The 69468-nt window shown below is 41.9% G+C and overlaps 9 protein-coding genes across 12 annotated transcripts in view; 5 read left to right on the forward strand and 4 right to left on the reverse strand.

Moving 5' to 3' along the window:
• LOC127776136 (alpha-mannosidase 2) overlaps positions 1–3757 on the reverse strand; it is a 7343-nt gene extending 3586 nt beyond the window's left edge. For all 4 annotated transcript variants that reach the window (XM_052302484.1, XM_052302483.1, XM_052302482.1 and 1 more), the window contains exons 1-4: positions 3096–3757; positions 2861–3010; positions 2110–2142; positions 1–951 (exon numbers count right to left, since the gene is read on the reverse strand). The exon at positions 1–951 is cut by the window's left edge. In XM_052302484.1, coding sequence (XP_052158444.1) covers positions 1–951; positions 2110–2142; positions 2861–3010; positions 3096–3710 — 1749 coding nt within the window. In that variant the 5' untranslated portion in view covers positions 3711–3757. The remainder of the gene's footprint in view (positions 952–2109; positions 2143–2860; positions 3011–3095) is intronic.
• Positions 3758–7997: 4240 nt separating this feature from the next.
• On the forward strand, positions 7998–14577 carry LOC127777082 (alanine--tRNA ligase, chloroplastic/mitochondrial). Its single transcript, XM_052303585.1, has 13 exons — positions 7998–8254; positions 8341–8430; positions 8786–8988; positions 9560–9738; positions 10200–10278; positions 10690–10824; positions 10940–11089; positions 11176–11286; positions 11373–12293; positions 12639–12911; positions 13145–13354; positions 13716–13864; positions 14007–14577. The coding sequence occupies exons 1-13, from the start codon at positions 8101–8103 to the stop codon at positions 14341–14343; spliced, it is 2991 nt and encodes a 996-aa protein (XP_052159545.1). The 5' UTR covers positions 7998–8100; the 3' UTR covers positions 14344–14577.
• Positions 14578–17860: 3283 nt separating this feature from the next.
• Positions 17861–23741, forward strand: LOC127775806 (E2F transcription factor-like E2FE). Its single transcript, XM_052302108.1, has 10 exons — positions 17861–18141; positions 18250–18370; positions 18474–18551; positions 18669–18734; positions 18851–18983; positions 19069–19136; positions 19225–19297; positions 19392–19453; positions 19535–19928; positions 23411–23741. The coding sequence occupies exons 1-10, from the start codon at positions 17939–17941 to the stop codon at positions 23488–23490; spliced, it is 1278 nt and encodes a 425-aa protein (XP_052158068.1). The 5' UTR covers positions 17861–17938; the 3' UTR covers positions 23491–23741.
• A 1047-nt stretch (positions 23742–24788) lies between these two features.
• On the reverse strand, positions 24789–26444 carry LOC127775371 (uncharacterized). Its single transcript, XM_052301596.1, has 3 exons — positions 26302–26444; positions 26122–26210; positions 24789–25151 (listed from the first exon to the last, which is right to left on the reverse strand). Exons 1-3 carry the CDS (start codon positions 26329–26331, stop codon positions 25001–25003), a joined length of 270 nt encoding a protein of 89 aa, XP_052157556.1. The 5' UTR covers positions 26332–26444; the 3' UTR covers positions 24789–25000.
• A 7122-nt stretch (positions 26445–33566) lies between these two features.
• Positions 33567–35236, forward strand: LOC127777427 (beta-1,2-xylosyltransferase XYXT1-like). The gene is made up of 2 exons (XM_052304019.1): positions 33567–34211; positions 34300–35236. Exon 2 carries the CDS (start codon positions 34365–34367, stop codon positions 34647–34649), a length of 285 nt encoding a protein of 94 aa, XP_052159979.1. The 5' UTR covers positions 33567–34211; positions 34300–34364; the 3' UTR covers positions 34650–35236.
• Positions 35237–35468: 232 nt separating this feature from the next.
• LOC127775512 (pyruvate dehydrogenase E1 component subunit alpha-2, mitochondrial) lies at positions 35469–39103 on the forward strand. Its single transcript, XM_052301759.1, has 8 exons — positions 35469–36403; positions 36520–36599; positions 37201–37278; positions 37484–37579; positions 37688–37759; positions 37992–38045; positions 38135–38200; positions 38607–39103. The coding sequence occupies exons 1-8, from the start codon at positions 35698–35700 to the stop codon at positions 38649–38651; spliced, it is 1197 nt and encodes a 398-aa protein (XP_052157719.1). The 5' UTR covers positions 35469–35697; the 3' UTR covers positions 38652–39103.
• Positions 39104–41752: 2649 nt separating this feature from the next.
• On the reverse strand, positions 41753–42138 carry LOC127776148 (glutamate receptor 3.3-like). The gene is made up of 2 exons (XM_052302497.1): positions 41953–42138; positions 41753–41878 (listed from the first exon to the last, which is right to left on the reverse strand). The coding sequence occupies exons 1-2, from the start codon at positions 42136–42138 to the stop codon at positions 41753–41755; spliced, it is 312 nt and encodes a 103-aa protein (XP_052158457.1).
• A 9654-nt stretch (positions 42139–51792) lies between these two features.
• Positions 51793–53508, forward strand: LOC127777857 (probable galacturonosyltransferase-like 9). Its single transcript, XM_052304476.1, has one exon. It carries the CDS (start codon positions 52003–52005, stop codon positions 53113–53115), a length of 1113 nt encoding a protein of 370 aa, XP_052160436.1. The 5' UTR covers positions 51793–52002; the 3' UTR covers positions 53116–53508.
• Positions 53509–64449: 10941 nt separating this feature from the next.
• LOC127777159 (pyrophosphate--fructose 6-phosphate 1-phosphotransferase subunit beta-like) overlaps positions 64450–69468 on the reverse strand; it is a 5354-nt gene continuing 335 nt past the window's right edge. The window contains exons 2-16 of the mRNA XM_052303698.1: positions 69267–69422; positions 68779–68900; positions 68418–68471; positions 68181–68287; positions 67717–67822; positions 67435–67498; positions 66954–67042; positions 66249–66380; positions 66002–66172; positions 65790–65905; positions 65607–65718; positions 65360–65444; positions 65094–65138; positions 64936–65004; positions 64450–64844 (exon numbers count right to left, since the gene is read on the reverse strand). Of these exons, the coding sequence (XP_052159658.1) occupies positions 64768–64844; positions 64936–65004; positions 65094–65138; positions 65360–65444; positions 65607–65718; positions 65790–65905; positions 66002–66172; positions 66249–66380; positions 66954–67042; positions 67435–67498; positions 67717–67822; positions 68181–68287; positions 68418–68471; positions 68779–68900; positions 69267–69422 (1505 nt within the window). The 3' untranslated portion in view covers positions 64450–64767. The remainder of the gene's footprint in view (positions 64845–64935; positions 65005–65093; positions 65139–65359; positions 65445–65606; positions 65719–65789; positions 65906–66001; positions 66173–66248; positions 66381–66953; positions 67043–67434; positions 67499–67716; positions 67823–68180; positions 68288–68417; positions 68472–68778; positions 68901–69266; positions 69423–69468) is intronic.

Genomic DNA, 69468 nt, shown 5'->3' on the forward strand with positions numbered 1-69468 from the left:
TGTGCCAGTTACACCATCATGATGCTGGAAGAGTGCCAGGTTCCTCCTAGCTGCTGTTAGCTTGTGAGAAAAGCTGATGGGGAGTTTTACACATTGAAGCTTCTGACAGTATCCTAGAACAAAAGAACTCAGAATCTCTGAGGCACGTAGTGTCTGTTCTAGTACTCGGTCAACTGCTTTGAAGTACGGCCTTGATACATAGTAACCACTCCAGTAATCCTGATTTCTATCAGCATATGTAAAGAAATCACCTGAAAGTGTTGGAAAACCTGGCAGCTCAGAAGAAACCAGTTCACCAGGGCGTGTATAGTTTATCCTTTCAGCTTCATCTCTCAGCGTGGAGAAGTAATCCTCCAGGGTACCAAATTTTACTTCAGCCTTAAGATGGGGATTAGAGTTTATGTAATCAAAAAGCTTTTCATAATTGCGGAACTGTGCTTCTGCTTCCTCTGTACTAACATACCGGAAATCATCCCCCAATGGAATGAGAAGTGTATTTGTTCTGTACAGCGTAGACTTTTTCCTGTATTGATCTAGAAGTTTCATTGCCCTCTCTTGCACATTGTTAGCATTTGTTTCAACTGGATCAAATCTCCACGGGCAAGATTCATAGCTGAAGCTACGCATTCGAGCAAAGTCAAACTGGCAGCAGATAGCTGGTTCTGGTCCACAGGTGTGTGGAATGTCATAAGAATAGAAGGGCATCATATGAACAAATATATCAGTTGTTTCATCTATATCCCAGTTCTGCCTCCATAAATATTCAAGGTTCTTATTCATCGCAAGCTCCTTTTTCAATTCATAATGCGTTCGCTGGATTAACATGTTGTGGAAACCCATTCTCCTCAGCAGATAAGCCATGGTAGCTGAATAACCAAATGGATCAATTGACCAAGAATTTTTAGGAACAACTCCAATGGTATCATTGAGCCACATGTTTCCCTCCATCATCTGAGGACGAAGAATAGAAAGATTGGCATAATTAAATAATTGTTCCAGCCCATATACTATAGTCACATAACTGACAATTAGAGATTTGTTCATTATATATTGCAGGTTGGTCAGAGTAACACAACTTTGGAGTAAAAAATAGAAGTACGCAAACTTTGTCTCCGTAAAAAAATCAGGCACTATGAAAATTGAAGCATCAGGTTTCCATTAAAACAAAAGATGTAGCTGGATTTGAACAAGATATAAAGCATATTTGCTTCATTTGTTAGATTACTCTTCTGCCCTGACTCCAATGTTCAGGCCAACATAGATAGCATTAGCAACACAAAGAAAATCGACATTAAGCTATGATACAGCTTGATCGATTAAAAGAGGGATTTGTTGGAGGGAATTGTGTACCTTTTGGAGTGATTTTTAAAAAGTATTAATGTAACTTCAACAATACAGAACCAAAACGTTAAAAAAATTATATGGTCCATATGTGAATACAACCAGGATATCTTAAAAAGGGTAAAGTCTAAGGACTAAGTGCGCACCATGAAATTGATGAATCTAGTTGTCAAGGGTTTCTTGTAAAAAAAGACAATTCTGAGTTCATGCATTTGATAATCAGAAGAGGTGTGGATTGCTCCACAAATTATTAAACATGAAACTGAATAGTGAAATCATGCAATACAAGCACATTGCAACATTCTGTCTACGATACTGTCCCTGTATTTTTCTTCAAGAGCACCATCTAAACACAGACCAAGTCACCAAGATGGTGTAAACTAAAACTGTATTAACTTCATTCAATTGGAGAACAGAATAAGGTGCATTTGTCCACTCCATACTATTGTATGCTTGTTAAATTGTACTATCGATGCAAAGTGTCAGTGCTAATAATGAACAGTCAGGTGAGTTCAAATAGCTAAAGCAGCATGATAGCACGTAGCATTAAACATATGTTTGCAGCACGTACTGAAGTGTTTTTTCGATATGTACAATTTACTTTTATGGGTATTTCAGGTCAGTGATATACACAATAGGAAAAGGAATAAATAATGTGATTTCTTTATGCATCAGGTACAAATGAAGCTAAGAACCTGGCGCATTTAGCAATTAGCACAGAGGAGATAAAAGAAGATGTGATGCACAAAGAGTCAAGAGTGTACTTGCCTGCTCTATGATAGCAAAATAGTGGGAGTTTGCCTGCACAAAGAAAGAAAGATGGTTACATTTAGCTTCTTCTTCAAAAGGAAAAAAAAAAGAAAGAAGTGTGAAATACTTCTGATCAGAAATCCATAACACAGTAAACAATTGAACTAAAATAGCATCTCTCCAAGGACTTCTACATCATCCAGAAAACCGCAATACCGGACAGATCATTCATCAAAATGACAATTGATCTTAATACTCCATTTCTGTAACTCTGAAACATGCTGTTCTCAAGGAAAAATAACACGGAAATTATGCAGCAGTCAAATATTCAAATCATGAGTTCTATTTTATTATTTAAACAATGGATACCAAGTATCTCATGGCAAGAGGTAAAATATTGAAGGAAAACATATTAGACACATCAGAGTTGTTGCTGATCCTTTATCTAGTGCTGAATCTCCAACATGTTTACTAACAAATTGGAACTTCAGAAGCATCACCCGTCAAAAGCGCATTTGCATAATTCAAAACAGCAATGTGTACACAACATAAAATGCGAATAAAACTTATTCCTGAGCATTGAAACTACGGCCCAATCAGGTAAAGCATGCAATGAAATTTCACTCCATTCATAACCAAGCAACAAATGACAAGCATACCATGCCTCGAATGCCAACAAATACACAAAAGGCAACCCAATTAGACAAGCAAAAACTGCCATCTACTCCTAAGATCATGTATAAACCACAAATGTTTCCTTCCGTCTCACCTCGTCATTCATGACCCACCCTCCACTGACAATCTCCAGCTGTCCATCACGCACAAGCTTGGTGAACGCCTCCTGCTTCTTCCGAGGGGCGTCGCGCCACCACCTCTCCAGGTATGACATCTCCTCCCATAAAAATTTCCTACGCGAATCCTACATGACAACAAAAAGGTTAAAGTTAGGCATCAAAAACCGCACTAAAACCCTAACACCGAATCTGGGTTTAGATCGCAGCGACCTTGGAGAGCGACTCGATGATGGTGTCGAGGATGTGGCGCGACTGCTTCTCGTAGTACTCCTCGACGGTGAGGCGCCATCCGGGGTCGTTGTGGGAGTGGGGCGCGACAAACACCTTGAGCTTCTCGCCGTCCCACTCGTCGCCCTTGTAGGAGACCTCCCACCCTTGCTTCCACGCGCCGCCATCCACGTCCAGGAACTGGATCCGGTCGTACAGGTCCTTGGTGGTGATGTCCACGTGCGCCTCGCGGCCGATCCGCGCGGCCACGGCGGCGGCGGCCGCCTCCGCCGCAGCCGAGTCGCGGCGGAAGGCCGGCCTGCGGGTGAGGCGCGGGCGCAGGCGGGCCAGGGAGGTCGCGGCGGGGCGGGAGGAGGGGAGGCCGAGGCGGAAGAAGGCGAGGAGGAACAGGGCGGCGAAGGCGGCGGCCGCGACGTAGAGGACGCGGCGGCGGGAGGAGGAGGAGGCCGACGAGGAGGCGGAGTGGGCCCCGCGGCGGCGGGAGGCGGCCGGGGAGGAGAGGCCCTTGGAGCGGAGGTGGTGGTGGCCCTTGGGCTTGGAGGTCGTCGGGAGGAGCGCGCCCGAGCGGCCGCCTCCGCCGCCGGAGAAGAACGGCATCGCCGCCGCCGGCGAGGCGAGGCGGGTGGGAGGAAGTGGGAAGTTGGGTTGGGGGGGGGGGGGGGGGGGGGGGAGTGACGACGATGTCGCGTCGCGGGTTTCTCCGGTGATATTTTTCGGCGAAATGGCACGCTAAGGGAATTAGCACTGCGTCGTGTTTTTTGAGGAGCCTAAACAGCCACGTACGAAGAAACAGCGTGAAGCTCCTCTCTCCGCAATGCGGCGTGGGCGCGTGTCTTTAGGTGGACCCCACCAAACTGTTTCTCATGCGGGCCCCACCACAAAAATTTAACTGTTTCTCATGCGGGCCCCACCACAAAAATTTACTTTTTTGTCAGCTTCTCCCCCTTCTCTCTTCTCTCTGTGTCCTGCTTTCTCATGTGCAAATGCGATTAAAAAAGCTGTTTTTCTGACGAGGCTCTCGGAGCCAAATAAGGACGCACGGAGCTGGTGAATATATGGGCCCCACCTTCTTTTCTTCTCCACGTATATAATCTGCTTAGCTGGACAGTTGAGGCCAAATGCCATGTAAATGCATTGTGAATGGCCTAAGGGACAGACAGGAGGAGGAGGAACTGTACCATCACTGACATATGGGTCCCACATTTAGGTGGGCCAGGACAGTAAGCGGGACGTGGCAACGCGCTGTACTGTGATGTTTGGATTAGTTGGGTACTTTGGCGTACCTGTCAAAAAAGAAGAGTCAGTTGGACATTTTAAAGAATTTGGTATTATCTGGCAATAAAGTAAACTTCTAGAAATTCTCATATGCATATATACTGATTAGTAATAATAAATACCTGATTATTTAAAATAAATCTGAAATATTATAAAATGCTATATTTTTAGTGTTGCAATATTTACAACATGGTACCTAGATTCTAGGTCTGGAATGTCTTGCATCATACTTCCTCCATCCCGTAAAAGACCAACCCAGTACTGGATGTAACACATCCTAATATTATAAATTTGGACATAATTTTGTTCAGATTCGTTATACATAATGTGTCACATCCAGCCTCAGATTTCTTATTTTGATACGGAGAGAGTATCTAGTACTTAGTAGTTAGGATAACCACGATGTTTATTTATCAACTTGGTAGTAAGATGGGTTTCAGTATCATGCAATAATTGTTACTAGCAGGTTTCATAATGTGTAATACCTGAAATGGTAAGTAAGATGGGATCCACATTGAATGCGGAGATTGTCATTCATGCATACCCAAGCAAATACTACTCATATATTTTAATGGTTTATTGCTAGTAGTAAGCATACTACCGGTTATAACTAATACCACCTACCACAAAAGTATCTTACTACCATGTAAGAAGCTAACATTAATTGCTTTTTACATGTTTTTTTCTCACATCGTGGTTGCTTTTAATGCTTCTCCATCTTAAAATGTTGCTACCTAATACATGATTGGACACTTTATAATATAAGACATTAGCATGATACCTAGGTACCATAATCTAATACCCGTAAGTGCGTGCTGACGTTAGCACATAAAGAATTCTGTTAGGTAAGTGGTACACCGTTCTTTAGTCATTCTCTTAAAAAACTGGGAACCCTAAGTTATGTATAAGGAGGAGCGGATCATAAGAAGGCTATAGTGAGTGAATACATGGTCATGGAATTAATGAAATAGCCCCTACCTCATTTGCCACAAATGTATTTCATGGAAATGGTATAGAGTATACTCTACCTTGTCATGGGTCTTCGTGTCTGAGTGTGTTTGAGGGTGGTTTAGTGTATAAGTGTGGTATGTATGTAGTGATGTTTGTACACGTGTGTCTTCCATGTAATAAAAAAATAGCTTTATATCAGCAACAAACCAAACATGATCAATACAATTCTACAATATCAAAATTTAGCTTGGGACTTCTTGAATGACTGTACCAAGGAATTCTACCATACTCCGTGCAAATATAATTGATCCTACAGAGCCCACCCAAAGGTTCAGACCGGAATATAGGAAGTGGGTGATATTTATTTATTTGTTTCTATGAAAAGAAATATGACATCTACGATTCATAGCGGTAAGTTGCAAGTAATATTACGCATAACAAATATTTATTAATAAGAAATGGCATTGTTAAAAAGGCTAGCTTAGAATTTAGTCCTAACTCTTAATCTACCTCCTACCTCAATGTCGCCTCTTCATCCAGCTCTATCAACAGGCCCCTTCTCTCATAATACAAAGGTTTTTTCCTACTAGAGAACTATAGTATAAAGATCTAAAGTGGCTCTTAGATTTTCTTTTGTTTGCGAGTTTTGTAACATTTTTAAGCAATATCATGAGTTTTAGTATGAAAATATTGTAACATGTTTGATGCTTGTATAAGTTGGTTTTTATAAAAGTTGAATATGCTCGGTCTTTGATTAAACCAAGCTCGAGCCTGTCTGACCTCAAAGATCAACTCAAGCTCGACTCAGCTCAATTCAAATCTATAATCTATATCGTGCTTGAGCCTACGTATGTAGATAAGCTTGTTGCTATTAGACAACCCTCACCGAGAACTAGACTCTAAAATAAATAACTTTTGATATGTTTCCTATTGGCACCTTTGTTAGGGAGGCCAAATTCCTTCTTTGCTGTAACTTTATCGAGTTTGCTGTAACTAACTGTTCTTATGGGTGTAACTTAGGCCTTGTTTGTTTCAGCTTAAGATTATTGTAATCTAGATTATTAAATCAGATTACTCTAAACTAGATTATAATAAGCTGACATAAAATAAGCTACGAGTTGTTTGTTTCTCTGGATTATTAGAGGCATCTAAGGGTAGTGGGTCTTTAGCCACTCAATAATCTGGAAAAAGCTCCTCTAGAGGAGATTATTAGATTATAGTAATCTGGCTTATAGATTATAATAATCTAGCATAATAATCTACTTGTTTGTTTCAGCTTACTTCTAATAATCTATATTATAATAATCCTAAGCTGAATCAAACAGGGCCTAAGTAGCTCGTGAACTTGCTCACTTTGGTGTGAACCTTGATCCGGCTAGTGTGATGCTGTGACTGGACTTGGTTCCAATTTGTGTTACCTCATTGGTGGCTGGCGATCTCGCCATGGTCTAGGTTAATGGAATCACTAACATTTTTTTAATAAAAAATTAGCAGTGCTATACGTATTCAAATAATCATAACAAAACTTTAATTTGCAAATAAAGATATCAAAACCGCTTAATTTAGATCGTGGTGGCTCTTGTGGTCCAGTGGTCCCTAGACCAAACTCAATTTTGGCCTAGAAGGATCCCCTCCCCTAAATCCATGTCAAAGTCACTCTATAGGCATGGTCTATTGAATTTTTTACACTGTATTTTTTAATATTTGCACTCAAATGTGAGTTTTAGGGATTTGTAATACCATAAGATACTTTGAGCAAATTTGGCTTATGTGTATTGAATTTATGATGTTATAGAAGTTTAGAGCATGGAGTAGGACCATCTAACGAAAAATTGCTATAGCCGCCACTGAATTTAGTAAATTAGTTGTCACATAAGCATAAAAACATTTTTTTCTAGAGACATATCAAATTGCAAGAAATATGTTTTACTTTAAGAAAGCCTAAAAGCATACAGAGTCTTATACATCATAAAACATTTACACGTGAAAAAGAAAACATTTCGTAAGAAAAAGTTTAGTGTATCATTTTTCCATCAGTGACTTCACGAGAAAGAGCCGAAGCATGAGTTGTTTAAGATAACGTTTGATTAAGCAAGACGGATGAGAAATTTTATCCTATTTAGTATACGCTTCTCGAATTGTTAAATAGGGTGGTTTTTTTAAAAAAAATATATAGAAAAATTAGTCTATGATTTTAAGTTTAAAATAATTAATACTTAATTATTATATGCTAATAGTTTATCTTTATTTTACATATACTCTCATTCTTCTTAAAATAAAATATCCTATAAAAACGGGCTAGAACTAGTGTAGATATATGAAATACATTCTTACCAAATCTTAAGTCAAAACTCAAATTAATTTGTAAGAAATAAATGGCAAATTTCATGGTAACAGTGTCATCACCCAAAAATTGTCTTTTTTTTTACTCGCAAATAAAATTGAGTTTCTATTTGGTTTGGTGAGAATGCATTTCATATCTAACACATATCTTTATAGTAATTTGCTCATAAATTTATAAAATTTGTATGATGTTCACGAGTTTCAACAGTTAATTCGTTTTCACCGGAAATGTTCTTCTTAAATCCACTCCACACACACACAGCCTTATTATACTTGTGTGAGAGGATAATTGGACGGCGGATGCTCAACCCATCGTCTCCACCCCACACTTCAATCGCGATAACCCCCGCGACGCCCAGCAAGCCAAAACCACAAACACCATACGCGCGCGGACGCGGAGGCCGCGGAGCTCTCAGCCATGGAGGCGGCCGCACTCCTATCCCCCACCGCCACCTCTCGCTCCCCTCTCCCCCTCCTCTCCACCGCGCCCGCCGCCCACCGCCTCCACGTTCTCCTGCCTCTCTCCGGCCGCCGCCGCCGCCTGTGCCTCCGCTCCTCTCCTCGACCCCGCGGTAACTCACTCCTCACTGCTGTTCGAATCCGCGGACCGCGGGCTTCTGAGGCGGTGCAGAATTTGATGCGTGATGCTGCGCTGCAGGGTCGTTGGGCTGTGCGGGAGATTGCGTCGTGAGGAGTATGGGTTCGTCTCGTGAGCGCGGGGTGCTCGTGAAGACCAGCAGCTCATCAGGTTTAATAATTTATAATCCCTTTAGTCTGATTGATGATTAGTACTTCTTCCGTATTTTATATTATAAGTCGTTTGACTTTTTTCCTAGTCAAATTTCTTCAAATTTGACCGGATTTATAGAAAAATATATTACTATTTTCAACACAAGAAACGTATTATCAAAATATATGCAATGTGAGATTTAATGAAACTAATTTGATATTTTAAATGTTGCTAGTTTTTTCTATAAAATTAGTACTTAATAGTAAAAAAGTCAAACGACTTTTAATATGAAACGGATGGATGGAGTAGTAAGTTTCTGCTTGGTATGTATGGTTCGGTTTGTAATTGTGGTGAAATTGAATGTAATCCACAGCCTCAGTCGAATCGGCAACCCAGGAGGTGGGCGCAGCGAGTTCGGGGGAGTGGAGCGGGGACGCCATACGCCGACGTTTCCTTGATTTCTATGCTGCCCGTGGCCACAAGATCCTTCCTAGCTCGTCGCTTGTGCCAGATGACCCCACCGTGTTCCTCACTATCGCCGGGATGCTTCAGTTCAAGCCTATATTCCTTGGCAAGGTGATTCTCATAAGATACATATTGCATTCAGTAGTGCAAACTGCACATTTTTGAAAAGTGACCCGTAAGGTCATCACTAAGCGTTTTTAATAAGAACATTGGGGAAAAAAGGGGATCATTGCACACATTGAGCTAGCATTTACAAGATGTTGAAGTGCACATGAGTTTTCCACTTGCGGGAAGCAAAAGCTACGCAAGTGACAAGTCTTGTGGCATGATCTTTGCACGATCTCAGAATCAGAAACAAATTTGCGAAATGACAACAGTAAGAGGGGCTAATAGTACGTAGCAAGTGAATTAACATGGGTGTCTATATGTACTAATGTGAATACTAACTTTAATATTTCAGTTAATAAGTGAAGTTCTTTAGTTGTCCAATGTTCATTGGTAATCTTGATGCTTATGTGGAAGAATCCGTTATCGAATATAATCGTTGGCTCGATAATGGTAGTAAATAGTAACACAATGAGTATTGCTTTGTTCTTTATAGATCATGTCACAGCAAACTATGTTGCAACATGCATCTGTTTCTTGTAACTTCGTTCTGAAGTCCTTATATTGCTATTCCTAGGAACCTAGGCGTGTACCGTGTGCTACTACCTCCCAGAAATGCATACGGACAAATGACATTGAAAATGTGGGGCGTACGAGCCGGCATCAAACCTTCTTTGAGATGCTTGGGAACTTCAGCTTTGGTGATTACTTCAAGAAGGAAGCAATCACATGGGCATGGGAGCTAACAACCAAGGAGTATGAACAATTTCCTTACTCCCTATGGAGCATGATCTCTGTATTGGTAAATCTTAAGCTGTTCATCTGAAAAGTTTGCCATGTCACCATGAATATTACATTCATGCACACATGCCTCTAAGTCCACTCTCAAGAAAAAAAAGGGGGAAAAACTTCCGGACATTTAGGGTTGTTCAAATGCTTATGTCGATCCCCAGAGTATTGAACAGCTCTTCTTTCATCTGAAATTTTATACTTTGTTTGTACCCATTAATGCTATTAAAAATTTAGATTATTTGAGGATTATCAGTATTCCTGCAATTGTCTTTGATTTCTTTGTCAATGCTAATGACTTGCATATTGACTTTACCTTTCCAACCATCAGCATGCTGTTTTAGTGTATACTACTTTACTAGGCTTGATATTCTTGCATGCTTTTGTTGCTTTAATTCTGCAGCTTTCATTTTTTGTTATTTATTTAGGTTTGGGTTACCTCCAGAAAGACTATGGATTAGTGTATTTCAAGATGATGATGAAGCATTTTCCATTTGGCACAATGAGGTCAGTTATCAAAAACCTGCATGTTTCTGCAATCTTGAAGAGCTTTGTTTATTTTTGGTTTACACAACAACGGAACATTTATTACATTTTAGCTGCATCTCAAAGTTACTCTTCATGGTTAGCTAGACCATACAATATGCTTACTTACTAGCAAAATAATTATGGTCAAGAAAAACTTATTTCTTTAATAACTTATTAATAGTAAAAGTATATAGATCTGATGTTATTGTACATCAGTTATTTACAGTGTCAAAATATGCTTATTCTGTTCAAGAGGTGATGGGATTGTATATGGAAATATATTGACTGACACATAAACACATTGTCTTAAAATAATGTTCTGTGCCTGACTAAGTACTTCATAAGCTTGTAGTATGGGTGAGTGATTTTATATCTATTTATTTTATCAAGGTTGGAGTACCAAAGGAGCGAATAAAGAGATTGGGCGAGGATGATAACTTTTGGACTAGTGGTGCAACTGGACCCTGTGGCCCATGTTCTGAAATTTATTATGATTTCTATCCTGAGAGAGGATCCTCAGATGCGGTATGTAAAGACTCTGTGGTATTACTAGTTAAGAAATTCAAAGCGCCTTTTCCATTGTGTATGCAAGATATTCACCATTAACTGAAACTAGTGATATACATATAGTTGTATGCAGGATTTGGGTGATGATAGTCGATTCATCGAATTCTACAATCTTGTCTTCATGCAATACAACAAAAAGGATGACGGATCTCTTGAACCATTGAAACAAAAGAACATTGATACAGGGATGGGCCTTGAGCGTATGGCACGTATTCTTCAAAAGGTATTGCCTACCATCTATTTCTTAAAACAAATGAATGTCATCCTTACTAGGTTTAAGCTACTCTCTTACTCAATTGTCTATCATAGGTTCCAAACAACTATGAGACAGACTTGATTTTCCCAATTATTGAAAAGGCAGCAAGCATGGCATTAGTGTCGTACACCACAGCTGATGATGCTATGAAGACAAATCTTAAAGTATGCTATTCAGGACCTTTTACTAGTTTCATCATAAATAAGGAGGTTACCCATAACCTTTGCTCTTTCTTTTTCTGTTATTCCAGATAATTGGGGATCACATGAGAGCAGTTGTTTATCTCATATCAGATGGAGTCATTCCCTCAAATATTGGGAGAGGATATGTTGTCCGAAGGCTTATAAGAAGAGTAGTTCGAATTGGTAGACTGATAGGTATAAGAGGTGATGGGCATGGAAATTCAGAAGGTGCCTTTTTACCTTCACTAGCTGAGGTAGCAATCAGTCTTAGCACTGAGATAGATCCGGATGTTGAATCTAGAAGGAAATCAATTCTTGGAGAACTTCAAAGGGAAGAACTGCGATTTGTGCAGACTTTGGAAAGAGGTGAAAAATTATTGGACGAACTTCTGGATGAGGCATTATCAAGTGCTGGTAATAATGGTGGTAAACCTTGTCTATCTGGAAAAGATGTTTTCCTTTTGTATGATACATATGGTTTTCCAGTAGAGATTACAGCTGAAATAGCAGGTGAACGAGGTGTAATTGTTGACATGAAGGGATTTGATATGGAAATGGAAAACCAAAGGAAACAATCTCAGGCTGCTCATAATGTAGTTAAACTTTCTGTAGGAAATGAGACTGAGATTGTCAAGAGTATCCCCGATACTGAATTTCTGGGGTACGACTCTCTTTCTGCCACTGCTGTTGTTAAAGGTCTTTTAGTTAATGGAAACTCAGTGAATGTAGTTTCAGAAGGTTCTGATGTAGAAATATTTTTAGATCGGACACCATTTTATGCTGAATCAGGTGGTCAAGTGGGAGATAATGGTTTCTTGTATGTCTATGGAGAAGAAGATGCAAAACAGAAGGCAGTCATAGAAATCAATGACGTCCAAAAATCCCTGGGGAATATCTTTGTTCACAAAGGCACAATTAAACAGGGGTCAGTAGAAGTTGGGAAGGAAATCGATGCTGCTGTTGATGCAAAATTGAGGCAGGGGGCTAAGGTATGAAATTGTGGAGGCATCGGATTGTTTTTTCTGGTTGACATTTTTTTTTTGTTTTCAAGATTCAATGATAATTTGTTTTATTTGGATTCACATTAACTTAGCTTATGTATTTATTTACCTGACGAGGTTTCTCGAGATTCTGAAAAATCTATCTGATCAGACTACTTTAAAGAGCAAAATAGGAACATTTGCAATAGCTAATTTCTTGTGTTCCATGACTAATTACAGCTTAGATTGTTGGCATTTGAAACATGCAAATGTGGTTAGAATATAGGTTCATAGGCTTTATTGCTTCCATTATCTTGGTTCTTACTTTCATATGCTATCTTTGTTTTGTACTAGGCCCATCATACTGCAACACATCTCCTACAATCTGCTCTTAAAAGTGTCATTGGTTCAGAAACATCACAGGCAGGATCCCTTGTGGCATTTGACCGTCTCCGATTTGACTTCAATTTCCACCGCCCCCTTTCTGAAGAGGAATTGATGAAAATTGAATCACTTGTAAACCAATGGGTTAGCAGTGCTACACATCTTGAGACAAAAGTGATGGATCTGCAAGATGCAAAAAATGCTGGTGCAATTGCAATGTTTGGAGAGAAATATGGCGAGCAGGTTAGTCTGTATATATAGATGTTTTTTTCTTCAAAAAATAGTTAGTGCCCTGGCCTCTGGAAATTAGTATGTTGCAGTGACATGCCTGAGTAGGGAAGTGCCAAGTCATGAAAGTTTGTGCAGATGAAATTCCGAACTTGAAGGAGCATAGAACAATGAAAATGCATGTTATACCATAGTAGCATAGCCAATAGTTTAACCTCAATAAGACTTTTTTTTTTTTGTTCTGATAGGTCAGAGTTGTAGAGGTCCCTGGGGTGTCTATGGAACTCTGTGGTGGAACTCATGTGAGTAACACCGCTGAGATCCGTGGTTTCAAGATTATCTCAGAGCAGGGAATAGCTTCTGGAGTCAGAAGGATTGAGGCTGTTGCAGGTGATGCATTTGTTGAGTATGTTTGTGCCCGTGACAACTATATGCGGCGCTTGTGCTCATCCCTTAAGGTATGATGGTGCTCATGCTGTTGCCCTTCTGATTTGTCTTGTGTTTGTTTGTAAGTTTGGTTGCTATACTTTGTGAATCTATGATCGTTTACTTCTTTGCCCCATGTTCAAATAGACAAACATGCATGCTTCTAACTGCTGCTAATCATAGGCACATGTGTTCAGATACAGCATGTTGGCAACAAATTTTACTCTGTAACTTGATTATAGACATCATGTTAATCACAAGCAAAATGCCAACAGCATGCTCATCCTGTCATCCATGCCTAGGATGATCAATTCTTGCAAGAACAAACTATGCTGATTATGTCTCCATTTGTGTTTTTCAATTGATGTCCATCTACTCAAAATAACTTTGCAGGTCAAGGCTGAAGATGTGAATGGCAGAGTAGAAACAATTCTTGAAGAGCTAAGAACAACCAGAAACGAAGTATCATCTCTACGCAGCAAAATCGCGGTGCTCAAAGCAGCATCCCTCGCAAATAAAGCTACAACTATCGATAACACGAGGTATGACGCCTCCGCTTTTGCCATTTTCACATCCAGTCTTCATGATCATCACTTGCTAGTTGCTACTAGAAAACCAATAACATTTGGCAGTTGACAATTTGACATAAGCAACAAATCCATCCCAAAAATCTGTGCTCTGCAGGGTCGTGGTTGAGAACATGGGTGATGTGGACGCCGATGGTCTGAAGAGCGCCGCGGAGTATCTCGTGGACACCCTTGAAGACCCTGCCGCGGTGATCTTAGGCTCAAGCCCGGGCGATGGCAAGGTCAGCTTGGTTGCGGCCTTCAGCCCCGGCGTCGTCAAGATGGGTATCCAGGCAGGGAAGTTCGTCGGCGGCATAGCCAAACTCTGCGGCGGAGGCGGCGGCGGCAAGGCCAATTTTGCCCAAGCCGGTGGACGGAAGCCGGAGAACTTGCCGGGTGCGCTCGAGAAGGCACGGGATGAAATTGTTGCTGCTATATCGTCGAAGTCGAGCTGATTTTTGTACTGAACCATGTACATAGGGAATAGAACAGACTTACGGCTATATGGTTCACAGTGGCAGTAACATTTTTCGTCAACCAAAAATAGGAAATTGTTGTTTTGGGATTTTTTTTTCTGCCCGGTTGCGTACGTACTTTGCAGAAAACCAGCTTGTACCATTTGTAACTACCCCGTCCAAAAAAAACTCAACAGAGCAAGTTTAATAATATAGCCCACTACAAGCTCCAAATCTTCTATATACAATGTAATAGTCAATTCATACTATAGTTGCTTACTATATTATTAATACATGGTCCTATCTATCATATACATATTACGTCTTGGAGTTCGTGCTACAGCTGGCTACAGATTTGTAGCCCGCTGCTCTTCTCTCTCTTCTTTTATCTCTATAAAATATGTTTATAGCTGGCTTATAGCCCGTTATTGCACCTGCTCTTATAGGTTTGAGTTTTTTTTTGGACGGAGGGAGTAGTGACAAATTAATGTAACTATGGCCCTTATCAGCGCAGCTTTTGGCTAGCTTTTGGAAGAAGAAAGAGAAAGAATGCAAATCTCTCTTTTTTTTCTCAAATATGCATGGGAGCGGTTGAGGAGGGGTGTTCAAGACGCAATTACAAATAACAGAGAAAACAAAGGTCAAAAATCAAACACACAAAAAACAAACAAAAGACAATGAACAAAGCATCCCAAGAAGACCCTTGTAATGTTCTACTCCCTCCGTCCCATAAAAAACTAACCTAGACTGTTAGTTCCACGTCAAAATTGAAAGTTTGAAGAAATTGGAATGATGTGACGGAAAAGTTGAAAGTTTGTGTGTGTAGGAAAGTTCGATGTGACGGAAAAGTTAGAAGTTTGAAGGAAAAAGTTGGAATCTAAACAGGGCCCTAGTACTGGATGTGACACATTCTAGTAATACAAATCTGGACACATCTCTGTCCAGATTCATTGTACTATAATATGTCACATTCAGTCCTAGATTCATTTTTTTTTTTTGAAACGGAGGGAGTAACTCTCACTTAGGTTGTGCTTTTTTTGTTGGGAACCCTCCCTTCGCACGTAAACGGAGCGATGGATTAACGCATAATTAAGTAAGTATTAGCTATAAAATATTGAAAATGGATTACTATGTTTTTTTAAAGCAACTTTCCTATATAAACTTTTTTTAAAAAAAACACACTGTTTAACAGTTTGAAAAATGAACACGCGAAAAACAAGAGAAGTGAGTTGAGAACTTAGGCTAAGCCTTAGCCGGGATCAGTAATCAGTGAAAGTCCCTTGGGCCTTGGCCTTGGCCAATCTCCAAAGACATGCAAGAACCAAGCAAGCTGAAATACTTAGGGAAGCCTCGAAGGCAAATTTCTTGAAGGGCTGGTTTCTCCAATAGGCTTCTAAAAAAAAGGTCATTTGTGAAGATTATGATGTTTTCATTAAACTCTTGTTAGATATAGTAGTGAGCACATATGGTTGTGAACTCATTCACAAGGACTTAAGTCTCACCTTTTTTTCAGCATGTGTGAGACAAAATAAGTATTTATCTCTCTCTATTTTTTATTATTTCTTTCCCGACAATATTTTTTTATAAAAAAAGTTGCTACTTCTTAATCAACCTTATTCCGCTTCCTCGCCCTGCTTGAGCTCTACTATCGTTGTCACCACTGTCATCTTAAGCTCCTCCATGGCATACCTCTAGATCCCAATCATGATATTGGTATTCATGTTGTGGCCGCCTTCACCTTGAGGTCTTGGTCGCTACTATCTCTACTTTGAACTATGGCTATCGTTGTTGCCTTGAGCTCATGAGTAGTGCCATGTTGAAGTTGTAGTCATTATCGCCGCCTCGAGCTCATCATTGTGGTTGCCATTACTGCATCAAGCTCCTCCCTTTTACCAACTATATATCCTAGTTGCTATTTTCATCGAGCCACCTCTAGGAGCTTGTTGCCACCATGTTTTGTTGGACTATCTCCAAGAGGGATGAGGCTCCCCTGACGTTGTACGGTTTACAGTTGTGCTACTGATATGTGGGCCCACATATTAGTGACTCATATGCAAACTGCACAACATCAGAGGATCTATTTCCCTCCAAGAGCTAGCCGTTGCTAATTCTACTCCAACACCACATCACCACCTCCTTCTACGGTTTCTATTCACACCATTGATTGTGGATTTGCACATTGATTCCTAAGCAAATGGAAAAGATAAAGGATGCTATATGTAGTTGTTGATATGGTTTTACACTTCAATAACTACTTCAATAACTAGACTGTTAAACAAACCAGATAATATAAATAGTAGCTTCTTTTGGAATCTAGGTAAACATGATAGGACAATGTAGGACTAATTTAGACTATAATAATTTCATAAGAAAACAAAACTATCAATTTCCCGCAAGAATGGAGAAAAATTTCCCATGTTCTAAACAAGCCTAATAAGCATGTACAACTGCTATTTATTTATCTCGTTCCACTCCCTTGGCCTGCTTATGAGCTCCTAGTCATCGTGTCTCTACATTGAGCTATAGCCACAATCAACATTGCCACCTTAAGCTCGTTGATGGCACCATAGCATCCACCTAAGCTTTGGTCACTATCATTGTTCCTATCTTTAGCTTCTTGACAACACCACCTCTAGGTATCAATATTGTCACGGCCTCAACCTCTGTTGTAGCTACCTCCACCTTGAGCTTATAAGCGCTACCCCCAATTCCAAATCCTAATCATTATCCATGCCTTGAGTAGCCACATCTCTAGCTCAAACTCCTCCATTGCTCCTCTAGAGTCTAGATCCTAGTTGAGTTCTCGTTGATCCACTTCTCGAAGTTCGTTGCAACATGGTCAGTTGGTCATCAAAATGCCTCCAAGTGCTTTCCATTGCTTCCTCTGCCACAATGCCACCTCCCTATGTGGATTCCATTGCCTAAAGATTTGATCACATTGATTGTTGATTTGGGCGTTAATTGATATTGATATTATATGTAGCTATCGATATTGTTTCACGTTTCGATGGCTAGTGTACTAATAAATAATCAGATTCTAAGAAAAATATCTTATCCATAATACCATTCAAATCGCACTATATAAAACTAATTTAGAGATTTACAATACAAAAGTTACGTAAAACTACTGTTCCGAACCGATAAATTTTCCCGCGTTCTAAATAGGTCTTAAAAAAGGAGTTTAAAGAAAAAAATATAACAATAAACCAACACGAAATTTGGCTACGATTTACGGTCAATTACTAGTTACCATTCCTTGCAATTTTCACCAGCTAGCGGTACTCCCAAATTCCCCCCCATTTCGCGCTCGGCTCCGTTGCGCCCGCGCTCCAAAAATCCCGAACCGGTGGCGCGTACTACCCAACGACCCGCACCACACCTATCACACCGACACGCGGGCCCCATCCGTCACCAACCGACACCGACCCGAGCCGCACCCGCGCGCGGGGGACGGACGGAAGCGTTTTGAAAAACATCGCCGCCGCCCGCGCGCCGCCACCAAAAAAAGGAAAAAAAAATTGCGCATAAATCATTTCCCCCCCTCCACAACCAAATCTCTCCTCCCGCTCGCCGAAACCCTCGCCGTCGCCGCGCCATGGCCGCCGCCGCCGATGCTCCCCCGCCTCCTCCGGAGGTCGCCCCGCCCGCGCCCGCGCCCGCCCCCGCGCCGGCGCCATATCAGCCGCCGCGGCTGGCGGTGGCCGACGGAGCGGGAGGTGGCGGCGGCGGCGGCGGGAAGCCGTGCAGGCACCACGCGTACAGCCGCAAGCAGAAGTCGCTCGGCCTCCTCTGCACCAAGTAAACAGCCAACAACCCTCCCCCTCCCCTCCACGCAGCTTCGCGCAACCGCTATAGCTTTCTCGAGGTTGATTTGGCTGGCCCTCCCTGGTGTGTTTGGTTTGCTAGCTTCGTGGCGCTGTACGACCGGGAGGACGTGGAGTCGGTGGGGCTGGACGACGCGGCGAGGCGGCTGGGCGTCGAGAGGCGCCGGATCTACGACATCGTCAACGTGCTCGAGAGCATCGGGGTCAGGAAAATTTTTTCATCTCCTCGCCTCGTCTCCCTTTCTTGGATTTGAGGAGCGATCTTGTTCTGCGTTCGCTAAACATTTCTTGGCCGGTCGTGCGCAGATGCTCGTGAGGAGGGCCAAGAATCGGTATACGTGGATCGGCTTCGGTGGAGTCCCTGCGGCGCTCGCGGAACTCAAGGTTAGGAGGATCCGCATATTCTGTTCTTACCATCGTGTCATTGTATGCTTTGTGAGGCGTAATCAGATCGGAATTTGGATGTATTTATTGAATTTTCTGTTGTTTCGGTTTGGTCAGGAGATGTCACTGAGGGCGGTGTCAAGCGTGGCGTCACCGTCGCTGGATGAAACATCTGCTGCTAATGTTAGATTTATTCTCTCTTTGCTAGCTCTTGGTATTGTTACAAATCGACGAAATGATTAGCACTTGTACTGACAAAAGTGGCACATTTTGGGTTTTGTGAATTATGATTATAAAAGGTCTCGGATGATGAGGATGATGACAAGTTAGATGATGCTGAGGGCGATGCGGAGAGCGAGAAGCTCAGCCTCAGCCAGTCCATTGACAATCCTTCTGATAAGCCTGATGCACCCCCTTGCAAGCTTCGATCCGGTATAGTTGGTTAATCGCTTTTCTTGCTATCTCACCGTGCCTGTTGGAACACATGGTTTGTACTGACTGGTTGTTGTATTAGCAGAGCATAGGAAGGAGAAGTCCCTTGGGCTGCTCACTCAGAATTTTGTCAAGCTCTTCCTCACCATGGAGGTAAGCAGCACTGGATTTGTTCCTCAACTGTTTGATTAAGTTGGATGTCCTTTGTGGTTAATTTTAGCGGAATTTGTATTTGATTCAGATTGAGACGATCTCACTTGATGAAGCCGCAAAGCGGCTCCTTGGAGAGGGACATGCGGCGAACAATATGAGAAGTAATTGTTCACATTTCCTATTTATAATTCCAAACTGACAGTAGTTTTTACTATCCAACTGGAACTCACAATGATTCTGATGTTCTTGATACAGCCAAAGTTCGGCGATTGTACGATATTGCCAATGTGCTGTCTTCTTTGAATCTTATTGAGAAGGTATACCCTCAAACCGCATTCGATTTCAGTTGAACCTAAGTGATTTTTTCTTAACTTGGTATCTTCTGCTGCTTCTTTCAGACACAACAGGCGGACTCAAGAAAACCTGCATTCCGGTGGCTGGGCCAGGCAAAACGGAATGAAGGCGTCACGGTTGCTTTACCCCCAACCAAGACGTTGCCTAACAAGAGAGCATTTGGTACTGATCTGACTAACATTGACAATAAGAGGGGTAAGTTGGACTCCACAATGGAGAACAGAGGCAAGCCCACGCAGGATGGTGGCAACCTATTCAATAATTTGCAGAGGCAATTAGGGCAAGAGAACAGGAGCGATTTTGTTTATGGCCCCTTCCACCCTGCTGGTGCAAGGAAACAAGAACATGGTAATCGCACAGTACAAGAGAAGGAGAGGAAGAGCATTCAAGACTGGGAGAACCTTGCTTCTTCTTTCCGTCCGCAATATCAAAATCCAGGTGAGCTCCAACTCTCTCTCTATATCTATATCGCCAAACGAATGCTGTTTCAAGAACCCATTTTGCATTAGCTATTAGTCCATCTGTCTAGCTAGCATTTTTGGTTGCTCTCTACATACCATGTGATATGTCAGTGCTACACAAACGTCAAGAAGCAAATGAAACCTGGAAATTATTGAGTGCTCGTGGATTGTTGTGAACAATTGAAGGGCTTCTTAGGTTCATACATTTGTCATCAGTTACAAGTTTAACCCCTTCAACCCTTAGTTGATATACACTTGTAGGGTAGAGCTCCTTTACCTGTGCCTTGCGCATCTGCTTTACTCAACACATCGTTTCCTCTAGTTCACTTGTTTGCCAGCATACATTCTGTATTTGAATTCCTTGAAATCAAATCAAAACATCAAAGACTGGTGGATAGAAGACCATGTACCGACGTTTAATAGTAGTTCTGAACATTTTGTATATGGCATGTTGATAAGTTTAGTATCGTTCGGTCTTCTCAAGTAGTTCACCTTCTGCCAGTGATCTATTATATACTAAAAGTCCATTAAACTTCCTACAAACGCTCTCAAGCCGCCACGTGGCGTTCCTACAAACGCTCCTAAACCGCCACGTGGCAATGTCTAATCGCACCGTCGATTTTCACTTAAATCGGTGGACCTGATAATTTAGACCATTAGATTAGACTAGATGTATTTTATTTAATAAAAGGAAATGAATACCATACTGTTGGCCGGAAAAAAAACAAAATCATAATTACTCCTTAAATACGTATGACTACAAAAACAATCAAGCTTACATAATGTTCATCGAAGAAAAAAAAGACCTACGCACAGACTTACTTAAAAAAAAAAGCCAAAAGCAACATAAGTACATAGTACCATTGAAAAAATATAAAAACAACAAAGCCAAAAAAAATATACGTACGTAATACCATTGAAAAAAAAAATCGATGACCTTTAAAATATAATTTTCTATTATTTAAAGATAAAATATATCACTCTATAAATTTAAGCAAATATTATAGTTAATTTTCACTTAAATTAGTGAACCCAATAGTTTAGACCGTTAGATTAGATGTATTTTATTAAACTAATACTTTATTACTCTGTGTATGGGAGAATTATATAACTATTGGCTAGAAAAAGATAAAAGAAAAAACATAAGTAGCCTTCCTACAAATGCTACTAAACCGACATGTGGCATCCTATAAACGCTCCTAAGTCGCCACGTGGCACTCTAATAGTTAAAGATTTTTTTTTAAAAAAGCAAAACATCTAACCGTTAATTTTCATTAAATTTGGTGGACCCATTATTTGTAACCTTTAGATTTATCTATAAAAAAAAATCTCCTAATATCTGGGCCCACCTGGGCCTGTTGGCATGTACGTACCTACCTACATAGTACCTACATACGTATGTTTCGTACGTCTACTCCTCCCCCTCTTTTTTACCTATTTCTTTTCCTACTTTCACGCTTTTAGAAAAGCAAAAATTCTATGTTAAACAATTAAGCAAATGTAACATCTAAATCATAAAACTAATATTTGATCTGCTTATGTCTTTTGATTATTTTACATTTAAAAACTCATATCCACTTTAATTCAATTTTGAGAAGAAATATGTAACATTAATTAGGGGTACATCTTCTAACTTTTGCATGCCACTTAAGAAATTATACAATTATAAAAAATAATGATATATATTTTATCATCGTACAAAACTTCATAAAAAATAATAGATATAATATAAGTAAAATGAACATAACTTTGGGTAATATTAAAAAGAATTAGACCCCCATTCTAACACAACAAAAAGTCAAAATAACAGTTAGATTATTAGATTTGTAGTGCGCTCCTTATAAAAAAATTATTTGTAGTGTTCATATTTTAATATCAACTATGAATATATTGTAGGTACAGACGAGTAAAAAAGATTGATTTTAATCAATCATTAAAGCTTTTGTTTTATTTTTAGTTAATAAAGTAATAGCAGCTAAAACACTATAACTAATAATAATTATTATAATTATATGCATACATACTCTCTCCCCTTCGACTATCTCTTCCTCTCTCCCATTCAATTATTTGGTCTTCTAAATTTTAACTGATTAATCAAAATGATTAATAATTAGAAAACTAAATAATTAAATTTTTTAAGTTATATCCGACCCACTTTTAGTTTACTTGAATTTGTTTTTTTATAATTAAATATATAATTCAATATCTGTATTACCCATATTTTATGCTATTAAAATAAAAGTTTGTCATTTTAACATATACCCCTATCCTTTACAAGTACCTAAATAGAAAAAATATCAGAACATTATAAAATATAATAATAAGTATTATATAACCTTAAATCATTGTATATCCTCTGCAATGCACTTAAGATGTCATGTGTTACATCTTAAATAAAAATAAAAACTAGAAATTATAGGAAAAAAACATTAAACCATCAGTTTTCACTTAAATAGGTGGATCCATTATTTTAAAACAATTAATATACTTTTAGAACAATCCTATCCCTCCATGTGTTAGTCGGATATTAGAAATTATGAGAAAAAAATGGATCATCGGTTTCACTTCAATTATTTTAAAAAGGAAAAAGTATGAATTACACCACCGAACTATCGCAATCGACCAAATTAAACCTCTAAACCCAAAAACCAAACATCACTCACCGTGACCTTTCAATACTTTATGAATTACCCCCTCGACCCAATCCAGAGCAATTTTGTCCTACATGGCGTATGCATGACAATCCAGTCAATATTTTCTTTTTTTAATGGTGGGCCCACCAGTCATATATACTTTCTCACCTCCTCTTTCCCCTCGTCCCCCCTCTCTCCATCTCTCTCGGTACACACGGCGGCGCGTGGTGCGCGGTCGGTCGGTGGCAACGCATGGCCCATGTTTAAGTGCTTAGATGTTAATGACCTTCCATCCATGCTATATCATGGCATTACGAGTTTCTCAATATATTATTACATATATAAAACACATAGTTGGATAAAAACTTATATATGCTACTATTAACTTTAAATTTAGGACTCATGTTGACTAGGTATTTTTTTAGAAAAAACACTGTAGATCACATATAGTAATAGGGAAGCGAGCTGTACAATATGTATATCTCCTACATACTTATTGACATGGTTTTTTTTTCTAGAAAATGAAGAATGAGTGATAATTGCTTATAGTAATAAATTAAATATTATATAGTTCAAACCTTACAAATATCATGTAAAAAAATTATATGAGCAATGCAGATGAAGAAAATTTATAAAGAAATTGTACTTTTTCAAGTACGAAATGTGTCTTATGGTCGATATCCATCTTACAAGTTAGTCAAACGTATCCTACTTTGCATGCCTGCGCATTCGCGCGGGCTATCTTCCTAGTTCTATTAAATGTACCGTTAAAGAGAAGGTTCTGTTGTAACAAACTTAACATAATTTCTTCCATTTTCTAATGCAGGACTGAACGATCTTTTTGGCCACTACATGGAAGCATGGAGGTCATGGTACTCGGATCTCAGGCGAGACAGAGCATCATAAAACCAGATTCAGGCCGGTCCGTTGTAAACAAAATTCTTGTAGGCAGATAAACTCATTTGTTGATGCATGGTTAGGGATTTTTGAGTTATACAAGATGTCACAAAAACAAAGGCTAGTGCTGGCCTTTGATTGATTGTATTTACTCAGTGCAAGAAATTGGAAAGTCGTTTCGTCAATAATACTAGGATACCTGATTGTCGATTTGTTTAACGAGTCACCTGCTGCTGGCAACGCATTCTTTGAATTTGTTCCCTCTTTTCTTTTCGTCGTTCCCTTTGTGATCAGGTGTCAGGACTGGGCGCTCCAATTAATAGACTATTAATTCGTTAACAGAAAAGAGAATCAGACTAAGGTTAGAAACTTCTTTTATGCATGTAAACGAGATGACTTAGGTGGTATTTGGGAAGACACGAAAGCATAAGTCCCTTTCATAGAGACTAAAATTTTTGTGAGTTTAGTCTCTCCTTTCCAAACACCACTTTATTACTTCCTTGGATGAGAATGTAAGTATTTTTTATATAGGCATGGGTATTAAAAGAAAGGTAGATAGAGATAATTAGAGAATGATTGCGATTGGAGATTGGAGAAGAAAAAGTAAGTGAAGAGAATAATTGTGATTTGTTTAGAAGAAATGATATGTGGAGAAATAGCTTTATTTTAGAACAGATTAGTGTGCTACAAAGAGTTACTTTTTTTAGTGGAAACTATTAGCAAAATTTATTCAACTAGGATATCCAGCTTAGTCATCCGTCAAACAGAAAAAAAAAAAGTTTCGGAGGAACCTAAACCAAAGTCGTAAAGCACCTTCTTTAGCTAGCCTATGAGCAACTTTATTTGTCGACCGCCAAATAGTTACATTTTGCGATGTAGGTAGTAGCACATAACTAATTAATTATTATTTTAAAAACTTCAAAATAAATCAATACAATTTTAAAGAAAAAAGTATTTTTTTTAAAAAAAACACACCGTTTAAAAATTGTGCCCATGAAGAAAAGGGGAGTAGAAGTTGACAACACGTACTAAGCTTCCCAGCAAGAGTCAGCTGGAATGCGGTCAATGTGACAGGACCATAAATAAAGAGGTTACATAATTGCATTTGTGTTTTCTGCTGAAATTGTTTTCCATGTCGATAATATATACAATGTATATTTCTTTCCATGTAGCAAAATTCGGTGCAACCAATCGGCATCAGCAGTGCAAAGGCAGTTCATTCCCCTTGTTCCTGACTATACCATCATGTAGGTACAGTAATTTCACATGATATAGACAATGAGTATAGAGAATCAAGCAGGGTAATGTAACACTCATCAATCATCAGACAAATAGTATTAGAACATTTGACAAGTCATTGACCACAAACACATATGGTAACTTCCAACAAGAGGCATTTGATGTCCTCCGATTTATGGATGAGACAACATATGTAATGCTTGAAATGGGTAAAATCCATTAAATCAATCCGCAATAGTAACTAATAGCAGAGCAATCAACAACCAACTAAATTCCTTCATCATTTTGTTGGCTCAGTGAAGAACTTGTTGATAGCTGGCATGATCTCAGGGGTCTTGTCGCGCACATAGTTTCTTAGCCCATGCTCTGCGTAGCGCCTTCCCTCCTCATGGTTCTCAAGCACTCCAGCTGCCCTCCCTACCTTGTTAACCCTGAATAAAAGCATTTTATTATTTCAGGCTTACACTTCATTGTTGACAAAATAAGCATCAGCCGCCGAGGGTTCGAATTATCACCATAATCAATGTTACCCTTGAAACCCAAGGGTTTAATTATCCATCAAAATTCACTATATAAGACAATGGTTAATACACTACGACTTCCTGTCTACGACACAATAAGATTTAAGCACTAATAAATCCTGCTTGGTTTAAACTGGAATTGAATTATGCTTGGAGCCGGTTTGGAGCAGCGAAAGATTAACGCCAACATGTCATGAGTTGAACATACTAATAACACATAAGCTCATAGTGAAGACAGATTCCACACACACGCCGACACGAAATACATTGTGTCTAGCCATGTTAGCAACTCTTTGGTCTATGCTATCATGCCCAAGACGCATAGAAATTTACAATATACTTATCATCATAATCACCACGCTTTCTGTAAAAGACATTCTTAACGTCATGACACCGTACCAACTACTCCATCTCTATAAAACAAACAAGAAAAAAAAAAGTAAAGAGTACATTTTCCCAAGCAAATTGACACATGGCAAGCTCATCCTTATGTTTCTCTACCAGCTCAGGTACAGGTTTCTTAAATTGTCTAATAACAAACCCTAATTAAACAAAAAAAAAGGACACATCACACATGATATATCCACTCCTTGGCTCCTTGCCACGTAAAATACTAAAATTCACCATCACAAAATTTCACCTGAGAAATACTAGCATGTCAATCAATCAAGCAAGGTAAGTCAACGCTCAGCGCCAGGTAATAGGCTCAAATCGTAAAGAAATCGATGACGGTAAGCTACAGTAAGTCCACCACTAGAACAGGCTTATCAAGCACAGTAGATCTCTCCTCCAACGAGCAAAGCAAAAAATAAAAATAAATAAAAAATAAAAAATCAAGCAAGCAAAGAGGGCAGGAACACGCAGTGGCGGGGATCCGGACCTGACTTCGGGGTTGCCGGTGATGTTGCGGAAGAGCTGGAAGCCGCAGATGCCGACGGCCACGCCCATCGCCGCGAACAGCGGGTACACCTGCGACACGCGCGCCTCCGGGTGAGCGAGCGAGCAGCTAAGCGCAAAGAGCAAGAAGAGAGGAGTAGACGCGTGTGGGAGCTTGGCTCACCTCCGGTCGGACCCAGCGGCTGGAGGCCATCGTCGGCGTCGGCGGCGGCGGAGAGAGAGAGAGAGGGGAAAGTGGAAGGCGACGGTAGGAGAGAGAGGGAGTGGACGGAGTGGGTGCAGAGCGGCTTTTATCACAGTGACGCAGTGTGGTTCGCTTGGCGAGTTTGGAGGTGACCTGTATGGAATGACGAAAATGCCCCTCACCCGTTTCGTTTGGGGGCTTTCTTCCTTCGCTGCTGCGGTGCTGCCCACTGTTTTCCATGAAGCTGTGAGCCCGGTGTACCACCGTCGGCGTGCAATATAATCAAACCAAACCTACGATCAACTTAATATCTATTGTATCTTCTTGCTTTAAATTTCAATTCAACTCACCTTATCATTATGGATCTACCGCATGTAATTGAATCCAGCTATCATAATAGATGTGTAAAATACCTTGGTATAGTGGAATATGCAGGTGGTTGCAGAGGAATGTTCCGGTGCAATCTACTTGCAGTATTCTACTCCAAGTAGAATTGATTTCGACCGTTTATTTTAAAGGGCAGGTAAGTAATCTCCTAATATCGTTTAGGGGTAATTTTGGCATGGATTATTTTCTTCTATTCGATCGCATCAGGTCAGACTCCGCATCGCATTGCATCAGGTCCGACTCCCTTGCACGCAGTCTCGTCGCTATTCCTCCCCCCGGCGTCGCCGCCTTGTCCACCCCCTCAGTCGCCGCCTTGTCCGCCTCCTCAGTCGCCATCTGCCTCCCCCGCCCTCGCCGCCTTCTCCGCTCCCTCCGTCCTCATACGTTTCCCCTGCCCTCTCTATCGCCGTCCGTCGGCCCCGCCATCTCCACCTCCGGCACCGTTGGCGTCTCCTCCCCCTTCAGCGCCCTTGCCTCCTCCGTCGTCTTCCTACCGCGTGTGGCATCAGGTCGGAGGCAGGCACCGGCAGGCGGCGTTGCGGCTGGTGGCGCGGCGCGTCGCATCTGTCCGACGCAAGCACCGGCAAGCGACGGTGCGGTGAAATCCTCAGGTGTCCACTCCTTCCCCCCTCCCCCACCACCTAACTTTCTGTTCCCCTTCCTCTCCTCAGTGTTGAACTTGTCTGAATTTTTCCTCTACAAATGCATATACTTGCTTGTAAATGGCTGTGTATACTAGCTTGTAACTATACTAGAGAATCTACATTTGCGGATGTTAAATTGAATAGGAGATTTATTAAATCGATTTTGTATGTTGAGTTGTAAGCATGAACGATAAAACTGAATAATAATTTTGGTCTTAAGTTGCAAATGAAATACACCTGTCACTTGAAATTCCACTCAAAACAGTTTGCTGAAATTGATGTGTTACTAATATAAGTCCAGCATTAAACCTCAGCAAAGGTGGCAAGTTAAATCATATCTTGTGCAATTGATCTTTGATCTTTTCTACCAAATGATTGCCTTGTCAACTGGTTAAAGCATCCAGCATTTCCTGCTAGTTCATCAGTAGTACTAGTAGTACATTGAATTAATTTATTAGTGCATGCCTTAGTTCTTTTATCATACATACAAAATTTGCAGCCATTGTGGGGGAACTGTAGTAATTGTTCAATAGTTTAGAGTGGCAATGAATTTATGCAGTTGATCGATTTGTGAGATGGATACTCTTTTATAGCAGATCAAACCTGTCTTCCTGAATTTGGCCATCTCTGCATCTGCATTACACCCTGAAACTGAAAGACTGAAGGATTCAAGGCATAATTTGGCCATCTCTGCATCTATATTACACTCTGAAACTGAGACACTTAATTTATTTTAGATGTGTACAGAGGCAAATAAGCTGAAGTGCTTTAGAACTATAAAAGAATTCTTTGTCAGAAACATTACATAAATACGGAATTGAGCTTGATTTAATCCATTTTCAGAAAATTATAGAATTGAGCTGCCTCCTGTGTCCTAACTTGACTTGTTGCTGCTTGGTTTCTGAAAATAGGTCCTAGATGATGATCATGGAGCTGTGGTTTACCCTGTCAGGAGGTCAGTAGCTCCTCCTGCAGTTCAGCGTTGGGGCGACGTCCCTGGGCAGCATAACTGCGGCGCACCTGGTTGCCCTGAGATGATTCCAGCGCAAGCACAGTTCTGTTGTTTGCGTTGCAAGGCTGCAGTTCATTGCTGCTTATTTATTTTTAAAGGAGTGTAATGAACAAATAAATTTAGTTGCCTTTTTAAATATTAGGATTAAATGATCTGCAACTGGAATGGTGACTTCATTTTGTGATGCTTGTGTGATGCTTTAATGGTGCTGTTTGCTGGAATGATGCTATTGTTGATGCTGGAATGATACTGCTACTATTGGAAATTGTGCTGCTGCCAGAACTGCACTGTTGTTGCTGGAATGAAACTGAACTGGTGTTGTTGGAATGAAACTGAACTGCTGGTGCTGCTGAAACTGTAATGCTGCTGCTGCTGCTGCTGAAACTGGTTGTTTTTTCATGCAGAGCCTACCAGATCAATGAGAATGCACATCCTGCTGGAGGACTCATTCTGTCCATATTTTTCTAGTTCCAACTTCGAATTGCGACAGCTCTATTCGGAGTCTCGAAGCCACCAAAAAGGATTGGTGGTGGGAGATTTGGCATCCTCAGCCATCAGGTCTCCAGAAGATTCTGATTCAAGAGCGAAGCAAACCATTGGAACAGTTCCAGGGGGAACATGTCGTCCCCAAGAAAGAATGATACTGACACATCATTTTGTTCTCCGTAGCATCCGATTTTGATACAACATTAGCTTACACATTTGACAGTTTGACAGGATGTAAGATGTTGCATTGAGCAGCTTCTTTACGTAAGATTTTGCAGTGAAGAAGCACAAAGGTGCTTCGTCGTGGTACGAGATGTTTCTTTAAACTCGCAGAAAGTACTTATCATAAAAAATCATGGTTTTTCAATCGACCGCGCGCATATATTATAGCAGAACATTATTTTTTTTACAAAAGAAAGAAGAAATCCCCGCATCTGACATCGTTGAATAACCAGATTGAGTATCATTTAATAAATAATAGATAGAGTTTAATATTAAAAAATTTAACACCTAGCTTATTCGAAATAAACATCCGACAAGACAAACTAAGAATCTCCAAAATAAAACATCTCAATGATAAATGAACATCTCAGAATTTAATGAAAGAATATCCTCCCAATACAAAGCTGAACATCTTAGATTTCTTCAGAGATTATCTTGGCATGATTCCGAAATTTGTTGGATGGAGAGTTGTAAAGAATCGCTGCTAGCTTTCTTCTGTATTCATCGATGTCTTCCTGCATAGATCACAACTATATGTTATCTTTCTTATTTTCTACAAATGTCCTTCTGTCATAATCAAACTTTTTGTTTGCTATGATGGGCCTACCATCCAGTCCGCGTACTCATAGTTCATATTTGTATCCATTTGAGAAGGAGCGGTATATGAAACTTTACGCTTTGGGGTGACTCAGGGCAGTAAGCAGTCGACATCACCGACGTGCATCTGCTTCAATGTCGCATCTGAACACCGAGAACCCCTTTGCCGGCATGTGGTTCAGAGTAAGTAAGTAAAAATGCTGTTAACATTAACCGTTCTGTTCTGAAATAAACAATGTATTTACTGAACCAAAACGAGCAATATAATTGGTGAAAAGGCAACCAAAGTTCAAAACGAGCAATATAATTGGTGAAAAGGCAACCAAAGTTCAAAGGAAAGAGACACCACACATCATCTACTCATCATTAATTGATGGTGGCATAACAATGCCAATGCAAATATAGCCACTAGTAACAGCCACCCATTACAAAGCCCCCACAACAGGTGAACATTAGTTTCATTCAGAAAGATGACAACTTTAGACATCATAATTCAATAGCACAACATTGCGCGCCAAATCCAATTGGTACGGCGAAGCAGCCACACGTACCTTCCAAGATGGCTTCGCGCACTTGCTCTTGCTCCTTGCAAATACCGAATGCTCCCACTAGCATCCCAATGCCATGGCACCTCGGAGCACCCAGTAAGCATGCCTCTCTCGGGATCGCCAACGCCATGGTGGAGTTGTTCAGATATAGATGGATCATCTCACCCTTCATGCTACAGATTAACAGGAAACAGGTAGCCTTGGAAATCAAATCAAAATTTAAGAAAAACAAACAACTTGAGATTGAAAGTTGAGGGGCGGCATTAGGGGAGCGCATCTTACTGCAAATTTCCGGGCATTACCTTCCGCTATTCTCCAATGGCGAGTCTTCCTCCTGCTCCGAAGGAGGTGCTTGAGGCGGCATGGGGATGAAGGGGAACCAGGCGTGCGTTGCCATTGGATCCAGAGGCTGCGTCCTCCGCTTGTAGGCAATGGATTGGGGGCTCTCCCACGCGGCTGCAGGTGCGATGGCGGGCGAAGATGGACGGGGCTGGAGCCGAGCGTGGGGGAGGAGGCCGACGGCGAGTAAGGGGATAGCGAGGAGGAGGAAGGCTCGGCGGCGGCGAGTGGCGCGGTGCTGGGGTCTGAGGTGGAACTCGCCAGAAGGTGTGCCGACGCGGGTAGCGGCGGGATAGGGCGGAGCTCTGGAGATCCCAGACGGAGATGCGGGATCGCCGAGAGGAGTGGAGAAGGGGGCGGCGGTTGATGGGGAGGAGGACGTGGCGGCGGTGGCGGGTGGAGGTGACGTGGCGGAGAGGGCTGGTGGCGAGGAGAACGTGGCGGCAGTGATGGGTGGAGGCGCGGCGACGTGAGGCAACTCGCTGGAGAAGGGGGCGGGGGAGGAGGACGGCAATCGAGGGGGCTCACAAAGCGGCGTGGAGACGCGTGCGGGAGAGAAGGCGGCGATGGCGGGGAGACGGGCTTCGACGGAGGGAGCGGAGAAGGCAACGGCGCTGGAGGGGGAGGAGACGCCAGGACGGGCGATAGAGGCGGCGAGGGAGATGGGCGGCGACGGAGGCGGGGAAGGAGGGGAATGGCGTCGGGATGAAGTGAAATGGCGACGATGCGATACAAATCCATAGGATAGGGATAGGGTGAGTAAGAGACTGATAATATACGATAATACCCCTACGCGAATTATTTTTTTTTGGACAAAAACACCCCTTCACATTTCTACTCCCACTAATTCTGGTGGGAGTAGAACTAGATCTTAACCCTTCAATTAAATATGATCAATGGCCCAGATTACTTTCTACTCCGAGTAGAAAGCACCGGAGTGGGACTCGGTGGTTGCACACCTTATAGCCAAACAACCATTTCTATACGGTACGGTACGAGTTGTAGTCCAATATAGTGCTCTGAACAATATATTTTCTTTACGAGATGATGATGTGGGTCATCTTCTACGATTTCTACCCTCCAACTCACCTTGCATCTGACATTGAGATATGAACTAATGAACCATGTTTATAACTGATGGCTTATAATGCTCCCCAAAAAATGTTAATTTAATGCAACACTAAGCAAATGTTGATAGTTTTGTAAAATTAAAAGAACAGTAATTTTCGTGAAATTTTCTCATAGCCTGTGACGTCGTTGGTATAGCTACATTAATTAAAACATATGCTCGACAACTTTACGCATGATGATAAAAGATAGGAGCCTTAATACAGCTACTAAAATTATCACGATAACTACTCAATAATATGTGTTCAATACATACTGTTACTATTACTATGTTGTTAAATCCCTAATTAAAAGCAATCAACATTAAAACAAACCACCTATAAATTATCACGCGGCTTAGCATTACATACCATCTCCTCCAACTGATATCGCTCATTTTCACATTACTACTCACAAACCTTTACCTAATAGCTCGTGCTAAGCTTTATCAATCTAAAATCAAAATCCTTAACCATGTAACATAATTTCGATTGTATATTTATATTTAACGTGGTACTATTAAATCTACACGTCCATGACCATGACAGGTGGTTTTGAACTTTTGATTTTTGAAGGTGGGGGCAGTAGGGGCACTTCAGTCATTCACGCACATTCATCCCGTGACCTTTGTTCCACGCCCGTCATCCGTGCCGAAAAGCATATTCCAATGCACGGAGCCAACAATGCAACAAAATGCTCGTAACAAGTTGGCTGCCATTTGTTGTGGGCGGCGAGCCGGCGACAAAATTATTTCACGATGAGTGCAGTGAGACGCTACCGGGAATTTCTTTTTTTTTTTCAACTAAAAATCGTCCGGATTTGTTTGGGAAAAAGTGATTTATTTTTGTTTAGGTCTGCGTCAGCGTTATCTCTAAGGTCAACTTGCTCGCCTCGTTCCGGCTCTATGGCCTCTGCATCCGGCCAAAGCAGTTTTATAGTAATAATATATTTTTTTTTCTTACGTATGATAGATGTCTCAGTGTGCATGTCCAAGAAGGTATATGTATTCTCAACTTTTTATCGAAAAGAAATTGTGACTCTCCAACTGCTGCTGAAGAACGGCACCGTAAAATGACGTATTCGTTCATTTGATGAGACTCGTGAAAGGCTAGTTTGGCTTGTTAATTCGGTTGTTCAATCTTAACAAAAAAAAATCAGGCAGATCAGACGGAGTAGAAACTGTTAATGGCTCATTAATTCAGTTGTTTAATCTGAACAAAAAGCAGTGTTGTACTGGCAAAGTGAGCGCATATAGTTAGATTTCTTATGGTGGATCCGATTTACCTGGATTCAAGTTCTAAAATTTGTATGAGTGTTTGCATTTACAACTAAAATTTATGTGATGTTTCTGTCGACATCAAGATGTTTATGATGACTTTGTGAATTTTAAGATACACCTATCCAATTTTTTAGAGGTGCTCGTAAAAATAAAATGTGTGTTCGTAGGGATAAGTGTGCGTTTGTAACTTGTTTCTAAATAAACAAAAAAAATGTTGGACTGTTGGTAGCCTCTTTGTCAAATCAAACGACCACGAATTTGACCCACGAATGTCCACAACGAATACGGCCCAATTTTCCGTAAATTAATTACACCCACGAATTCAATCGGCCTACCGATTCTCAATTGACGAATTCGAACCACCAAAAGCTAAGAACAAATTCAGACCTCTTAATTCAAATCAGTCCACAAATGAATTAAGCCGACGTCTGATTCATCACTAAATTTAGCCCACCAAATGACACGAATTAATTTGGCCCACCAAATTCCCATCAATGGATTCAGCCCACCAATGAATTTGGCTCACTTCGTATGGATTTGGCAGTATGGATCTCAAATAAATAAAAAAATTATGAGACCCACATATAAGTTAGAAAAAAAAAAAAGTGAAACCACACTACCTTTTCCTTTTCTTTTCTCCAACTTTTTCCTCTTTTCTACTCCTCTCCGAAGGCCGCCGGCGGCCGAGGGAGCCTGAGAGAGAGGGGGCGGTGGGCGGAGCGGCCGCTGGCGAGCGCGGCAGTGGGCGGCTGGAGGGGGGTGAGGCGGCCGGTGAGCCTGGGAGGGAGGAAAGCGGGCGGCGGCAGGCGGAGCAGCAGCGCGGCGGCGAGCGCGAGCGGCAAGCGAGCGCTGCGGCGTGCCGCCGTGCCGGAACTCGTGCCGACGGGTCTCACCCAGGCCGCACCACACGTGGGAGCAGAGGCGGAGCTTGCTGTCGCTGTCGGTCTTTGCCCGCTGCCCGAAGTCGGAGAGGAGCGGGCAGCCACCGATGGCGCCGCCGCCAGCGAGGGGGAGGGCGGCGAAGGAGCGGTGTGACACTGCGGCGGCCCTTGGGGGGGAGAATGGCATGGCGTAGAGGAAGGTCGGGATGCGGCAGTTCTGTTCTTGTCCCTGGTGTGTGAGTAGTTGCTGTTTCAGACATGAAGGCAGCTGTGGGGAACAAGAAAAGCAAGGGCACTTTCTGCGCCTTCTGCCACCCTTCTCTGCTCCTGCTCATCGTGGCAATCCAGTTCTTGATGATTTACTCACCAACCCTTGATCAGTACATGGTGATGCTAACCACAGGTTGTTGATTCTGAGTCTTTTTTGGAGAAAAGATTCTGATTTTGTTTTTGTTCGATGAGATTATTAATGCAGATGAGTTCATCCCGGAGCCTCACCTGCGATGTGACTTCAGTGACAATAAATCCGACGTGTACGAGATGGAGGGCGCCATCCGCATCCTCAGCCGCGAGTTGGAGGTATTCCTGGTGGCGCCTCGCCTCGCCTCAATCTCCGGCCGCAGCGGCGTGAACACGACGGGCTTGGACGCGAACGCGACGAGGTGGAAGATCCAGCCGTACACCCACAAGGGCGAGTCCCGCGTGATGCCTTCCATCACGGAGGTGACGTTGCGACTGGTGACCGTTGACGAGGCGCCGCCGTGCGACGACTGGCACGACGTGCCGGTGATCGTGTACTCCAACGGCGGTTACTGCAGCAACTAGCCAACTACTACCACCACCTCGCCTCCCTCCTAGCGGCAGCAGCTACCTTGTCTCCCTCCGTGCTCGCCCGTCACCGCCCGCCTGTGGCCTGCTCCACCCGCCGTCCTCTCAGGTTCGGGGGGAAGAAGAGAAGAGAAGAGAGAACAAATAAAAGAGAAGAAGAAAAAAAAAAGAAAAGAGGAGAAGAGAGGACACTGACATGTGAATCCCACCATATGCCATGTCAGCTAAACCGGGAAAAAAAAATAGATCAATACTGTCTAAGGACCTTTTTTTTTTTTAGGTTTTGTATAATTTAGGGGCGGAGATTTTTGGTTTTGTGGTTAAAAGACCTCAAAAAATCTCGTTAAGTTGAGGGACCTTCGGTGATCTTATTCCTTCTCATAAACAAATTAGGCCCACAAGTGAATTTGGCCCACTTCATTCTCGTCAACAAAAAGTGGCCCACGAGTGAATACATTTGACCGCCGCTGATCAGAGAATTCAACCCATAAATGAATTCGGCCTACTTAATTCTCCTCGATGAATTCCGCCCACACATAAATCTGGGCCACCTTATTTCGATAACCAATTTCGGCCCATAGTTGTATTCGGCCCACTTAATTCCCCGAACTGTTCTCTCCGGCACGCGGCGGAGCGGGTTGCTGCCGACAGCTCGACAGGTGTTCGATCAAATTCGCGCCCGGAGACCGAGACTCTGAGAGCGACGGCTCGCTGCCGGCGAACGGGACGCCGCCATGTGCCCCCCGGGCCGTGAGCTCCCACCTCCCGCTAGCTTTCCCCGCCCTCCCCCCCCCCCCCCCCCCACCCCCACAAGGAGCCACCTGTGCGCCATGCTCGCTTTCTTTAATGGCAGAGCGAGCCTAGTCACGGAGGCGAACGCGAAGCCGAGCCCCACACTGCGCCACGCGGCCCGCTCCGCCGCGCGACACCGCGACGCCACCACCCCATCATCCGCTCCACCGCGGCGAGCACCGCGCGCTGCTGCTGCTGCGTCCAAAGTCCAAGCTCCCAAACCAAACCTGCGCGTGCCCAATCGATCGGCGCCATGGCCGCGGCCGTCGTCCTCCTCCGCCGCCTGCGCGGCGTCACGGCGGCGCCCCGGCGCGCGGCGGCGGCGCTGCCCCTGACCACGAGCGTCCGGGGTGTCTCCGATTCGACGGAGCCGCTCACCATCGAGACCTCGGTCCCCTACAAGTCCCACATCGTGGACCCGCCCCCGCGCGAGGTGGCCACCACGGCGCGCGAGCTCGCCACCTTCTTCCGCGACATGTCCGCCATGCGCCGCGCGGAGATCGCGGCGGACTCGCTGTACAAGGCGAAGCTGATCCGCGGCTTCTGCCACCTCTACGACGGCCAGGAGGCCGTCGCGGTGGGCATGGAGGCGGCCACCACCCGCGCCGACGCCATCATCACGGCCTACCGCGACCACTGCGCCTACCTCGCCCGCGGCGGCGACCTCGCCGCCCTCTTCGCCGAGCTCATGGGCCGCCGCGGCGGGTGCTCCAGGGGGAAAGGCGGGTCGATGCACCTGTACAAGAAGGACGCCAACTTCTATGGCGGCCATGGCATCGTGGGCGCGCAGGTGCCGCTCGGATGCGGCCTCGCGTTCGCGCAGAGGTACAGGAAGGAGGCCGCCGTCACGTTCGACCTCTACGGCGACGGCGCCGCCAACCAGGGGCAGCTGTTCGAGGCGCTCAACATGGCGGCGCTCTGGAAGCTGCCCGTCGTGCTCGTCTGCGAGAACAACCACTGTGAGTTGGAATTCGGTTCAATCTTTGGGATTGATTTTGCTTCCATTGTTCGTTGATCGCTGGATGAATTGCGGATGGTTTGATTTGGTCTGTTTGATTTTAATTTGTTTGCCCAGATGGGATGGGGACGGCGGAATGGAGGGCATCGAAAAGCCCCGCATACTACAAACGCGGCGACTATGTGCCAGGATTGAAGGTAACTAAATACTTCTCCGTCTCATTTAAGCGCAGTTGTGAATTTTCGTACCCAATATTTAACGTCTGTTTTATTTGAAATTTTTTTTATGAGCAGTAGTTGTTTGAACTCTTTCTAGCTGATGGAGAGTTGATCTGTTGATGTGACAATGAGAACTGAGCTGAACATAATTGACCAGTAAATTTGAGTGCAACATCCTTCTGGACTCTGATCACCATACTCTGTGATCTAGTTGTGGGTTCCGGGGTTGTTTGGTTCACTGCCACAGATCGTCATGCCACATATTCGAGTACTAGATGTGCCAAACTTTCTTAGGTTGGTGTTTGGTTTGCTATAACTATGATTTGCCACACTTCATTAACTCGCTGGCTCACATGTCGTAGGCTCATTTTTAAGTCACATCTTACCACACTTGTGGCCAACCGCCAACGATTACTTTGTGTGGCTTGCCACACCTACGGCAAGTTGGGTTGCAGTTATTTTTACTGCGATTAGCTTGCATGCAAGAAGTTATGGGGATATGCAGGCATGGAGGTGGCCGTGTTGGTGCTCTTGTTTGTATCGTTGTGATGATGGTTATGGTACCTTGTGTTTGGTGCAGGTCGATGGTATGGATGTTCTTGCAGTCAAACAAGCTTGTAAATTTGCCAAGCAACATGCTCTTGAAAATGGACCGATTGTAAGTGAATTTCCTGATTGCCATTTCGACTGTGCACATTATGGACATTTCTGGATCTCTCAGGGGTTGGGCTGTGCTGAAATACACTGCTGGTAGTGTGGTTTAGCTCATATTGTTCGATAGATTCAGTGCCGCTAATCAGTAGAAAACACAATCCTGCTCTTGGAGATGCATGTAACTTTTCTATATCCTCTCGGTGTTGTAGATTCTTGAGATGGACACCTACAGATACCACGGACACTCTATGTCAGATCCAGGGAGCACTTACCGCACCAGAGATGAAATTGCAGGCATAAGACAGGTCAGGAATCAGGATGGCCGGCCATGAGCTCTCGAGTCTCGACTCAAAACTTAATTTACACCGAAGACATTCATTCTGAGTAAGTTGTTTGTGTTATGTTACCAACAGGAGCGCGATCCAATTGAAAGGGTTAGGAAGCTACTACTGGCCCATGACTTTGCAACCACACAAGAACTCAAGGTATACTATTGTGGTACATATATAGTATCACAAAGCAATAATGCAAGACGTAGCATGCTGTTTTTCTTTGATTCAAGGCAGAGAAATCAGCTGTATATTTTAGTTCATTATGAGATACAAAAGAGAAGCACAAACCGACACAAAAATAGTGTATCCTTGCATGAGATTAGCTTTGGCGGAAAACATAAACACAGAAATCCTAAGTCAAATCTACTATGATGTTTCTTCTTAGGACATGGAGAAAGAAATAAGGAAGCAAGTCGACACTGCCATCGCGAAAGCAAAGGTCTGAATTGCAGTTATATATGTCCTCAAAAATGTTTCGTTCATTCGAACTACTTGTGCTTATGAATCATGGCACGTTCAATACTGCAGGAAAGTCCAATGCCCGATCCATCTGAGCTCTTTACAAATGTATATGTTAATGACTGCGGTTTGGAGGTAAGCAGATGCCAAGAGCAATTCATTCAGAATTCCATATATCTTAGTAATTTCTCGTGCATGCAAATGTTATGGAACTGTTTTCCTAAAGTTTAAATATCTCATTTGATTTAAATATACTACCTCCGTTTTTTAATAGATGACGCCGTTGACTTTTTCTCACATGTTTGACCATTCGTCTTATTCAAAAAATTTACGTAATTATAATTTATTTTGTTATGAGTTGTTTTATCACTCATAGTACTTTAAGTGTGATTTATATCTTATACATTTACACAAAATTTTTGAATAAGACGAATGGTCAAACATGTGAGAAAAAGTCAACGACGTCATCTATTAAAAAACGGAGGGAGTATATCCCAGAATATATCAGCAATCCTAACTAATCTTGCATTCCATGATGCAGTCATTTGGTGTGGACAGGAAGGTGGTGAGAACTGTACTTCCCTAGGGTAGCCGACGGCCACCAGAATCTTGGCTGCCTTGTGCTGTAGTTACATATACAAGAGGAGAAATAATTAATAATACAGGTCAAGGCATCCTTAGTGTTAATCTTCCTTTTTCTGTCACTAAATAAATTATGTATAGGTGAATCAACTGCCGGAATTAATCCTGTCATTTCATCGTCTTGTGTGATTCACAACTGCGAGTGCGACCTTCGGCAATATGCAGACGTAATATTCCCTTGGGGGGGTCATGAAAATTGTCAATGCTCAGGTGAATGTTGGCGTTGTGCACTTGTGCTTATATGTTGACCCGCTGTTTTGATGCATCTCCATGAAGTTCTCAAGCTAGGATGCGTTTCCCTGGTACTGTATACTCCCTCCCTCCCATAATACGAGGGATTTTGGTGAGTTGGGGGGATGAGCTATACGTGGACTAAGGGATCTAAAGTAAACTCTTTCCTCATCTAGCATTGCAGCGTTGGGAATGGGCCTCCCAACCATATGAGCTAAATAGCAGGCCGAGAATTCACGGCCCACGTCGTGCGCAGCCCATCAATCTCGCGCTGCAGCGGCAACGGCCTTCTTGTGCTTGGTGCAGCGACACGACAAACGTCGTGGAATCGCATCGCAAATCGCAAGACGACGAACGAGGAGCTTAGCTAACGGGCGGCAGGATCAGCGATGTAGTAGCCGTTGGTGAGCGACAGCTAATAGCCCTAGCTAGCCAGCCACCGTCGTCTGCCATTCCGCCGTTCAAATCAGTACAGTACTACTCCTAACCGAAGAAGAAGAAGAAGGCGTCGTACGGCGAGAGAGATCGAGAGGTTGGGCGAGGAATTCAATGGGATGTCGTGGCCCAAACGCGTTACGTGCCCGGTCCGTCCTTCCTCCCATCCTCCTCGTCTCAACGGTGCTCAGGTCCGTCCGCCGGCGGGGATGATCGTTCCATCGGGTGCCCACGAGAAGAGACGGTGCATTCACTTTATCATCCTTTTTAGTCCCTACCGTATTCCCTCCCGTCCAAAAAAAAAACCTACTTTTGGATTGCAATCAAACATACATTATGTCCATATTTAAATTCAGAATTAGGCTTTTTTACCGAGGGAGTATTTCATAAAAATGAAATATTTTATAACTTTTATATGTGATCCAACTTATATATTTTTAAAAAATATAAGTTAGAAGTATAAATTGATTAGATTTACACAGCCTAGCTAGTAGGATAATAAACTAAACATTATCTCACGTCTTTACTAAAGTTTGGGAATTTTAAAACTTTGTTCTTATAGAGACGTAAATTTTTGGAAAAAACAAAATCGAACTAAGTACATCCAATACTATCAAAATTTTAAAAATGTAAATGGTGACAAAGTGAACGACCCATATACTTATGCCCCATCGTTTTGCTTATTCGGGCAATAAGCGAAACGGCATATTTACAAATAAAAAATAATTTATGAATAAAAATTTTATATATGTGTTCTTAGCAATCTAAAACCAAAGACCGAAAAATAAACTTTAATAAAAATATTCTAAAATCAACTTTAAATTTATCGTTAAAAATTTAAATTTTAATGGATAAGCATTAAAGTAAGCGAACATATACTTGGACCAGGCGACCAGCGACAAGGCATCGCCGGGTGATTCTCGCCAATGGAGATTGGGAAATTTCTAGAGCTTAGTATATAGCGAAGTTGCATCGTTCCCTAGTGGTTGTCTGAGGGGTTTCAAATTCTACGGCGAGATAGATGGATGGTGAGAGAAGGTCCAAGAGGGACCAGCAGCGCGTTTATTCGTTGTATCTAGCTTTTGTTCCGCGACGCACGCAATGCTCTGGCACGCATCTACTACGACTCCTGCCATGCATCCACGTCCTAATAAACTTGTCATTGGCCTTTTGATTCCGGATGATCGCCAACAAAAAGGTTATTATGCTGCTAACAAATACTCCCTCCGTCTCATTTTAAATACTCCCTCCGTCTCATTTTAAGTATATCTATGTTTTTCCGTGCTCAATTTCGATCTTCCGTATTATTTGAATTTTTTTTTTATAATTAGTATTTTTATTGTTATAAGATGATAAAACATGAATAATACTTTATACGTGAGTTATGTTTTTAGATTATAACTCCCTTCGTCTCATTTAAGTGCAGCGATATTTTTCCGTATCCAATTTCGATCGTCTATGTTATTTAAATTTTTTTTATAATTAGTATTTTTATTATTATGAGATGATAAAACATCATTATTACTTTTCGCTTCAATCCTAGCGAAACGATGCTCGCCTTTCCCATGTTTCATCTTTCTTTTTTGCTGGCAGTTGTAATTTGAGGTCCCCTTTCCATGCAAGTAACGCGGAAAAATATGTAGTGCAAATTACATATGTAGTGGAAATTTGGAAACTACCGTTGGATCGAGAAATGGACGTCCGAGATTCGTCCACGTCACCATGAGTTAAAATTTAACTCCCAGATTCACTCATGAGTTAAAATTTTACTGGAAGTTAAATTTTAACTCATGGTGACGTGGACGAATCTCGGACGTTCATTTCTCGATCCAACGGTAGTTTCCAAGTTTCCACTATATATGTGGTTTGCACAACATATTTTCCCAAGTAACGCACAGTCCAAGGAGAAAATAAAGAGAAACATGGTGACCTGGCTAGCACGAAAGGGACTTGATGATTTTATTCTCTAGTGATCGCATATACCGATATACGCCGCCGCTTTATTGTTGAGTTTCATGTGGCTTGGCTTGTCCATTTGGACAAGAGACAATAGTAAGCTCATATATATATATATATATATATATATATATATATATATATATATATGGCCATTTCTGACTAAGATGATGTCTATGGCATTAAATAAGCTGCCACCTATGATAAAAAATAGGCAAAATTTGCTACAGGACATGCAAAAAACGTGTAATTGGCTAAGAGACACCGTAAAAACGTGACACGGCTAATTGACACTCTAAAAATTGTGTAATTGGCTATAGGACACCGGAGACAATATTTTATATTTTCTAGATCAAAAGAGGCGATAATATTTTTCAAATGGCGAGATTGCCCCTGCCATGGAGCACCGCCTCCGCCAATTCATCAGATCGGATTGCCTCCGCACCTACCTCGCTCTCCGTCCTCCTCCTCCTCGGCGGCCACGTCGCCCTCCTCCTCCTCGGCAGCCGTCGAAAGGTCCACGGCCAGAGGGGAGTCACGATGGAAAGCCTGCATATGTAGTACTTGGTTGTAGTGTAGAATAAAAAGAAGAAGAAAAGAAGCCAACAAGGAAAAGAACTCACGAATCCCCATCCGCTCTTTGTGAACTCCTGCCCCACTGTCCTGAACTGGCAGTTGATGGAGAGGAAGAGCTCCACGTATGGCAGCTCGTCGACGATGGCCGCCACGACGCCGCTCTGCAGGCTGGAGGAGTAGTCGGTGATGGCGAGCTCCCAGAGGCGGGATTCGGGCACGCCCAGCTCCTGCATGAGGTAGCTCTTGGCGAAGGAGCCGACCTGGAAGCCGATGGAGTCGGAGCTGGCAATGAGGTCGTCCAGACCCTGGATGTCCATGGACAGCTGCTGCACCGTGAGGATGGAGGTGAGGCTGGCCGTTGGTCGTCGCCGTCGCTGTTGGTCCTCACTGAACGAGGAGATCCCGACGCTGCTCGTCACCATGGCGTTGGTCCTCGCTGAATGAGGAGATCCCGGCGTTGGTCCTCGCTGTCGCCGGCAGTGATACCCCAGCGGAGCGCCGCCGCTTTTTTCGCCGCGTGCCGAGCCGTCCCAGCTCAGGCCGTCGGCCGGCCGCGCGCTGTTCCTCTGCTCCGCCGCGTGCGTGAGGAAGAAGGAGGATAGGAGAGAGATATGGGCCCCACTAATGGTTAGTAAATAGTAATCACCCTACTAATTAGGAACAAATTAGTCCATGACGCGTGGGGCCTGGTGGTTAAAAACCTATTAAAAATTAGATTAAACATACACTGTCCATGACACATGGGACCCACCGGTGTTTAAAGAAGGAAAGAGAAGGGGCAAGTCAGGCATGTAGAAAAATATCTCACCTCTTTTGATCTGGAAATAATAAAAAAATGTGACCGGTGTCCTGTAGCCAATTACATGTTTTTTTAGTGTCCATTAGCCGTGTCATGTTTTCGCGGTGTCTCTTAGCCAATTACACGTTTTTTGCATGTCTTGTGGCAAATTTTGCCTAAAAAATAATGTGGCAAGTGAATAAATGAGCAAAGAGAAGAAAACCATGTCTTGCATGAGACATAGTTTCTACACAACATCTAAGACATCATGTGAGATAAGCAACATTAAATTTAAGTATGGACTAGTGGTGTTTGCATTGAAAGAGTAGTGCCTAGTACTAGTTTCTTGATGCTGTGGAGTTTATGGAAACTATATCTAGTGTTTTGGGTTGGGAATGGTCTAAGGGGGTGTTTAGATCACACCCAAAAATTTTACACCCTATGACGTCGAACGTTTGAACATTGCATGAAATATTAAATATAGGCTAAAAATTAACTAATTACACAGATTGCGACTAATTTACGAGACGAATTTTTTAAGCCTAATTACTCCATGATTTGATAATGTGGTGTAACAGTAAACATTTGCTAATGATAGATTAATTAGGCTTGCTATCACGGTTTACTGACGGATTATGTATTTAGTTTTTTTATCAGTACCCGAACACCCCTGCGACACCCTATATAATACCCGATGTGACACGACAAAATTTTACATCTCTCAATCTAAACACCCTCTAAGTTACAAAAACTATTATCTTCAATAGATGTTGAGAGGAATGCATTTATCTAGTATTGTACTACCATCAGTACAGAACAACGCAAAACATAATCTTCCTTATACACTGCGTTTGAGACAAGCACATCTGAAAGAAAATTCTCTCATTTTCTACACGCACGCTTCCCAAATTTATTAAAAATATTTTCTTAAAAAGTTAGAAAAGTTGCTTTAAATATAATGGTAATTCATTTTATTTTTAAAATAATTAATACTTAATTAATTGCGTACTAATACCTCACTTCATTTTCTGTATCTTTCCAATCTTATCATTATACTTCTCTCAAGCACACCAGTAAATTAGCCCCAGCGTACTGTGTTGCCCTGCTCAATCAATATATATTGCAACCTTTTGCCTTTGTTTTATTTAAATAAATACTATATCGAAATACAAACAGTTTATCTCAGTTACCAATCTGCAAAAGTTGGCTGAGAAGATGTAGCTTTATATGAACTAACACTCCTATTATCATCATATTTTTTTTCATGAAAGGTGAAAAGACCGGACGGGTGTAATTTCTTTACAATGGCTAAGGGTGTGTTTAGTTTACACCAAAATTGAAAGTTTGATTAAAATTGAAACGATGTGATGAAAAAGTTAGAAGTTTGTGTATGTAGAAAAAATTTGATGTGATAAAAAAGTTGAATGTTTGAAGAAAAAGTTAGAAACTAAACCAGACCTAATTCTACGAAATAGGCCAAGGTAGGTGAACCAACAGATATGACCACTTTGCTACACCATTCATGAAACGATAATACATCTCCTCGCACATTGCATATTCTTTTGACGAGTCTGGGCCAAAGTTCAGCGGTGGATTGGCCTCCAAATGGACTTGCAAAGTTGGGACCTTCAGCGGTAGAGGAATGGTGGTACCGCCTTTTGCGTACACCAAATAACCCCGGTGAAGATGCTAAAACATTTGGTGATCCTCATCTCTTGAGAGTTTCTATGCAAGCGTAACAGAGCACGTTTAGATTCGTAGTCTAAAAAATATCACGCAGAAAGTAGCTAGCAACCCGGTCCTGGACGGTCCTTTTCATTTTTAATAAAAAAAGATAAAAAAAATCGTGTCTCCTATATACTGATAGAAGATCGAACAAAGGTAAAAAAAAAAAAAAGAAAACTTTATATGGCTATGAAAAGGTCACATTCCTCTAATCGAAAGTACCGATGTGTTGAAAGATTCATAATTTTAGAAAGTGTTACGTCCCTCCACCAAAATTCCTTGTATTCTGAGACCGAAATAGAGTAGATGAGCAAGCAGCACACAGCAGGGCTCGCGCCGTACGAGACATGGGCACACACAGCACAAAAAAGCTAAAACGCGATCAGTCGCCCCCCCCCCCCCCGGCGCGGCAACCGCGTGCGTAGGGGTGGGGCCCGCCGATTTTTTCCTCTTTTTTTTGTTTTTTGCGGTTTTCCATTGGGTTTTTTTCCGGTTTTTTCTTTCCGGTTTTTTCTTTTCGGTTTTTTAGCATACACGTATATGTATAAAAAGTTTGTATACTTGTATATAAAGTTTGTATACATCGTACATAAACATTGTATAGGTCTATACAAACTTTGTATATAAACTTCGTACACCATATACGTGTATACGGATATACGTGATTTTTTTTTAGTTTTTTTTATTTTTAATATGTACGTATACAAAGTTTGTACACGTTGTATATAAAGTCTGTATACATCATATACAAAGATTATACACGTTGTATATAAAATTTGTACACATCGTATACAAAGTTTGCATGTGTGTATTTTTTTTATACATAAAATATATATATTTTTTATAGTAGTAATACTAGAAGTAGTAGTACTAGTAATAAATAATAGTGTAGTAGTAGTACTTTAGTAGTACTAGTAGTACGCTACTAGTGCCTGGGGGCCGTGCGACTAGTCGCGCATTAGAGCAGGTATAATAGCAGGCTATAAGCCAGTTGTAAATATATTTTAAGAAGATAAATGAGGAGAGAGAAGATCAGCGGGCTACAGATTTGTAGCCAGCTATAGCACGGACTCCAAGACGCAATGTGTATATGGTAGGTGAGACCAGGTATTAATAGTGTAGCATGTAACAATTATATGAATGAGTTATTAGATTGGCTATAGATGAATTTGAGCTTATACTATTAAACCCCCCCCCCCCCCCCCCCCCCCCCCCCACCCCACACACACACGCACACACACAGAGCACGCTCGCAGGTGTCCCCTCCTGGTCCGGGTGGCAAGTGGTTGATGTCCGGTTGCGAATGCGAGGTCAGCAATGCAAGCTCTCTCTGCCTTCTGCTGCCGAGCGCAAAAGCGAGGCGTCGTGTGGCGGCCAGCGGGCAGAGCAGCTGGACTCCAGCTGAGCGCAACGCAAAGGAGGCCCCAGTTTTTGTTTTCCTTTCTCCTTTTCGCCACGTTTAGTTTCAAGTTTTTTCTTTAAACTTTTAACTTTTTCATCATATTTCTATACACACAAACTTCTAACTTTTTCATCACATTGTTACAGTTTTAACCAAACTTCCAAATTTAGTATGAACTAAACATAGCCAAATTTCTAGCAGTAGTAGGAGTACCACCTCTGCTGCTAAATAAATTTATTTCTCACACATATTAATACAAAACTACAGAAAAACCTAAATAACTTTACTTTATCAAATCACAATATAACTATTTATCACTTTATCTATTTACAGTAGATATTATTTTCATTTTATAATAATTATTTTAAAAATAAACTTATTTAAAATAGAAATGAACTCGGTTGGTGAGGGGGAGGGGAGTACGTTTGTTTCGCTGTCTCGCGCCACCTGTTCTCCACGTCTGCCCCGGCGGGGCTGTCACCATCGCGTCACGCTGTTCTCTGCTACGCCTACACCAAAGCCATATCCGTCAGCTCTTTTGGTAACCCGCCAACCCGGTGCTAGTATTATCAGTGGAACTATCACCGTGTTTAGTGTCCCTTTGAATCAAAGGATTTATATAGGAATTTCATAGGATTTAAATCCTAATAGGAAATTTTCCTATTTGGCCCTTTGATTCAAAGAATTGAAGCTTTCCAAATCCTATGAAATTCCTATGAATAGCACATTGCATGTGGATTTTGAAGGAAATTTAGCAAGAACTCCAACCTCTTGGAAAATTTCCTTTGAGTCTATCTCTCTCATCCGATTCCTGCGTTTTTCCTGCGCTCCAATCAAACGACCATTCATATGTTTTTCCTCTGTTTTACACTTCAATTCATGTTAGAATCCTGTGTTTTTCCTATTCCTCCGTTTTTTTCTATCCTGCGATTCAAAGGGGCCCTTAGTTCCAAAGTTTTTCTTCAAACTTCCAACTTTTCCATCACATCAAAACTTTTCTACACACACAAACTTCCAACTTTTCCGTTACATCATTTCAATTTCAACCAAACTTTTAATTTCGGTGTGAACTGAACACAGTAGTTGTCTTGGTACTTCCTGTTTTAGTACACAATGCCCTAAAAAAAGTTTGGCATGACGTTTGATCATTCGTCTTAGGATAAATTTAATTTTGGATAATTTTTTATTGCCGTGTTTTAATTTAAACCACCATTTTACCAATGTTTTCAGTTTAGACTCAATAATTTTATCTTTGTTTCATTTTGAATCACCCAAACTCTTTTCTTAAGCATATGAACGATTTTGGGTACGCCAGCTTCTATTTGTCAATAAACTTCCGCAGTTTTACATAGACTGTTTCTTTAACATATGGTAAATTGAATTCAAATGGATAAAAAAATCGAGAGTAGTCTAAAATAGTAAAGTATCACGAAAGTAAAATTACCCGGTCTATTTAAAGTTTGGTTCAAAAAAATAAAACATCAGTAATAAAAAGTGAAACAAAGTGAAATATACTCTTCATCTTATTTACAAAAAGTATATATAAATGTTATATTTTTTGACTTGTTTTACCATATAAATACTATAATCTTAACTTAGACTAAAATTTTAACTTATTGGTTTAAAACTTCGAAAATATGCGCTAATCTTGTAGATCTCAGGGCATGTACTACTCTTAAAAAAAAGGCAACTTTTATCTTTTATGTATGGTAAAAGTTTATTCCTTTTTTCACATAGGGGGTATGTCGTAACCCATTCTTCGTGCATGCCCGCTAGAAATTCAGAGCATCACCTCTCAATACTGGTCTTACCTCTCGTACACATATATCGTTTTAAAGTTCATGCTAGTTACAAATTTGTAACTAATATTTTTCTCTCATTTTTTCTCTCTTTTATATAAAACGTTTTATAGCTAGCTTATAGTCTGCTACTCCATCATCCCATAATATAGCAATATATAATCAGAAGAAACATATCCTTTACTATGCATTTGGATAAAAACTGTTTCGTAGGATTATAAGGGCAAGTACTATAATGCTTTATATGTTGCTTCTAAAAGTGTCACATTGGATTAAGTGATGAGGTAGAGAAGAGAAGTGAAGAGAGAGATGATGAGCCACTCCTAAATCAAGATACAATCTCCACACAACTATCAAGAAAGATGTGAGAATATTAGATATTTTGGTATTTGTGAAATAGAGGTGATACATTGTATAGGTTGCCTCTTGATTCATAAGTGAATAAAATAGATAAATTTAAAGATAGTAGGCACATCTATCATATCACTTCCCTTAATACGTCTACTCCGGATCGAGAAAAACACTGCACATTTTGCGCAAGCGCACAAAGCGTTTCGCTCCCTTCTAAGCGCTCTTGTCGCGAATCCGAGACAAATCATCCCGCTTAATCAAATCGACTACTTCATAATTAATCCTCTAATCCCATACTACGCCGTACACGTGCGCACGGTCAGTTCCATCAGAGCAAGGTCAATAGTATAGCCAACTACTAGCTCTAAAACATTTATAGCCAATCTAATAACCCATTCATACAATAGTTAACTATAAAAATATACTACACTATTAATATCCGGTCCTACCTCTCATACACACATAACAAAGTTCGTATTGCAGCAGGCTACAAATCTGTAGCCCGCTTTCTTCTCTCTCTTCTCTTTTCTTCTCGATATATGGTTACAGCTCTCACGCACGCCTAGCATCCCAAGGACCAAGCCCCTCTGGCTAGTCGTGGTCCACGGCTCGGCAGCCGAAGATCAGCCGCTGATAGGTGGGCCCCGAGCAGCGTGAGCTGCCGGTGGCCCACGTGGACCAGTTGTAGGGAGGGAGTGGGACTATACCAACACCATCGGATTCCGGCGAGCCGTGGGTTTAGATCCCCGGATCCGCAGTAATTTTCCGGCTGACGAGTGACAACCACTGTCATTTTCAGACTTGCTCTCGCTGTCGTCGCTGTGACTCCTGAAAAAGTTACACCTACCGGCTCCCTGTCTTGTGATTGGCTGGCGTTCACACGCCTGTACTTAGGCTGTGCTTTGCAATCTTATGTTCCCAACCCTCCCCGTTTTCCGCGCGCACGCTTTTCAAACTACTAAAGTACGTTTTTTAAAAAAAAGTTTCTATATGAAAGTTGCTTAAAAAAATCATATTGATCTATTTTTTAAAAAAAATTAGCAAATACTTAATTAATCACGCGCTAATGTACCACTCTGTTTTCCATACGGGGAGTTTAGTTCCCAACTTCCCATATCTTTTTTCGTGCGGGGAGTTTAGTCTGGGTTTAGATCCAGGCGTGAAAAATCTTACGTATCATATTGGATATACGGACATATATTTAAAGTATTAAACGCAGATTAATAACAAAATAAATTATAAATTATGTCTATAAACCGCGAGACGAATTTATTCGTCATTAGCAAATGTTTATTGTAGCACCACATTGTCAAATCATTGAGCAATTAGGCTTAAAAGAATCGTCTCGCAATTTACACGCAATCTGTATAATTATTTTTTGTCTATATTTAATACTTCATGTATGTATCTAAACATTCGATGTGACAGTGTGAAAAGTTTTTACGTCTGAACTAAATAGGGCCTTAAAAAACAAATGGGTGTACCTACAGATATACTCCTATGTAAAAATAGAGGAAGTACTTGAAAGCCTATCTCACAATATCCTGAAATTTTAAACTACACATTTAATTTCGTACTTATACATATAAATTAGACGAAATAAAGGGTTATACAACGGTACTTTTATAAATTCAAGAGATCAGATCAGATGGTAAATTTTAGAGTTCATGACTCTAGATCTCTCTTTTATATATATGTAGAATTTTGCGGGGTGCGTGGGCTTTTCTCCTTATATTTTGAAGACAATTGGTTTGTCTAACTGCAGTTTACAGCCCAACCACACAGCCAGCTACTACATATATACTACCTCTTGCATCTATCAAACTAATCAAACTGGCTCGAAGCTGCGAAACAACGTTGTAAATGGAAGCCGATCAACCCCAGTGAATCACTTTCTTGAATGTTATAATTAGTTTAATACACATGAAAGTCCTTTCTTCGTCCTAATGGATTTATACTAACCATTCAACTGTTCAGCATGATTAGTACGTGCCTTAGGGGTAATTGGGTGGTCGGTTGCCACTCTGCGCCAAATCACACGGGCGTTGAAGTCGCTAGATTAGGACCATTCTAATGTAGTAGAGGTACATAGATACATACACTAGATACTTGTATTGCTGAATGATATGTTAACTTTGTTTAGAAACAGTTGATGTTTTGCTAATGACCGTGGAGGACAAGTGTTCTTAGTAAAAGATCCCCAAGGTAGAGTAGAGGCCAACTGCAGCCCAAGCTCTCTGGCCAATGACAAAACATTGTTTTATTGCAGCGTTTTTTATTATTATTATTGAAGTGATTCATGCATTCAGCTTGATACCGTAGTACTCCTAATCCATCCGTCTCAAAATATAAGTACTTTTGAAATCTAACACGGTCTCTGATATACTATTTTGACCAACAATATCTATGAAATAAAAACAAGATGTTTTAAATAAAGAGAATTATATATTATGATAGTTTGTTTAATGATAAATCTAGTAACATTAATTTTACATGAGTGATTTTTTTTTGCTATTAATAGTCAAAGTTAAAAATGTTTGATTTGTCACTATGCTAAAAATGCTTATATTTTAGGACGAAAAAAGTACTCATAGAAAAGGTAAGGGACTAAAGGTAAAATGCTATACCTACCAAGTATATCTAGGCATAGCCACCATAGAAAAGCCGCTAGAATTTTCCATCGTGCAAGATAACATTTAGTCCTTCTTACAAAAATATAAGTCCTTACTATAGAAACTTATATTTTTGTGAGAGTGACTAAATTTAGTCCCTAATTACCAAACACCCCCTAAGTCTAAGCGACTAGATTATATTCGTAAGACTCGCCGAAATATCTTTAGCGGTCAACCAAAAGTCTTGACCAGATATATTCGTTGTTAACCCTACGTTACGACAAAAAAAAAGTTGCTACGAAAAGACAAACTAAGATAGTCTTGAAAGATGTCACCATAGCCAAGAGATGTGAATCAAAATAGTAAAAATGACATAAGCATACATATGATAGTCAGACGAATATTTTCAATGTATAATACGAATCAAACCACAGCTCAGATATATAATATTATGATACTCGAGTCACCCATGGTCCGCTCTAGAAATTCACCCACCATCTACATGTGGCGGCTAGAATAAATACAACCCAAATTACAACGGCACAAATATTCTTTAGAACATGCAAATGCGCAACAGCTATCAAGATAATCAAGCCTAGGAAATCCCAAAAAAAGAAAGAAGAAAGATACACACAACTGGAGCACAACACATGGCTGAACCAGCACGTTAATAGCCCAAGCAAAAGCTTTGGGTTTTGGCTAGCCATTTGGGATTAAAACCTACTCCCTCCGTCTTATTTTAAGTATAATTATAGATTTTCGTATCCAACATTTGATCATCTGTCTTATATTTGGAATATATATATATATATATATATATATATATATATATATATATATATATATATATATATATAAAATAAGTGATGCATAAAGTATTATTTATATTTTTTATTATCTACTCGCTTTATTCCATAATATAAGGGATTTTAGATGGATGTGATACATTATAATACTACGAACCTAGATATACTCTATATTTGTATGTGTCATATTCACCTAAAATCTCTTATATCATAAAAACGGAGGGAGTAGTAATAAAAATATTAATCATAAAAATTTAAATAAGGCAAACGATTAAACATTAGACATATAAATCTACCGCTACCCTTAAAATGAGATGAGATAGAGGGACAGAGCGGCTAATTAACGCGTATCCCAATCACGCAAGGGATTAAAACCCCTCGTCCGAATTGCTAACACCACACCGTTCGTCTCCCCCTCGGAGAAACGCGCACCGAGCTCAGCTGTCATCCATCCATCCATCCACGCGACGCGCAGACACAAAGAGAAATACATACGACGCCTCACCGACCACTCGCTGCCCACCATTACTGCTGCTGCTGCTGCTCCCACCACCACCACCACCACCACCACCACGGGACGAGGAGGAGGAGGAGGAGGAGGCTGCAAGAATCCAAGAAACCGCGATGCCGGCGCGGGCCGCGGCGGCTGCGGCTGCGGTGGCGCTGCTGCTGGCCGTCTGCGCTCAGGCGGCGGCGCTGCCGAGGTTCGCTGAGGCGCCGGAGTACAGGAACGGGGAAGGGTGTCCCGCGGCGGCGACGGCGGCGGCGGGGGTGTGTGACGCTGGGCTGGTGCACATCTCGATGACGCTGGACGCGCACTACCTGCGCGGGTCCATGGCGGCGGTGTACTCGCTGCTCAAGCACGCCTCCTGCCCGGAGTCGCTCTTCTTCCACTTCTTGGCGGAGGAGGAGGTTGGGGGTGGTGGTGACCTGCGGCGCGCCGTGGCGGCGTCGTTCCCGTCGCTGCGGTTCGAGATCTACGCGTTCAGGGCGGAGGCCGTGGCGGGGCTCATCTCGGCGTCCGTGCGCGCCGCGCTGGAGTCGCCGCTCAACTACGCGCGGAACCACCTCGCCGACCTGCTCCCGCGCTGCGTGCCCCGCGCGATCTACCTCGACTCCGACGTGCTCGCCGTCGACGACGTGCGGCGCCTCTGGGAGACGCGCCTCCCCGCCGCCGCCGTCGTCGCGGCGCCCGAGTACTGCCACGCCAACTTCTCCCGCTACTTCACCCCGGCGTTCTGGTCCGACCCAGGCCTCGGCCGCCGCGTCTTCGCCGGCCGCCGCCGCCCGCCCTGCTACTTCAACACCGGCGTCATGGTCATCGACCTCCGCCGCTGGCGCGCCGGCAACTACCGCCACCGCATCGAGCGGTGGATGGAGATCCAGAAGGAGAAGCGCATCTACGAGCTGGGCTCGCTGCCGCCCTTCCTCCTCGTCTTCGCCGGCGAGGTCGAGGCCGTCGACCACCGCTGGAACCAGCACGGCCTCGGCGGCGACAACGTGCGCGGCAGCTGCCGCCCGCTCCACGACGGGCCGGTCAGCCTCATGCACTGGTCAGGCAAGGGGAAGCCATGGGACCGCCTCGACGCCGGCAACCCGTGCCCGCTCGACCACACCTGGAAGTCCTACGACCTCTACGTCGCCGGGGACGACGGCGCCGCCGCCTCCTCGCCGGCGTCCGGGCCGGCGTTGTCGTCGACGTCGACGACGTGGCCCGCATTGGTGTTCTCTTGGTAGAAATTGAGGATCTCTAGCTGTAGTGCCATACTGGGACACAATAATTCTTCTGTTGGTTGCGCGGGTTCATGGCAATTGCAATGGTGATCCTCCATGGATTGCATTGCATTGCTGCTGCTGTTGCCGCCGTGAGCTAAGCCGCAGCTCGCCATTGGCTGTACAGGGCGGTGAAGGGAGGCCGCGGCGATTGCCGCGTGAGGATGGGGGGAGAATGGATAGAGAGAAAAGATGATCTTGTTCTTTTGGGCGGAATTCAGATTGGTTATTTGGGGGGATTTTGATTCTTTTGGGTGGTGATTCTTGGGGTTCCCAATTCGCTCGATTGGCGGTGTACAATTCTTTGGTAGGAAAGACCTGGAATTTTTGTTCAATTATTGATTATTCTTTCATTCCTATGTGATGTGTTCATGATCTCAAATTAGTATATGATCTGAGTCTGAATTGGATTGAACCTGGAGCAGAACCATTTTGTTCTATCAGATATGAAGTTCTACATTGGATCTCCTTTTCTTGAAATGCCCAAAGTTCAAACCAAACATGCCGATCATGTGAAGACTGAAGAGCACAAACTGAATGCAGCTGGCTGGCATTTCTGTCGAATTCAAAACTGGGGGCAAACACCAAATTGAAATGTGATGAAACTGGTGATTGATGGTGCTGAAACTGTGAGGCTACAATTCCTATCTTTGGATGCCTTCTCCATCATCAATTCAACATTGTCCTCATGCACTGAATTCTTCTCCCGGCCCCTGATTGAGAACAATCCATGTCATACTCTCTGAATTCATTTCACTTGTATCAAGTTTTTTGGTCAGAAATCAATGCTCCACACAAGAGACTTGTGACAGGAGGCTTCAAAGTTCTCCTACAACATCTGCCCATTGGTTTCCCGCCTGCTTCCAAATCATTTGAAACAAAAGGTACATTCAGAATTTGAGGTCAGTTCTAATTCTGAACTTGTTTTCCTTTTAAGTGTTGATTAAGTCAAAATCATTTTGTTGGGTTGGTAGTTAGCTTCCTTGCAATCTAAACAGGATGTGCCTATAATAACTTACCTACTACTTACTAGGCCACTACACAATCAGCTCTACTGATGAAGAGCTGAATAGATGATGCTAGCTCATACTATAGTAGAAGGCTTGAAGCAACAAAAATGAGAAGCCTAGTTTAGTGTAAAGTAGTATATGACCAGTTATATGCCAAAGTTGATCCACTTTATACAAAGAGAGGATCACAAGTCAGGTCCAGGCTGGAGGCAACCAACTAATGAACAGCTAGAGAATTGAAACTGCAAGCCAAGTGCACTACCACTGCAGTGCAACTAATCATTGTCTGTTTTCTTTTGTCCCTTGCTTCACCTTCACTTTGCTTTTCTTTTCTTTTTTTACCACCCCATGAAGTGTGATGAACTCCTCCATCTGTCCACTGATGAGCATCTACTACCCCTAATTAATATATCCTCTCTTACACAAATGTCACATGGAAAACATCAGCATGATGGAAAAGAAAAATGAAAAAGCCAGCCATTGATATTGGTAAATTGGTGGTGATGATGGATGGATTGATGGTGCATATTGTAGAGATAAGTCATTTTCAGGTAGTGCTTGTTTTCGTCATCGCAAATACTAGTACTACTAATTAGGTGATGTTGTTAGCCAGAGAATCCAATGTTGTTTTATGATCATCCAGGCATCATGCACCTGCCTGCCTACACCGACACAAAATACTCCCATGTTGTAATTTGTAAATGGACACAATTAACACCCAATTTTTTATTTAAAAAATGTGCCAAATTATAAATAGGAACCAACCTTACATTTACATAGGACCAGAGTCTTAGGGTGCGATCGTTTTAGCAGTGGCGGTGGACAGTTTAGCCGCACGTAAAATGAGAAATACGATTAGCATATGATTAATTAAGTTTTAATATATATTTTTTATGAATAAATTTGTTGGATTTTTTTAACAACTTTTTTATAGAAAGTTTTCGCACGAAATTACCGTTTAGCAGTTTGAAAAGCGTGCTAACGGAAAATAGTAGAATCTAATTCTATAAGCTGAAAAGAGCACACCCTTAGTATTAGAGATGTTTTATTGTGCTTGGAAGGGATGAACCTAGATATTGAGGATGTTTTAAATGGGTAATATCTTTTCTGGTAAAAAGGAGTGGAATAATATCCTTGCCCTTACAATTTTATGCAACGATGCCATTTGTTGCCCTAAGATCGTGGGGATAATTGAGCCGCACAATGATTTTTAAATAAGGTGCACGCACCAACCAATTCAAAAAACTTTTAATCTACTTAGGAAAATTGGCCTATTTATGAATGGGTGTTTGGCGCGAATTTTTTTTTCCCGACGACTTATAAGCGAGAACCAATTTGATAGATGACTGCCACAAATAATTTCCCTACACAGACATACAATCTGAAGCAAAATGCTCTCCCCAACATTCGATACTTTGCCAGCCACACTCGACCAGGGCGGATCGCGCAATAGAATTTGAATGTTTTCCTATAAACGGAAACAAAATTTTTGTAACAAACACTTAGGCCTTGTTTTAGATTCCAAAAAATTTTAGCAAAAAACGTCACATCAAATGTTTGGACACATGCATAGAGCATTAAATGCGGATGAAAAAAAATCAATTGTACAGTTTACATAGAAATTGCGAGATGAATCTTTTGAGCCTAATTACGTCATGATTTGATAATGTGATGCTACAGTAAATATTTGCTAATGACGAATTAATTAGGCTTAATAAATATGTCTCGTAATTTACAGGTAGAATCTGTAATTTGTTTTGTTAGGGCATGTACAATGGTCTTTTTTTTTTGTTACCATGCAAGTAAATTTGATGACATGGAAGAAAGAGAAAGGAGGAAAGAGAAATATGGTTGTTATGCATGACAACGGTTCAGAGTCGACTCTTAGTATTTATTAGAGTAAATTTTGTTGCATGGAGGTGAAAAAAAGGAAAGAAGAGTTTGATAAAAATATTTTGATACATTAATGGTAGAGACCATATTGTCCCCAACCGTTGTAGGATGTTAGTCTCTAGATAGCGTAGAGCTCTACCTTTGTACATGTCCTTATTAGTCTATGTTTAATATTTTAAATATGTGTTCGTATACGTCAAAAACTTTACACCCAAATAACTAAACACACCCTTAATGTCATAAGATTTGTCCAGACTGTGAAACTTTTCTGGATCCGCCACTGACTTGACACACTGTAGCACCATTCTCTTTTCCTCTTTTGCACAACCAGATATTGCACCACTCGATATACTATTCGTTCTCCCCCTGTGAATGGGCACTACCGCACCAGGTCTTTTTCAAGTGAACTTAAGATTCTGAGAATTAGTTTATTAGTGGCCAGTTTCTAAGAATCTAAATAAGCTGATTTCTCAGCTTCTAGTTTATTTTTTGAATTCAGTAACTGCAAATTCCTAGACATATTGCGACTAATTTGCGAGACGAATCTTTTGAGCCTAATTACTCTATGATTTAATAATGTGGTGTTACAGCAAACATTTTCTAATGACGGATTAATTAGGCTTAATAAATTCGTCTCGTGGTTTACTGATGAATTTTGTGATTATGTGGTGCTACAGTAAATATTTTTTATTAGTGACTAAACACCTCATGCGACACCCTATATAATACGCCAAAACTTTATACCGCTGGATCTAAACACCTCGGCTGCGATGTCGTAGTGGCCGGAGGCTAGAATTAGGCCTGCAATGCTTGGTCTCTCCTGCAGAAACTTACTGCCGTTTTCTCATTCAATGGAACATGGTGGTGTTAGGTCTGGAGATTTATTCAGAAACGGCCATGGAGATGGAGGGGTAGATCGCCACTGTGTGTTTACAGCGGTTCGGCAGGAGTATTTTTGGACAGTGACATTGGAGTCATCTGTCGTTGCAAGAGATGATTCACGGTCAACGTCACTGTTGACAGTACGATAGTATCAGTCAACTTTAATTTGTACTAGGTGGCTTTTGAGTATGTTTGTTCTACAAATTCATGTATTAATTAACTCAATTGAGCACCTGTTAGGAAAGAGAGAACTGGTCCTAGTAGTCCTAAGCTCAATGCCGGTCTGTATCAATGACAACGTTCAAGATCCCAAGCAACTCATCTAGGAAATTGACAAAGCCAGGAGAAAATTCCAATGGGATGGGATGGAGGCAATGAGATCCATGGAGGCAGTGCAAAGTGTATTGGAAGAGGGTCTGCATGCTGATCAAGTATGGTGGATCCAGAGTCTCTAACGTTAAAAAATAAAAAAGGACGAGCGCTCCAGCTACGCTAGCTATGGTATGAGTGGATTAGCTCGAACAAACCATGGATAGGCATGCCCACACCAGGGGACGAACAAGACATGGATCTATTTGTAGCCTCTACAAAGGTTTTTTGGGAGACGGTAGAAAGGCACTCTCTTGGAAAACAACCTGAGCCTCTAGTATCCCTCTCAGAACAATCGCCCCAAACCTATACAAACACTCAAGAAGGAAGAAATAGGCAGTCCCAGAGGCCCTAAAAGGTGATGAATAGATTGATGACATTAGACACGACCAGTTCATAACACTCGTCGCTGAATTCTTCCAAGTGTTTGAATGCATATGGACCGCAAACATCACGCTAACGCAAGGGACTGCAGATAGCATCCACTGGAAATGGACAGTCAAGAGAAATAGATAATACACTGTCAAATCGGCGTACCAGATGCAATCCCTTGGCGGGGCCCCCTTGGCCATAGCAAGTATGGTGTGAAAGTGTTGGGCGCCGTCGAAATTCAAGTTCTTTGCATGGCTACTACTACAAAACATGATTTCGACGATCTACAAAAAGAATGGCCCTACAACTACTTATGTCAGTTCTTCTGGAGGAACCTCGAAACGGCACATCACCTCTTCAATGAGTGTCCAACAACCATGAAAGTCTAGGACGCAATGGCAACACGGACCCACCTCCTCCAACAAAAACCGTAGAATTTGGTTTGACACACCATCCCTTGAGGAATGGTGGAGCCAAAACGTCAAAGCGACAACAAAGGAAAAAGAAGAGCGGCGTCAAGTCAATTCTCATCCTAGTATCCTAGGAAATATGGAGGAAGAGGAATAACCGAGAATTCAGGAATGAAAAGCTACCGCTGCAACGGATCATAAATAGGGTGACCGACGAGATTTTATTCTGGCATGCGGGTGGAGCAAAAGGCATCAAGTCCCTGATGCCAAACGAACAAGGTGGCACTACATATAATCTTAACAAAGCAAGTGTAAACTCGGACATGTTGGACATCCCATAGTCGTTCCAATCCCCTTTTTCTTCTTTTCTTTTTTCCTTACATGTAACTCCTAGTCCATAAGGCTATTGTACAGTGTTCCCTCCTTTTTAATACAAGTACATCCTGATGAGGTTTTAAAGAAAATTGTGCCCATGCTAAGTTGGATCATTAGAGATGCCTTTCTCGAGTCAATGATTTATGCCTAAATACATTGTATTTGCTTTTCCTCCTAGGCATTGGATGTGGGCGTGGCCAAATTTCAAGAGCATATCGGTTGAATAAAAGTTACATATTTAAACAAAAAAAGAACAGAAGAACCACTTCTCCCAAAGCTCCAAGCTCCAAATTGGTTGAATATTTTGGCCAGCTGCAGCCACCTAAGCTCCAAATGCACCAAGTAGGGGTGAAGCACAATGCGGGATTTAGGGGTGAAAGTTTTTATCCAAATTATCCATTTGATTGGCATTGACGTCTGAATTATTCGATTGCTTCAAATACTATATGAGTCTCAAATTATCCGTTTTATCATGCAATCTTAATAAAATTAGTCGATTCGTATTTCATCAGCAGTTAATTCTGCACTTATAAACAACAGAATGTAAGGAAAGAACAGCACCATTGCTCAGAAAGGAAAGAACGACATCTAATTGAACAGCTCGTCACACTGGTGAAGAAACAAATCCACAATAGTGCCGGTTCCTTTAAAAACCGGGACTAAAAACGATTTTTAGTCCCGGTTTATAAGCGTAACAGGACTAGATGATATTTATTCCCGGTTGAGGTTACCAACCTTTTGGACTAAAGATGTTGGTAACCCCAACCGAGACTAAAGATCTAACTTTATTCCCGGTTGGAGTTACTAACCGGGAACAAAAATCAATATGTACTATATAATCCCTATTACTTATCCTCTTTTCCCGTCCACACAACGAACTCTTTCTCTATCTCTTTTTTCCTCTCTAACTCCCTATCCTTATCCTTTCTTCTTCCTTCTTCCTTAGTTCTTCTTCTTCCTTAGCCCGCTTGGATCGGAGCGAGAGAGGCCAGCCGCTTGGAGCGAGAGCAGGCAGGGCGGCAGCCGGCGCGGCGGCGCGGCGACCGGCGCGGCGGCGCGGAGGGACAGGCGGCGGTGGCCGGCCGACGCGGAGGGGAAGCCGGCGCGCAGCAGCGCGGAGGGCCGCGGCGGCGGCATGGGGGCCGGCCGGCGCTGAGGGGAGGCGGCGCGGAGGCTGGCAGCAGCGCGGAGGGCCGCGGCGGCGGCGCGGCAGCCAACGGCGGCGTGGCGTCGGGCAGCGCCACAAGGGCCAGCCGGCGCGGAGGGGAGGCGGCGAGGCGGCGGGCGGGCGGCGTGGCAGTGGCCGGCCGGCCGGCGTGGAGGCTAGGCGGCAGCGGCCGGCTGGCTCCTCTGTTGTTCTTTTTTTTTTTAAGAATTTGTGATTTATTGCAGCATCATGTGATGAATTTGATTTGTGTGTGATGTGAACTTGTGATGTATTTGTGATGAATTTTGTAGAAACTTGTGATGTAATTTGATTTGTGTGTAATTTTTTTTAGGATTTGTGATGTAATTTTTTAGAACTTTAAAATTTGTAATGTGGACTTGGTATCTTACTTCGATTTGGGATATGCATACCACCTATATTGGGGAGAAAATAAATAAAGGATATGCATACCACCCAGATTCGGGAGAAAATAAAAAAGGAAAAAAGAACCTGGTTATCCTCTTTAGTCCCGGTTGGTAACAACAACCGGGACTAAAGATACCCTATCTTTAGTTTACCAACCGGGACTAAAGATGCCCATCTTGGGCATCTTTAGTCCCAGATTGCTACTCCCGGTTGAAAACCCGGGACTAAAGGGGGTTCCTAATCGGGAGTAAAAAGGGTTTCTCTACCAGTGTCAACATCGCATGGCTCATCGATCCATCACCAGCTAGAACTTAATGCTTTAATTTGCTTGTGTACAATACCAAAAAATGGTTCGGTTCTAGAGCCAAAGATTGTTCTCGAACGTCCTTGAGAACGGGCTGTGTGCGTTAGGTAGAGGCTCAGATTTGTATCCTATTATTAGTGCTCCCAATTTAACTACTAGCAATATCAAATAATCGAGAGTAGTTCAAAAAGCCTAAATAATGTCTTTTTTCGCGAACGCGCAAAAACCTTACATGCATGTTAATATATTAGAAGAAGTTTTGAAAGTTTGTTACACAACACGAAGATCGGACCGACCATCTCAACCGGGGAACAAACAGAAAAGGAAACCTAAAAAAAGCTAGGTCCATTTTGTTAAACGTCCAACTCCTGAAACATAAGAGAGAGGAAGACTGGGAAATACTCCCTTCGTACTCATAAAGGAAGTCGTTTTGGACAGCGACACGGTCTCCAAAACACAACTTTGACTTCTTGTTTCTATAAAAATATTTATTGAAAAGTGATATATGTATACTTTTATGAAAGTATTTTTCAAGACATATTTATTCATATAATTTTTACATTTTCAAACTTAACAACTCGAGAGTTATTCATGATTTATATTCCCAAGGTTTGACTTAAACATTATCCTAAACGACTTACTTTACGAATACAGAGGGAGTAAGCACTACCCTCCCAAATAGACTTCCGAGAAATCTGGATAATGGCTTTACCACGAATAATTTTCTTTTCTTTTAACTACATACCTTGTGAAATTCATGTATATTTATTCATTCGGAGATATTTACAGTACTGAACAATACGATTATACTGTACAATGCAGCAAAGGATTGGTTGAATAAGAAGTGAACTCACGGCCACTGAAGTTGGGGAATAAAGAGGGGGCAGAAAAGATTGTTGTAATGTTGCTGCATGTGTATGGAATCTAGAGAGAGACCGAGATCCAAGAAAAAGCAGACTCCAAAGCGGCAAGCACACGAACGTGTCAGCCTTTTATCCTGCATTTCTGTCGTCATCCTTAGCACAGCATTTGGGAACCCCTTTGGCATATGGATGAACTCGGCTCCCTTTCCAAATGTTTGTCGATATGGACAATTTTTGTTTCAATTTTGACTTCTATTAATGGTTAGCCTAGTTTAAAAAAAATAGTTAGCCTACGAGGCTAGGCTAAAAAAAAAAGTTTCACTTGTCTTTATGCAGCATACTTTCGACCAATTATTACGACTTCCATATTAAAGTCTTAGATTTATTTCTTTTATCATCGAAACTAAGGAGAAACCAACTCTCATCCTAAGATCAAAGAGTGTATAAATGTATGAAACCAATAAATATTAAGGGTATATTTAAGAAAGTTTTTGATAGCTACAATTTCTTTCAGAATCAAAAACTCCTTCAAACAATCCAAATTTTCATCTATATTATAAAAATGTGTAGTTACAAAATCCACAAAATGAGTTAAAAGCCAACTAGCCGCTCCTCAGGATCTTAAACTCCATCAAACAAGACCTAAGATGGCTACTTGGGTTCATTTAATCTATCTTTGTATTTAAGTCTTAAATGTACAGAGACTACAAATATGACTATATTATTTGAGAAAAATCAGAAAATAAAATATGTTTAATACTTTTGGACATATGGAGTATATTAAGATAGGCAAATTTTGCTGAAAAAACATATTTGCGGTTTTAGTTGTAAGGCATGGAGAAGACACTCCCGAAATGTGAAAAAATTACTGCTACATAGCATACCCAATAGAATATTTATTTCCGATTCAATAGGAGAGAAACCAGATGAAAGTTCTGAAAGACCCCTAGACCCACATATCAAGTCTACATCTCCTTCTGTGAGCTAGAGAAGAAGGCTCAAGACAGCCACTGAGGAATGGAGGAGAGAAGAGAGGCGGTGGCCGCAGAGGTGGCCTACGCCAGACCTGGAGCTCCCCACCTAGATCCACGCTCACACCATGCAAACTCTCCAACTGGATCCGCGGCCGCCTGCTACGAAGCTTGCCGCCTAGGTTGGCACTAGCTCGTGCCATTGCGACAACCTGATCCATCTGGGGCACCTGCCACTAACAATACCGTCCTATCTAGCGTCATCGTCCTTGACGTGTTCGCCTCTCTAGAACAATTGCCGCCAAGGATTTAAATCTTCGGCTAAGGCCTTTAGCTGTTTGGGCTTTCAACAGCTATGATCAGCTATAGCGGGCTATAGTTGCAGCTAAGCTATTTAGCTGTTTTGCAAAAACTATAAAGGAGTCACAGAATAAATAGGTCATCACATGAACAAAATAAATAGTACAACACATTTCATCACATGGACATGATAATTTTTTCATAGTTCATACATGAACATGAGTACATGATAAATTGACACATGAGTTCTTGACATAAATAGTTCATCAATCATCAGTTCATCACAGAAAGGTCAAGATCAGAATCAATTACTAGCTAGTAGTTGCATATTCAAGATCAGGATCACTTACCAGCTTGGGGGAGGAGTGGGCCATTGTCACAGCCTCCAGGCGCGCGGTGGCCGCCGCCACCGCCATCGCAGCCGCCGCATGTAGGCGTCGCCTACGGGCGAAGCCGCAGCCGCCAACTCCGCCGTCTACGAGCGTAACCGCCACCGTTGCAGCCTCCGCATGAAACTGCCGCCACGCGCAGTAGAAGCCGCCAACTCCGCCGCCTTAGGGCGAAGCCATAGCCGCTGCCTTTAGGGCTCCGGGCGCAGCTGCTGTCGCCATCTATCGAGGAGAGGAGAGAGAGTGAGGTTAGGGTTATAGGAGAGGTAGATGGGCCTTAGGCCCGTAGCCAATTTCAACCCACAACCAAAGTTTAGCTGTCGCATGCCGCTAACTCAAGGCCAATTTAGCGGCTATCTCTCGCTAAACCCAGCTATTAGCTTCATAGATTATTTAGCAGTAAAAGTGGCATATCTTAGCGGCAGCTATAGCCGGAGATTTAAATCCTTAATTGCCGCAAGAGGACCCGGTGCTTGCCGGCAACACTAGGACCCAGTCTCGCTCCTAGCGTCATGGATTTGCGCTGCCTCAATGCTTGCTGGCAAAGCTAACTTCATCTGTATTGCATGCTCGCCGGCCGAGAACGAGAGAGAGCTAAGAGAAACAAAGGAGATGGAAACATGACATGTGAGTCCATCGGCCCGTTTGGTTGGAGGGAGTTTTTAGGAGGGATTGGGAGTTTAGATGGATGAGACTATTAACTTTTTGTTTGGTTGGGAGACATGGAAATTTTGGTGGGATGGGGATGGGGAATTGAGGAATGAACTCCTTCCTTTTCAATACCTGGGTAGGGGGTGGTAATTGGGAGAAAATTTCTCCTTTACTTTGCCTAAACAAATCTCAGCCATCCGTTTTCATTAATGACCACCTAAACTCCCTATCAATTTCCACCACCTCTACCAAACAAGAGACTGGGATGAAAAATCAAATTCCCATCTTAATCTCACCATCAATTTCCTCGTGTAAACTCCCAATCCCCTTCCCTCAAGTTGCCAAACAAGCCGTATGGGTATTTCAAAACTTTCACGCGGTTTCTTTCCTATTAAATAGGAAATGAATATTATAATTAATGCGGTGTCCAGCAGCAAATTTTCACATTTAAAAGTGTTTTCTTCTAAAAGTAACATCATGCAATATCCTATAGTTAAAACCTTGAAGTCAAAACATCTTGTAGTACGGAGTGGTAAGTACATTGAAACACAAAGCGTGAAAATCCCTAGCATCGAACAAACCGAACCATGAGCTGCATCTGCATTCATGTCTGAATTGTCTTGCAAACAAAAGTTAATTGAATAGGTGTTCGTATAGCATTACGACCATATATATACTCGAAAGAAAAGTTGAGACATTTCTCTCGAACGGATACTCGCTAACTTGCCAAGGCCCACAAATGAGAAAGATTGGGCCGAGCATTAACAGCCAAAGCAATGAGATTGTAAGGGCGTCCACAATGTGCATGCAAAAATGACCATTGGAATTGGAGAAAGGGCGAGAATATTGCTATGGTTAGCTTTAAGCTTAACGCAAACTGATGCCGACGGTCGATCGTCAACGAGTATGTATGAACATAGATGAGATAATAACAAGTAAAGAAAACCAAAACCGTCCCTCAACCTGGATTATTTATGCTCATAATTATAGCGTCGCATCCAGTTGAACAAAACCCAGAGCTACAATAAAACCAAGTTAACTTCTGTGTAAAAATGGAGCAATGGATCATGCAAAGCTAACATCAGTTATTATTGGTACACATATCTCTACTCCACAGAAACTCCCAATGGAACCTCTTATTGAGCACTCCACAAATATGGAGCCTGCAGGTCACTCTGCGAGGTTCCATCTCAACTTTTCAAAACTGTAAGAACAAAAAATTTAAAAGGTACACGTCGGTATCGTCGTGTCTCTCTATGCCTCGGCGCCGAGTTCCAACATCAAGGTGTGGTTCGCATCGTTGCTTCCAGGGCCACTGAACTGGATGGGACCTGTTTCGCAAGAAATTAAACATGTCATTGTTCTCTATGTTGCTGTTATAGTCATTTTGCACTACTTGCTAGCTATTGCATGTCCACGTACCAGGGCTGATGTAATGGTTCTTGAGGGACCACTCATCTCGCAATGAAGCAAACTTCTTAAACGGTGCCCCTGAAAATGGATGATAGATGAAATGAGATTTTGGGTAAAGGTCCATAAATCACATCACTGTTAGCGTTGATAATAGAAGTGCTTCGAACCGTCAAGTTCCACCATAGCCTTCTTGATCACTGGCTTGTACTTTCCTGATTGCAGAAAACAAAAAAAAAACATTAGTTTTACGATTTAAACAAGGAAATGACAGGTAATGCAATGCATATTATATGAAAATCTGACCCAAATTAGTTCCAAAAGTAACTTGAAGATTTAATCACATAGTAGGTATTTGAATAAACGGTCAAAAGAAATTTAATGAAACATAGCTAGCTAATCTCCAAGTGCAAACAACGGAACTGTAGAAACCTACCGTGCCTCCTCTCAACATCCATCAACGATGTCAATGCAGTTCCACCAACGGTCCATTCTTCCACAGGAGCAGCGAGGTTGCCAACCTGAGTAAAAATACAAACATAAGATCATGATCAAATCATTAGAAGTTCATCTGCCTGCGCTGGTTCGTAAACAAACATGCTGCAAACATCACTTCCAGAAAGCCCGTTCTTAGGTTCCAATCTGGGTATCCAACAAGTGACAGGGAACTATAGTGCGCATACCGACGTAATCAGTCCTGTCTTCCCACATTGGAGAAGTGCCCCAGAACCGTAGCCTAACGCATAGCAATAGTTAGAATCAAAAATAGTAGGAAGGCCACATCTTCCTTCATATCTGCAAAATTACACAGCAACAGCATTAGAGATGGAATTATTTTTTTGGAAAATGCAACAATTCATACATACCCAAAGAAGTGAGATTGGCCTCTGAAATGTGCGGGGTACTTCCCCTCAGCTTTTCTCTTCTCCAATTCAGTCTCAACCATGGCAATAAGCATTTTCTCTGTTTCAATTTTTGCAACCTAAAAACAAAAATTTCCAACACCAGTTAGGGACTTAGTATGACCAACTCTTCAGCAAAAAGTCATGTCAGCGAAGGGAGGACTATAACTGTTTACCTGAACATTTCCATGAGGATCTCTTTCAAGCAAAAGTTGCTCCTGGATGGTTTTGGGCAGGAAGTCAAACAGTTGCCTGGATTCTGGTTGAAGCTTGCTTTTCCAAGCCCCTGCCTCATCAACAACATCATGCGCCAAAATTTCATTCAATTCTGCAATGAGTTTTTGAACCTAGGAAAGAAACAGAATAAAATCAGTAATGCAAATCGTGACAACACAAATCACAGGTGAATGAAGATTGTCAAACCTCTGGGATGAAATCAATCAGACCCTCTGGGATAAGGATCACACCATAGTTGTAACCAAGTTCTGCACGCTTGCAGACAATGTCGGTAATGTAGTCGGTGACACTTTTAAGAGTTTCCTTCTTTGCAGCAACCTACAGTACAAAAAAGAAGTGTTCTGAAATGGTAATGATAATAAGCAAACAATATGCCATGTGCACTTTAGAAAAACTGCAGATCATCTCAGCAACATTTTACTCGAGTCAATTTCTAGTACCAAACTGTGATATAAAGTACGAGGTTTGTGCTATGTGCCAACACCGAATTGGGACCTGCAATGTTACTGTACAGCAACATACTGCAGTAGTATTAACGTATATACAATTGTTACAATAATCCGCTTTAAAGGAGACCTATTGTAGTTGTTAGCATTGACAGAAAAACAAGTGTCCATTGTCTATCTACCGCTTGCCCTTGTGATTGTGATGCTGACTTCCATGGAAATGCAACACCAACTGGGTCCAGGGACAACGAACCTCAATAAGGCCTAGTGGACTAGCCCCAATCATGCCCATCACATTTGGTAGGAAAAAGTGTAAATGAAATCAGCATGAAATAAACATGAATCGAAATGAATAGATGATTCCACCATTATGGAACAGTATTCAAGCTAGGAAAAGGTTGGAGTGTCAGGTCAATGTAGAAGATCATATATAAGAATTACAAACCTCTTCTCCAATGAGTGCAACATTAGGATGTGTTTGCAGAGCACACTCCAATGTAATGTGAGAAGCAGCACGTCCCATAAGCCTCACAACTACATGAACATAACAAATACTTATTAGTATTGTGTCAGAAATAGACAAAATAATGTTAAATTAACCATCTGCAGAAGTTGACACTCAAGGATTTTATATGTTAGCAGCATGTTGTAACAGCATTATGAGGATGTTTGAGGCCTTGTTGTATAATGTACGAAAAAATAAATACTACTACTAGGTTGCTGAGCATGTAATGACCTTCTTCAATTTAGTTATGGATAAACTAAATGACAGTATACTTTAATAGCCATGTACAGCTACTGTTGGCAATTATTATCCATGATCTCTTCAAACTAAACATAGTTTGCTCCTATCAACTCTCTTTCCATGTTTAGGAAAACAAAAATCATAGTTTGGCATATGTCTGACAACCAAAACAGAAACTTACAGTGGTAGTACTTCCCGGTTGAGCGTGCATCAGTCATAACATTACCAATCATTTCAGAGTATATCTGAAAAAGAAGATGGATCAATCGTTAACTTTTTTGAGGAAAAATCATCAACTTGTTATTATTGCCGTGATGATTTTCATATTATGTGCAAAATGTCCTAATTTCACCATGTGCAGTTGAGCAAGTGCATCAAGGTCATAAGGGTGAAAACTTCACAATCTACAGTAGAATTTGCTGAAATTTTGAAAACTGATGCACAAGGATCAAGAACCTGATACCTTGCAAGCAGTGTCAAACCCAAAGCTTGTTGGAACCTCCTTGCATTTCAGATCTCCATCAATAGTCTTTGGGCAACCAATGACACGAGTTTTCATGTTCTTCCCCCTACAAAGTTAAACAATCACTCACTTGTCAACAAGCATATAGTTAATATTGCCAATAAAACTATCGAGAATAATATCTAGATTCTCTATGTTGCAGAATTCAGTTAATGGCTCAATGCTATTGCAGACTTAATGCTTGTTTAACAGAAAACATCATGCAGAAAATATGCTTCAGCAACATACAACAAAAATAAGAGCTTTTTGTTACTGTTTGGAAAACTTTTTTCTGTATTTCCTTTCGGAATTGACCTGTTTACAGTTGACAGAGCATCAACAGTACACAAAGGTCTTTGTCAACAGCAACTAAAGAAAATTGCCTAAGAAGCAAAAGAACAGGGTTACACATATTAGGGGCCAACCTGAAGTACTCAGCAAGAAGGCATGCGTTTGTGTTTGAATCGTCACCACCAATGACAACAAGCCCATCCAAATCAAGTTTGTTTACAGTGTCTTCAGCTTGCTTGAACTGCTCAAATACATGACAGAATTTAAAATAAGAAAATGCTAGTGAAACTAGGCAACAAAATAGCCAAATACCCTGAAAGGCAGATAAAGGGATTAAATAAGCATTTGCACATAAAAGCGCAAAGATATACCTGCTCTGGTGTTTCAATCTTGTCCCTACCACTGCAGATCATATCAAATCCACCCTATCAAAAAGAGAAACAAAATTAAAATCGTACCCGAAATAAGAGAGCCCCTTAAAAAGGAAAAGTGTGTATATTTCATGCAGCGACCTAACCATCAGCAGTACTTGACACCTAGCATGATCATACTCCAAAAAAGAAAATGAGAATGTAATTATTTGCACCAAAAAAAGGGTCTTACCATATTTTCTACACCAGAACCTTACCTAACACCACCTACTAAACTAACATGATTTACAGAAAATCAGAGAATAGGCACCTGTCGAATTTTCGACCCAATAGCATGCTTAGTGAATCTAAGTTGCTATACCTGGTTTCTGTAGGGGTACACATAATCCGCAGTGAGCTCAACGTACTTGCACTTCATGACTCCAGCTGGACCTCCCTTGAATCCATACATGACGGATCCTTTTGCATATTCCTGCAGGTAATCTGGTCCGATACAAGGCAAGCAAATTCATCAAGAAATATATTTGGAACCACAATATATCATTAGTGCCTATTCGATTTTTCAATGCAACCGGGCCACAACTCACAATCAAAAAATAAGCAGATCTCTTAATTCTGGCCCTCGCTAAACAACCAAAATCGATCAAGATCTAAGAACTGTGCGCGTTCGATGCCAAAGCTTGTTTGGAGAACACCAACTCTAACTAGCTAAAACCACGATCCTATCCAGATCGCGAACACCCCCATCTCGAAACCACGAGCTTCAAATTCGCTTGTACAGAGAACTGATCCTCCATAGCCTTGGGTAAACAGGGTTAACAAACAGCTCGAGAACACTAGCGCACTCACCGAAGATGCCGCAGATGACATTGTGGCCGCCGGGCGCCTGACCGCCGGAGAGCACGACGCCGACCTTGAGCGGCCTGGTGGACGCCGGCTCCGGCGACGGCACCAGCGACACGGACGGCTGGCCGAACAGGTTGGGGAACAGCTTCGCGATCTCACCTGCACACCACCACCACCACCACAACCAGATCAAATCTAAAGCTCA

Source organism: Oryza glaberrima, chromosome 6, assembly GCF_000147395.1.
Source record: "Oryza glaberrima chromosome 6, OglaRS2, whole genome shotgun sequence".
NCBI classification, from domain to species: Eukaryota; Viridiplantae; Streptophyta; class Magnoliopsida; order Poales; family Poaceae; genus Oryza; species Oryza glaberrima.

Coding starts and splice junctions, on each gene's coding strand:
- LOC127777082 (XM_052303585.1), top strand. CDS start 8,101: ATGGAGGCGGCCGCACTCCTATCCCCCACCGCCACCTCTCGCTCCCCT. Junction 9,739..10,199: donor TGGGAGCTAACAACCAAGGA/GTATGAACAATT, acceptor TTATTTATTTAG/GTTTGGGTTACCTCCAGAAA. Junction 11,090..11,175: donor TGGCACGTATTCTTCAAAAG/GTATTGCCTACC, acceptor TGTCTATCATAG/GTTCCAAACAACTATGAGAC.
- LOC127775806 (XM_052302108.1), top strand. CDS start 17,939: ATGGCCGCCGCCGCCGATGCTCCCCCGCCTCCTCCGGAGGTCGCCCCG. Junction 18,142..18,249: donor CTCGGCCTCCTCTGCACCAA/GTAAACAGCCAA, acceptor TTGGTTTGCTAG/CTTCGTGGCGCTGTACGACC. Junction 19,929..23,410: donor TCCGCAATATCAAAATCCAG/GTGAGCTCCAAC, acceptor TTTCTAATGCAG/GACTGAACGATCTTTTTGGC.
- LOC127775371 (XM_052301596.1), bottom strand. CDS start 26,331: ATGGCCTCCAGCCGCTGGGTCCGACCGGAG. Junction 26,211..26,301: donor GCCGCTGGGTCCGACCGGAG/GTGAGCCAAGCT, acceptor CGCGTGTCGCAG/GTGTACCCGCTGTTCGCGGC. Junction 25,152..26,121: donor ACCGGCAACCCCGAAGTCAG/GTCCGGATCCCC, acceptor GCTTTTATTCAG/GGTTAACAAGGTAGGGAGGG.
- LOC127777427 (XM_052304019.1), top strand. CDS start 34,365: ATGGAGGGCGCCATCCGCATCCTCAGCCGCGAGTTGGAGGTATTCCTG.
- LOC127775512 (XM_052301759.1), top strand. CDS start 35,698: ATGGCCGCGGCCGTCGTCCTCCTCCGCCGCCTGCGCGGCGTCACGGCG. Junction 37,580..37,687: donor AAATTGCAGGCATAAGACAG/GTCAGGAATCAG, acceptor TGTTACCAACAG/GAGCGCGATCCAATTGAAAG. Junction 38,046..38,134: donor CTGCCATCGCGAAAGCAAAG/GTCTGAATTGCA, acceptor TCAATACTGCAG/GAAAGTCCAATGCCCGATCC.
- LOC127776148 (XM_052302497.1), bottom strand. CDS start 42,138: ATGCAGGAGCTGGGCGTGCCCGAATCCCGCCTCTGGGAGCTCGCCATC. Junction 41,879..41,952: donor CAAAGAGCGGATGGGGATTC/GTGAGTTCTTTT, acceptor CTACATATGCAG/GCTTTCCATCGTGACTCCCC.
- LOC127777857 (XM_052304476.1), top strand. CDS start 52,003: ATGCCGGCGCGGGCCGCGGCGGCTGCGGCTGCGGTGGCGCTGCTGCTG.